Source organism: Eptatretus burgeri, chromosome 8 (genome assembly GCF_056783735.1).
Source record: "Eptatretus burgeri isolate ZD-2024b chromosome 8, Ebu_testis_v1, whole genome shotgun sequence".
NCBI lineage: Eukaryota > Metazoa > Chordata > Myxini > Myxiniformes > Myxinidae > Eptatretus > Eptatretus burgeri.
In genome coordinates, this window is record NC_140968.1 from 23,821,315 (window position 1) to 23,893,184 (window position 71,870).

At 46.7% G+C, this 71,870-nt stretch overlaps 2 protein-coding genes and 1 long non-coding RNA gene across 9 annotated transcripts in view; 1 reads left to right on the forward strand and 2 right to left on the reverse strand.

The window, feature by feature from the left end:
* Nucleotides 1-13,170: 13,170 nt before the first annotated feature.
* On the reverse strand, nt 13,171-39,162 carry LOC147021324 (transformer-2 protein homolog beta-like). 7 transcript variants are annotated; one of them, XM_085891160.1, is made up of 9 exons: nt 39,026-39,162; nt 31,456-31,554; nt 27,176-27,252; nt 26,920-27,070; nt 26,297-26,512; nt 14,894-15,009; nt 14,196-14,363; nt 13,753-13,814; nt 13,171-13,520 (listed from the first exon to the last, which is right to left on the reverse strand). In XM_085891160.1, exons 1-9 carry the CDS (start codon nt 39,053-39,055, stop codon nt 13,510-13,512), a joined length of 930 nt encoding a protein of 309 aa, XP_085747286.1. In that variant the 5' UTR covers nt 39,056-39,162; the 3' UTR covers nt 13,171-13,509. The 7 variants fall into 7 exon arrangements, with proteins under 7 accessions (XP_085747286.1, XP_085747287.1, XP_085747288.1 ...); XM_085891161.1 differs by having other exon boundaries at nt 26,297-26,485; nt 39,026-39,158; XM_085891162.1 differs by having other exon boundaries at nt 31,456-31,527; nt 39,026-39,137.
* LOC147021325 (uncharacterized) lies at nt 27,999-31,449 on the reverse strand. The gene is made up of 2 exons (XR_015060752.1): nt 29,643-31,449; nt 27,999-29,520 (listed from the first exon to the last, which is right to left on the reverse strand). It is a non-coding gene; the product is annotated as an uncharacterized LOC147021325 (long non-coding RNA).
* A 22,981-nt stretch (nt 39,163-62,143) lies between the features above and the next one.
* The window catches only part of MOB4 (MOB family member 4, phocein), a 34,774-nt gene continuing 25,047 nt past the window's right edge, over nt 62,144-71,870 (forward strand). Inside the window, exons 1-2 of the mRNA XM_085891168.1 lie at nt 62,144-62,289; nt 65,488-65,550. Coding sequence (XP_085747294.1) covers nt 62,239-62,289; nt 65,488-65,550 — 114 coding nt within the window. The 5' untranslated portion in view covers nt 62,144-62,238. The remainder of the gene's footprint in view (nt 62,290-65,487; nt 65,551-71,870) is intronic.

Consider the following 71,870-nt stretch of genomic DNA (forward strand, 5'->3'; position numbering starts at 1 on the left):
CCACAGCCACGCTCCCAGCCGGTCCATGAACTCCTGCACCCCTCCAAACGGGTTTCGTGCCTTCTCTCGACACCAACAAAACGACCTCCTGTTAGTAAATTTGAATAACCCACGAACGAACATTAAACTGACCCCAGGGTCTCTTAGGTGGGAATCACTCCTTCCCCCAATCAGTCATCGCACCATGCATACTACATTCGCTCCACTCACACACTTGGGCCCGCTGTCCCACATTCATTCTTTACACACTTTCCATTTCACAGCTCACACCAACACTCTATACTGCCATCCTCTAACTAAATGCCCTGACTAACTCGTGCTCCCTCTTCATCCCTTAAAACTCATGCACGTTCCTTTTACTCTACGTAGCTAAGCTATGTCCCCTCTACACATTTCCATGTCTGTCCATGTCTCCAATAATCCCCCAAAAATTCCATTTCCGAAATCTAAACTGAAATCCCTCGAACGAATCTATTCCACGGGCTCCATGAGGAACAACCAACCCATGTCCCCATGAAGCCGGTCTAACTATCTCTAACCCATCCCCCTAACTAGTACTTCCTGTGCCCCCGAGCAGGGGGGTCTTCCACCCCCTGCCTGGGGCTCGTGTCCACTCGAAGTGGCAAGGCTTGCTTTTTATTTTTTTTTTCCTGCGCACACCAGCGCGGCAATTCGCAACCTGCCCGTGACGTCATAGTTGTTCGCGCACCTCGTCCCCTTGGACGGTAACATCCGGCAGGGATTCCCTTCTGCCGGATTTCAACCATGCAGCCACGACGTCACTGCACATTCCAAAGAAAGCCCCGCGCTTCGAGGGGTTCCCCACGCGAGCACATGTGCTCTGCCCGTCCGTAACCCGTGCCGCGGAATATCCGATGACGTCATTTGCACCCCGAACCTGCGCGATCTCTCGCGCAAGCCGGGGTATGCTGAGCACATCGAAGAAACCGCTTTGCACGCTCTGCGAACAGAACGCACGACGCAGGCCACATGGAGCTTTAAAAACACACTCGCCCGGAGAACCCGTCCGAATCAAATTCGCAATCCAGCCTACCTTTTGTCCGTCCCGCGGGATGGGCTAACATCCACCGCGGACGTTTCCGGGCCGGGTTTCACTTGCGCAGGCGTGCACGTGGTGGCCGATTGCGTAACACAGTGTGGCACGGACCCCGTGCTCGCTGCTGTGCAAACCCGGCACGGTCCTCGAAACCACTACGGCTGCGACACGGCCTTTGTCCCTCGTCAGGCACCGTCTTTGTCGCACTCTCATGCGCACATTCTCACGTGCCCTAACGCTCACACACTCCACCATGGCACTCGGACACGTGGTTGTGCCCTCTCGCATACCAACCGCCATTTCTCTTTCATACCACGACCTCACACACGCGGTTTCTTTCACACACGGCGCTTCTCCCTTAAACACATTTTCACTCATGCATCGTGCTTCTTCCATACATGGGGTTTCACTCACACACGGGAAATCGCTTACACACGCCATAACACTTACACACGGGGTTTCACTCACACAGTGCGTGCTTTCCAGCACGCATTTCGCCACACTCGTAACCACACACACCGGGACGACCACGTTGGGGATTTGCGCTACCTCAAGCGCTCCCGGGGTCTCCATACTCCCCAAGCTCCGCGTGCACCCGTTCACAGCACTCGCCCCCTCTACCTCGCAAGGCTCGACCGGACTCTCCTCTTCGCGATCCGCCTCAAGGGGGCACAGTCCCTCCCCTAGTTCCTGAAGGAGGCCATCCTGCTGCTTGCATCGGGTCCCAACACATTCCACCAGCTCACCCCCATTGTCCTCCACTACCTCCATGTGTGTGTGTGTTCGTCAATAGTCATCCACTTCACCCCTCTCTCCTCTATCTCCCGTGTCTGTTATTTCTATTTCCTGCGTCTCCGTCGTTGTCACCGCTACCTCCTTTATCATTTCCTTCGTCTCCACGTCTGTCACCCCATTTAATTTTTCCCTCTGCGTCACCGTCACTTTCTCGGTCACCTCCACGAGTCTTGCCCAACATGTCTCCCTTATTATTGTGACCTCGCCCGTCTCCATTGCGGGACCGACACAATCCACACTCCCCCCTAGCTCGTTCGCTCCAACACGTGGCGCTGCCGTGATTCCTCTTATGCCAGTCCCTATTGCCTTCAATTCCCCCTTTATTTCCTGCTGGAGATTCAATCGCATGCTCTGCATTTCACCCCTCAGTGTCTGCATATTTGCATCCATTTTGTTTTCCATTACATCCATTTTGTTTTCCATTCCATCCATTTTGCCGTTCATGGCTTGTATATCGCCCCTCATCGCTTGCATCATCCGCATCAACATTTCCCCCACCCGGTTGACCTCACTACCCACCTGGCTCAGCTCCGCCTTGGCTGAACATTTTGCGTGCTGGGAATAAAACTTATAACACTCGTAATTTGGGGAGACGGGGGGAGGAGGGGGTTGCTCCATATACCCCTGATCCGACTCCGTGAATTTTGCTACGGAGGAAAAGGGGGTCAAATCCCACTCCTGACACCAATGTTACGGTGCCGGGGGGGGGGGGGGTCGGCCGCCAACCGACCGCTCTGATGGAGCCGCAAGTCGAGTCGGCCCGACCGATCGCCAGGAATATAGATCGCCGCCCAGATAACTCCGGGCAACGGGTCCTTGAACAAGAACCGAAATACGCCAATCGGCAGATCACGTGGGGTAGGGTCGATTGCCAATCTTCAATGTACCTAAATACCCACGTGATCCAACTACCGGGGTATTCCACCCTCGACGGATCTCGTACGGAACAAACCGCCGAGGCGAGCCTGTCCCGTGCACGATTCCGAGCGGCTTAATCGGCGAGAACCGTCGGTCCAAATGTCCCCCTTTTACGGCAAACCAACGGCTTTCTAACTCCCAACAAACGAAATGCTCAGTCAATGAAAGAATCGACGCGACGAGCTGAAAACATTTAACAATTGGGGTATTTATCTACTATATAAATGGCAGTCCTTCTGTCTGTCTGTTTGTTTGTAACCAATAAGCTCCTAAACCAGTGAACCGATCTTGATGAAACTTTACACACATGTAGACCTAACATTCAGCTCCAGAATGCGCTAAGTGGCTTTCCATAAGAATGAAAAAAAAAATATATATATATATATATATATATATATAATTTCCTTTTTTTTTTTTTAAATGGCTTTCGAATAGTGCGCCGGCATATTAATCGTAACAAAAGGCTTCATGGTTAAAAACGCTAGGGTTTTTTGAAATACAAAATGTTCGTATTCGTTGACTTTTTGAACATACACATTCTCCTCCTGTTATTTGAATTCTCGAACTGCACGCGCACGGCAACAGCTAATAGATCTGCTCATGAAAGAGCCAGGCAGGCGGAGTCAGCTGCGGGAGAGAGAGAGAGAGAGAGAGGGAGAGAGACAGAGACAGAGACAGAGAGACAGAGAGACAGAGAGACAGACAGAGAGAGAGAGAGAGAGGTCTTACTGCTGATATATCTGCTCATGAACGAGCCAGGCAAGCAGAGTCGGCTGCAGAGAGAGAGAGAGAGAGCGTCGCCTAACTGCAAATAGAGCGTCACACCGACGGGCGAGAGAAGCACAAAACTCACGTTCCAGCTTTCGCGGTCCAGGTTTTGGCAGGACATCAAGGACAGTTGCCACTGCTGCTCGAAACATTGAGTGGCTCAAGGCCGCCTTCAACTATGACCTCTCTGAGGATTACAGCAGCATAAAGCCTTCCTTCCATAAATCTGAGGAATAAAAGAAGCCTTCCTAATTTTCTCCATACAACTAATGCCTCAGTCTAACTAGCGGGAGGAAAATAGGGCAAATTTCCCAGGTATTACCGGGTACTTAAGCTAGTTAATAATAATGGGGAACTCGGGAAGCACGTAAGAGCAGAACTATTCGGACTATACGAAATGCAATGCAAAGATTTACAGTACACAAAGCACTTAACAATTTCCTACTTATTAGACGGGCCCACGGACACGCGTACGTACACACACGCACACACACACCCAAGTAATGGTGGCTGAGGCCTTTAATAACGGGCTCCAGCTCGGAGGACAGGTGAGCTGAAACCCAGAACCTATCTCGAACCTCTCCACCTCGTGTGGTCTTCAAGTTGTTTGGACCCAGGCTCCAGTGAGAGCGAGCTGGATCCAATCGCCGTGAGCCGCGATCCTTCCCGAGCTCCTGCGAATCCTCCCGTGCTTCTCAACACGTGCTGGCGAGACGAGGCGCTGATCCTTCCCGTCGATGCGCCGCTTCCCCGAGGAACCATCTCCAAGAAGAGGCCGATGAGTCGCACCAAGCCAGGAATCAAAATGGAGAACAAAGAGCTCCACGAACCAAGAAGAAGAAGAAGCCACCACTCGCAGCTCGAGCCGAGCGACCGGCTCAACTCTCTTCCAAAGAAGGCAGCTCTCCAAAAAACTTTCAAAAGCCTCCAACCCTAACCAGAGTCAAGCAGGACCTGAAGCTCTGCTGAACAACTACTCTGCAGAAGCAAAAAGCTTCCGAAGGCCTCAACCCTAACCCAAGCCAAACAGGACCCAAAGGTCTGCTGAACGACGCAGCTCTCAACTCCCAACACGAACAAAGAAAGAATCTCCTCTTTATCCTTCTCGGCCCCCTCCCCCACACCCGGCGTGACTCATGCCCTCGTGATCCATCCCCCGCTCGATCACGGGTGGGAGGGAGTTGTTGACATCATGAATCACGGGACGGCAGGGTTCTTCTTCCTCTTCGCAGAAGGGGGGGGGGCGTCTCCATTGTTTCGTTCCCAAACTATTAAATCGATCCGCAGCCCATCTAATCGATTTCTAAACATTTAAACAATGGAAGGTGAGCTACCTAGGGAACAAGCACTTATCGACATAGCTGACGAAAGGAACCTGTATGTTGTGTGCAATCAAATTCCAAATTCGTAACAATACTCTTCTGCAGTAACGTACTGCCCTGGAATTAGTCTAATCTTAGAGTGCAGACTGAACATTCTTAAAATGTTTCGGTTGGAGGGTGTATCTTGTGAAACAAAAATTTTACAATGTCACGAATTTCCAAAATAAGTGGAAATCAGCACTTTTCATGGTGCATCGGCTAAATTTGTATGATGTACAAAAATTTTTCGGTATTAAATGATCCAGTCTTTATGATTTTGAGGTATTCATGATTGAATATGATACCGTGAAAAATTTGAGCAATAGTGATAGCTTTGGTATGAAAAGTGAGCATTTTTTGACGATTTATTTAAAAAAAAACTGCAATTTCATGAGTCAGTTTTTGATACCCAATTTTCGCGTTCCTCGGGATTGTTATTGCTTATTACCCACAAATCTACTCGTATGTGAGTTTCAATGTAAGAATGTTGTCTATTCTTCAAGAAAAAAAAATTCACTTGAGCATATAATGATGTACAAATCTTTCATAGTGGTCCGGAAATCAAGAAGTTTTTTTCCGAGAGTACGTTAAGTTTTGCTTTTTGGTCTGCACAGGAATAATGGTCACCAGTATGAGGTTTCATTTCATTACTGTATTTTGACCATGCCGAGAGTAATTAAAAAATACTGGAACATTTGATTCCATGTTATAGGATTTTTCAGGAGTCGCGACGAATACTTTTCCAAGAGTACATTACGTTTTTCGGCAGATAGATTTCTCGCGTTGTCAGACAAACAGAAGGTACATAAGCTATTGGCTTGTGTTAAATCACTTACCTGCAGGTATTTCTGCATTTTACTGTGGTCAGTGTGCCTTTGGCTCAAAAGAGGGGATCACCCATAGGGTCAAGGTCATTTCCATGGTTTTGGAGGGAAATTCAATTTTCAACTTTTTTCCTTCAAAATTACACTCTCAAGACCTGAAATTTCCTAGATTTTATTTTGAATATGATGATTTGGCATTATGTTTTTGTAGTTTATTGAGAGGTGAGTTGAAAAGCATAGTTCCTGGACTTGAAAATTGTTTATTTCCAAAATTTTCCTTGCGAAAGGGATTTAGTGATCGGTCTTGACGTACGTCATCTTACTCAGAAATGCGGACAATAATGTTTTCTTGTGCTGGATTTCCGAAATGTCGAGGCATTTAGGCATTTGCTGAGCATAAAATGAGCTAAACCCCGATGAGAGTACTGATTTTTTTTCCCAGGACCAAAATGTCACGAGAAACCACATTCCAATTGTGTGTATGTTTGGCAGAACCGCTCAAAGATGATAACCAGCGGCGGAAACCCAAGAAGGGACCAATGACACCTGCACAACGTATGCAAAAAATGCGTCAGAAGAAGAGAGAAAGTATGATGGATGAACAGCATGAACTCTGGTACCAGAAAGAAAGAGAACGTGTAGCTGCGTGCGGGGCTGAACAGACCAAAACAAAAGGAGGTATACAGAAGAAGTAGAAACGGAAAAAATAATGGAATGACTGGTACCGTAATTCCGCAAATAAACAAAAGCAAGCCTGTCAAAAAAAAAGACAGACAACGTAAGAAGAAAGCGAAACTGGTCAACGAGTCAATCGTTTCTCCACCGAAGACCAAAAAGAATAAGGTCCGAAAATCTAGTGCAGATGGTGAACAGCTATAGCCGCATCACCCGCCAGAGATACCCGCTGCTACCATGACCACTCCGTCCCCAAGTGCTCCATCGACTGCAAGTATCTCGAGCAATTCCTCACGATGGACAAAGTGGCGGCTGCGAACTCAGGCTGCAGAACACCTAAATGTTCTCACACCGAACAGTAAGAGAAAGGTCATCACTGATACTCTGACACCAAACAGTAAGAGGCTGGTCAGTTTTGATAAACGAGGTGAACATCTAGTTCAAAAATTGTGACCAATCCCCAAGGGGCATTTGATTCCCTCAGAGGTCATGACAATAAATCGGTCTCAGCTAAAAAAAAACACTGCTCCAAGCTGTTTCTGGGAACACAGTAAGTGCCAATTCAGTGACCCGTTTGTTTGGCGTTGGCAAGAAACTTGCTCAGAGTACGCGCAAAGCATGCATGGATCCCGTTAGTCAGTGGCGCATGCTAAATAGCTGTGCCAATACGGTGCGAGCTAACGAATCATCACTCTGACTGCTACTTTTGTATGACAAATATTGCTGGTTTCTTAACGAAAAACAAGTCAAAAATTGTGCATCCTGATTGTAAGTCTGCTCTGAAGTCAGTCCCCAATGACTTGGATTCTCATGTGCCAGTTCCACCAGAAGCTGCTGCAGATGAAAGCGATGACAAATGATGATGCTATGGGTGATATGGATGAACTGTACAACCCTGAGTCTGAAGAAAAGAAGCCACACTTGCTAAATCCAGAAGAATTAAACGATTGGGTGAGAGACCTGTCACTGTCAAAAGAGAAGGCTGAAGTGTTGGGCTCCAGACTAAAGCAATGGAATCTCCGAGAGTCTGACTCTAAGCCATCCTGTCAGCCCAACTGAGGAGCACTGATCGTGTGACTCGGCGTGCAAAAGATGAATAGATCGTGGCTTCTTTAAGTTATCGGGCATCGAAAGCCATACTGCAAGTGTGAGTGGTGGGGCAGGTTTTTCATTAATAATAAGGTTCACCGTTCAACCCCACAAGAGTGAAACTGACAGCTTCATGGCAAGCATGCTCCCAAGCTTTCCTACCACCACCAACTTCATCCACACCAAACTATTCTTTGCTTGAAGTAATTCTGGCAAATCCAGATTGCACAAATCTGTCCCATGTTCAAGACTCACTGTTGTAATTCAAGCACAGGTTATGTGGCCATAAAGAGCAACGGAATAAAATTACTTGCTCTTCAATATGGAGCTGCAACAAGACACCCACCCTGTCTTATCTACCTCCACCATAGCAACCAACCAAGCATTATCCCCCACTAACAATCATTGTATTACTAATGCAAGGCCACAAGGCTGACACAATCATACATTTTTGTAACATCACCACAAAGTCATCTTTGGTGCTGGAGTTGGTGTCTTGTTCAACTCTCCTGATACGGGAACATTTTATGCTTATAATTTCCTCATCATCGAGAAGCTTAAACTCTCAGGTGCAAAACATTCTCCAATTATGAAATGGAACATCCCTCACTTGAAACTGTTATTCCCCGCCAACCAACGAAGTTGGCGGGGGATATAAAAATGGGTTCCGTCCATCACATTTCGTTTCCGGAGCTTAACTACAAATCCCCTCAAGATATATTTACGAAATTTGGGACACATATCAAGCAAGTGGTGAACTGGTGCCTTTTGATATTTTCTAATTGATCGGTCACATGGTTTGGCAGCCATGTTGGATTCAAGAAAAATATTAAATAATGTTTTCTCTGGAATCACATAACCTAACGAAGCGAAAATTTGCAACTATCATCTTCCATCACACCTGCACACATAGTAAAAATTATGACGTCACAAGTCACATGGTTTGGTGGCCATCTTGGATAGAAAAACACCTCATCCGATTAACACGAAACTTCACACGTATTCCACTGGAGGATTGGAGGCAGAATGTAAATTTATGATGTCATAGGTCACATCAGGGGTCAGGAACGTGTGGCTCGCGAGCCAGGTGTGGCTCTTTTGATGATTGCATCTGGCTCGCAGATAAAATTCGAGTTTGAAACTTTGAAAGCCCAATATTTCTCGCGGAAGCTTTACCTATAGTTTGAATGGTGTCGTGCTTCATTCACGTGCAGGGCTGAACTTGGCAGAAGGAGAGAAGAAAAAACGCCTCCGAATTGGCTGAAGCGGTTTTTGTTTCGTCCAGTCATGCGGTCGAGGCGACTAGTGATTTAGGTTCCTCCAATGACGTGCCGCCGCTGAGACGCGTAGCGGAATTCATCTCGACCAATCACGCGCCACCGCTGAGGTGATAGCATCCCAGAGTCGGCAGGCTGCGCCGCACCTCTCGAGTATATAAGCCCGTGCACAGGCCAGCCAGACTGACGATTTGCAAAGCCTCAGTTGGGTTAACATCTCCCTCTCTCTCATTTGCTCAAAGCTAACCCTTCGGCGAAGAAGATGGCGAAAAGAAAAAAAAGATGAGGAGTATCGTACATTTCAGGACGAATGGGCCGAAGAATTCGCCTTTGTGGAGAGAGCAGGTTCTGTGGTGTGTCTAATTTGCAATGACAAAATTGCATCGATGAAACGGTCGAATATAAAGCGGCACTTCGACACACGCCATGCTACCTTTGCATCAAAATACCCTGCGGGAGACAGCAGAAAGAAAGCGTGCCAAGAGCTACTGAGCAGGGTGCAAGCCAGCCAGCAGCAACTCCGCATATGGACCCGGCAAGGTGACTATAATTCCGCTAGCTTTGCTGGATCTTTAGCAATAGTGAGGAACGGAAAACCATTCACAGATGGCGAGTATGCTAAAACGTTCATGCTGGATGAAGCCAATGAACTTTTTGATGATCTTCCGAACAAAGACAAGATAATCAAACGGATACAAGACATGCCTCTGTCGGCAAGAACTGTTCATGATCATACCATCATGATGGCAAACCAAGTGGAGGAAACGCAAGTGAAGGACATAAATACAGCGCCGTTCTTTTCCCTGGCTTTGGATGAGTCAACAGACGTAAGCCATTTGTCGCAGTTCAGTGTGATTGCAAGATATGCTGCTGGTGATGCACTGCGCGAAGAGTCTTGCTGTTCTGCCAATAAAAGGGTCCACAAGAGGTGAGTATTTATTCAAGTCTTTCATGGAGTTCACTCAAGAAAAAAAATCTACCTATGGATAAACTTATCTCAGTGTGTACTGATGGTGCTCCGTGTATGGTGGGGAAAAACAAAGGATTTGTGGCGCTTCTCCGTGAACATGAAAATAGACCCATCCTAAGTTTCCATTGCATTCCACACCAGGCGGCACTTTGTGCTCAGGTGTGTGATGGGCAGCTTGGCGAAGTGATGTCGCTGGTCATTCGCGTGATCAACTTTATTGTTGCCCGAGCCTTAAATGGTCACCAGTTTAAAACGCTGCTGGATGAATTTGGAAATAACTATCATGGTCTGCTTTTGCACAGCAATGTGCGTTGGTTGTCAAGAGGGAAGGTGCTTAGCCGTTTTGCAGCTTGCCTGAACGAAATCCGGACTTTCCTTGAAATGAAAGGGATTGAGCATCCTGAGCGAGCCGAAACTGAGTGGCTCCTCAAGTTTTACTATCTCATGGATATGACTGAACATCTGAACCAGCTCAACGTGAAAATGCAAGGCATTGAAAATAGTGTTATCCCTTCAACAAGCCGAGTTTGCTTTTGAAAACAAGCTGGAGCTCTTTATCATGAATCTTGAAACAGGTCGTTTACTACATTTTGAAAAACTGAGACAATTTAAAGATGCATGCACAGCAAGTGAGCCCCCTCAAAACTTTGATCTCCACCAGTTAGCTGGCTTCACATCGTCTCCGACAGTTATTCAAAGCACGCTTTGGAGAATTTCGTGAGCACACTTGTCTTTTTAAGTTCATAACCCATCCAAACGAGTGTTCACTGAACACAGCCGACCTGAGTGACATTCCTGGTGTCTGTCAGATTTTGAAGCAGAAGTGGCTGACCTGAAAGCCTCAGACATGTGGGTGAACAAGTTCAAGTCACTGAATGAAGATTTGGAAATAATCGCACGATAGAAAGCAGAGTTGGCGAGCAAGCACATGTGGACAGAAATGAAAAAAATTCAACCCGAAGACCAACTGATTATCAAAACTTGGAACGCACTTCCTGTCACATACCACACACTGCAGCGTGTGAGTATTGCTGTATTGACCTTGTTTGGATCTACATATGCATGTGAGCAGTCATTCTCACATCTTAAAAACATCAAGTCCAACCTACGATCACGTCTAACGGATGAAAGCCTCAATGCTTGCATGAAGCTTAACCTCACCAAGTACCAACCAGACTACAAAGCCATCAGCAAATCCATGCAGCACCAGAAGTCCCATTAATGGTGAGTATTATAACAACATGATTTAAAAGAATAAATTCAGAGGCTTATTATACTCACATTTAGTTGAATTCAGTCTTAAAATACATTATATGGCTCTCACTGAAATAGATTTCCAAATATTTTGCTTTCATGGCTCTGAGTCAAAAACATTGCCGACCCCTGGGTCACATGGTTCATCAGCCATCTTGGATTGGAAATTAATAAATTTAAAAAATCTTCTCCAGAACGGCTGGACAGATTGAGGCAAAATTTCACATACACTTTCCCCAAGACATCCTTTCAGAAGTTTGTTAATTTCTAATTGATAGGTCACATGTTTTGGTGGCCATATTGAATTTACCCTAAAACCAAACATCTTCTTCTCCAGAATGGCTGGTCAGATCAAGGGGAAACTTCACATACATATTGCACACGCTTAGGGAATACAAGTTTGTTAATCCTCATTTACTCTGGTGGGGGATATCAAAGACTTTGTCTTCAATGGATGCTAGTTGTACTTGAGAAGGTGGTGGGTAAATTGCCAGGCAACATACACTACTGGTCTAAAGTCTTAGAACACCCCCATTTTTCCAGTTTTTACTGAAATTTAAGCAGTTCAAGTCCAGTGAATAACCTGAAATGGTACAAAGCTAAGCGGTAAACTGCCAGAGGTTTAAAAAAAGAAAAACGTTTAGGTTACTAAAAACTGAAAAATAATGTAACTTTCAGAATTGTTAAAAAAAAAAAATCCCTTTTCAGGAAACAAGTAATGGGTTAGCTACTGCAGCTGTTCTGCAGCAATGGAAGTAAATTAAGCCTTGAAAGTTGATGCAAATAACTCCTACAGGTGTCCCAACTTTTGTTTATTTACAAACACTCTGTCTGTATAAAAGCAGTGTTGGAACAGACTGTGTTGCTCCACCCTCTGAAGCATCATTTGAACAATATTGCACTGCAGGAAGTATTATATTGCTATCATAATGGCAAGAAAAAGACAATTAAAAAAGGAAGACAGACAGACCATTATAGCCCTTAAAAGTGTCGGTCTTTCCTTTTGAGAAATTGCAAAGTAAGGCAAGGTGTCAGTGAGTACAGTTTCCTACGCCATCAAAAGGCACTTGGAAGCTGGAGGAAACTGACAGGAAGAGGTCTGGCAGACCCAAAGCCACAAAACAATCAGAAGACAAGTTTCTGAGAGTCAACAGCTTGCGTGATAGGTGGCTCACAGACAACATCTTCAAGCACAGCTTAACACTGGTCGAAGTAAGGAAGTCTCAGTTTCAACTGTGAAGAGAAGACTTCGGGCTGCAGGTTTGACAGGTCGAGTGGCAGTAAGAAAGCCATTGCTAAGATGGCAAAATATGAAAAAGAGGCTTGCCTGGGCTATGAAGCACTGCCAGTGGACTACTGAAAACTGGAAGAAGGTCTTGTGCACCGATGAATCAAAATTTGAAATCTTTGGTTCAGCACGCAGGGTTTTTGTACGCCGTCGAGTAGGCGAAAGCATGGTTCCTCAATGTGTGACACCAACTGTCAAACATGGAGGAGGAAGCGTGATGATCTGGGGCTCTTTTGCTGGATCTAGAGTCGGCGACTTGCACAGAATGACTGGCACCCTGAACCAAAAGGGCTACCACAACATTTTGCAGCACCATGCAATACCCTCTGGTCTGTGCCTCGTTGGTCAGCGGTTCATCCTACAGCAAGATAACGATCCAAAACGTACTTCCAGGCTATGTCAGAACTACCTCAGAAGAAAAGATGGGAGGCTTCAAATCATGGAATGGCCAGCAGTCTCCAGACTTAAACCCCATCGAGCTGGTTTGGGATGAACTGGAGAGAGAAGGGTGAAAGCAAAGCAACCTACAAGTGAAACACATTTGTGGGAACTTCTGCAACAGTGTTGGGAAGAACTTTCCGAACAACATTTGATTTCCATTGTGGAAAGAATGCCATGAGTATGTTCGGCTGTTATATCTACAAAAGGTGGCTACTTTGACGAGTCAAAAATTTAGATTAAAATTTGTTCAACAAAACGATTCCATGATTTATTTTTTATCTGCAATTGTTTATTTGTTCTCTGCTTTAATTCCAGAGTAGATTGAAACATTAAACGGCTTAAATTTCAGTAAAAACTGGAAAAATGGGGGTGTTCTAAAACTTTCGACCTTTTTATGGTGTACATGGTGACAATATTACTCGAGAGACAAGTAATGGCATTAAAAACAACAGAGAACATTCCAACTTTATTCATGCCACTGGTTAATCTAAGAAAACGATTAGGCATCATACTTTTATGATTCCTATCGTTAAAACCAGTGTTCAAGAGACTGGCAGGCCTCTGTGTACATAGATGATCAAAAGTCTAAAAAAGCTACTGAAATGGCATTTCAAAACTACAAAAAAAAATACAACAAATGTAAAAACAAAGCAATGCAATATCAATGGAAGAACAATTTCACCAAGGTATGATGTTAACAGAGAGGCAAGTGATAATGGGACAATGTGGCATCCACAACATACAAAACTGAGAGATGAAATGTTCATTTGCACTCCTCCTCCCCGACAGGTTTCAATAACGACCTGCAAGGCGCAAGAAAAGAAACTCAAGTTGTGTTGTGTAAAACACAAGCAATGGCACCTTCAAACAAAGGCTTTAACCAATGCAAGTGTCACAAACAAAAACATTGCAGATTACATTTACAGAAGTTTATAAGCAAGCCTCAAGATGTAAAACCACATTTAATTTGCAATGCTAAATTGAACTGAAGATTGAGAGAGCAGTTTGGCTCGTGCTTTTTTCATCATTACTCACGAGGAGAATAGGAACGAGACCGAGATCTGTAACGTCCTCTGTAGTATGGTGAAGGTGTGCGCCTGTTGATATGCATGGCAAAGTACATCACATCACAAATAATCAAAGTAAAATGTACTGTAAATAAAAATAATAACAGCCATAAAAATGAGATTTAGATAATCATTATTTATTATGCAGCGTGTGGCTGCTGGTTGAATCATTGCTGGGAGCACAGCTGTGCCACTGATGCAGTGTTCCCTACTTTCCAGAAGCTGGTACTCATTTTGCTGACCTCGGCTGAGTCAACCCATCTGCTGTTATTTAACAGCACGACAGGAACTCAAACTCAAGACCCTAAGATCTTAAACCAGCCACCTTAACCGTTAAGCAAACACCAAGTTTAGAGTTTAAAAACTGGCTGAGAAAATCCACCCAAGGTATTGCAAAGAAAACTCTCTCACCTGTAACGTTCCATGCGGTAGTTGTAGTCATCATAACGGTTGTAATTCCTGTCATAGTCCCTTTCGTAGCCCCTATCATAGTTTCTCTCGTAGCCTCGATCGTAGCTTCTCTCGCAGCCCCGATCGTAGAAGTTGGGGTCACGGTATGCTTCACGATACCCTGTTGGGCTGCAAAGATGGTGTACATGGATGTCATAATCACACACCTTCATTTGTCAGAACCCCTTAATTAGATCCTTTTATGTAAAATGTCCTTCAATCATATTTAGCAACATTCACATCAACTTCAGGGATACCCTTCAAAACAAAAAATTAGCACAGATTCCAAACTGGAGTTTTCTACAAGAAAGAAGAGCTAATCTTTCTGGCGAAAACTAATGTGAATCTGAGTCGGCAGACAGATAGAACAACATATCAAATCAATAGGATGTCGATTAATGTATGCTAGCCGACAGGAGAAACAAAGAGAAGCTGACGTTTCAGGTGTTAACCCTTAGTTTGAGCAAAACAGTTGTTCTGCCAAAGGGTTAATGCCCGAAACGTAATACAAGGTTTTCTTGCTTCCCAAGGTGGTTAGCATACTTCAATCGATGTCATGTTGGTTTCATTTATTGCAGACTCTCCTACCCCAAGACTTCAAAAATTCCATCAAAGCAATTAGCGTGGCTGGATTAGCTACAATTTTAAGTCATACATACTATGTAGGACGACCCATGTACACGCCAGGTGTTGGCGTGTGCGGACGCTTGGTGATGGAAAAGTCCACACGGATGTTTCTACCATCCAATTCCATGCCATTGGCCCGATCTTTTGCCTGCAAACAGATGGTGCACATACCACACAATTTCAAACGTTGTACCAAGCAGGCCCCTGGTGTTTCCAAAAGAGAAGGAACAACTATAAGTGCACACCAATATTTCCTGATACAAATGCCAATTCACATTTGTTGCTACAAGTTTTCAGCACACTAAAGGTTGCAATCTCTATTTGTGATAACATTTGTTACTTTAGGGCAAACATTTTAATAAACCGTCAAAGAACTCCATGCGTCAGCTTGAAAATGTGTGTTCTCTTCTTTTTATTTTTTTTCTCGTTTCTTTTGTCTTCTCTAATCTTCTTTATAATCCCGTCATCGTGTGGGTTGAAAGGTTGTGTCCTGTGGTTCCTGGTCACTTCTTTCATTAATACAATGTAGTTTTGTGATGCTCATGTGCTTGTTGTTGTTTCGAATGCAGCCTGTGGCTGCTGGTTGCATCATTTTATGGAAGCACGGCTGTGAAGCTGATGCAGTGCCCCTACTTCCATTAAGCTGATGCTCATTTTTCCGACCTCGGGAGGATGGCAGGCTGAGTCAACCCACCTGGTGTTTACCAGCATGACATGAGTTAAACTTCAAGACCCTAAGATCTTAAAACAGCCACCTTAACCGTTAAGCCAACACCAGGCTTTGCGTGAGAGTGACAGAGTACAAAACCTTTCCTCCAACCAATATTTCTTGACAATCTTGAATTTTGTGACTGTTCAAATCCTCTCCCACTCGTTATTAAAAAGAAAGAAATAAATACATAAAATTACTCACGTCCAGGTGGATTCTTCCCTTTAAGGTTCACAGAATCAGAATTTTTTTGTTGTTGTTGATGAGAACTGTCAAATTCGCGGTTTATAAAATGCAACCTGCTTTGACATTCGTGGTCCTCTGCTTCGTGTGTTCACAGTTTGTTTGTTGTTTTTTTTACGTGTACAGTCATGCGCCGCATTACGACATTTCGGTCAATGACCGACCACATATACAACGGTGGTCCCATAAGATTATAATGGAGCTGAAAAATTCCTATCACCCAGTGATGTCGTAGTGCTGCCAGTCATATAAAAGTACAGGATAGCACATACAATTATGTACAGTACATAATACTTCATAATGATAACAAACGACGACAGTGTGGCCCCGTTATAATGTGATCATTGAGGTCCATAAAATGTCATCGCGAAAAAAGCGGGGTCGCGTTAAATCGAGATTCAAGAAAATTGGCGTTCAAACTGATCTAATGTTTGCACGTTTACCTTCAAGCAAGTAAATTACCTTTGCATTAAAGAATTCCACGAATAAATCGTTGTTGTTACAGTCAAAATTAAACACAAATTTATTTTTAGTGAAGCTTTTTATGTTGTTAAAACATTCGAACTGTTCCGAAAATATATCACACAATTGATAGGTGCTCGTTTCTTCATTTGTAAATTACATCGATGCAATGATTATGTATTTACAAAATCCAAACGCTATTTATTCACCTTTCTATAATAATCGATGGGAGAGGAGATTGTAAGCAGCCGCTAACAACACACATGGCAGTCATGAACAGCACAAAGGTAAAACTAACGCGTCTTCTGTCTCTCTTGGATGTGTGTTACAATTGCCGACAGTATTCAGTACAGTAACATGCTGCTCAGGTTTGTAGCCAAGGAGCAAGAGGCGACACCATCTAGCCAAGGTGTGTAGTAGGCTATACCATCTAGGTTTGTGCAAGTACACTATGATGTTCGCACAATGACGATATCGCTTAGCGACGCATTTCTCAGAACATATCCCCGTTGTTAGGTGGCGCATGACTGTATTCACGATTTTTGATTTTTCCCTCGTGAATCATGAACCGCTGGCAACCTATCCCCCCTTTTTCCATTGAAACAAAGCCCTGCTATTCATGGACTCGCTATTCGCTACATTTTCCAGGAACGTATCCCCTGCGAATACTGGGGCCCGACAGGATATTTATTTTTAAGTTATAAAAGAACTGAATGTGGTTTGTTTGTTTTTTTCTAATAATTGTTTGAGGCATTACAATTAAAAAGGTAAACCTGTCAGGTGCCACCCCAAAAAATTCCAGAAAACTATGATGTAATTGAGGAAAAGATTGTCAGCACGCAATGGATAATGACTATGACACAACTCACTTCAAATGCATCAGAAAGTGAATTTGATGAATAATTTTCTCATCAAGCATCCCCAGATAAAGACAATAGTCAAAATCATTGTGCAGAAGGTCGAGATGACATCATGGGAGGGGTGGAGCCAATTGAGTGTGCTTTTTTTTGAGGGGCGGGGCCAATCAAGCATAAAAGGGAATCAAATAACATTAAAATCTTCCTCTCAATATATTTATTCAAGAAAAGAGCAATGATCAAGTGTAAAGTGAAGCCATATCTATTAATTAAATCAAACATGATTTTCTGATTCTGTGGACTTTTGAAGGACTTGAGCGAATGACCTTAGCTTGCTGATGATTTGACCAAAAAGGAAAAAATGGTTTGGGTCTATTTTCACGATTCCATGCATAATTTTGGGAACCGTTATCATGCCTCCTCCTCCTCTTAGTCATAGTACATGCATGTTGGATATTTTAGCCTTTCTTGTTGAGATCTCTTGCACCATAGACAACTTTGTTGCTCTCCTCTGGATATTTGAATATTTATTGACCAGCATCCTATTCAAAAGTGGAGGTACCATAGCATGTTGCTGTATTCTGGGCAAGGCCTCATTAAGGTCTTGAAGAGTAGTGGCAGAGGCTCCCTGTTCAGTTGATCGAATGTCATTTTAATAACACCGAGTAGCAGGTAAGCCTTCCTGACTATTGTGGACACCTGTTGATGGAATTTATAATTTGCTCGTTACGATTGTAATACCAGGCTCATTCTCACTTATGGCCTGCAGTTCAACACTCTTCATTTAGTATGCAGTTCATGCATTTCCCTGACCAATGCAAAGATTTATTTATTTTGTCATTGAAAGGTAGTTGCCATCTTACAGACTATTCCACCAGTCTATTAAGGTAATTTTGGAGAGTGTCTTGCTGTTCTGTACAACTTGGTATCCTCAGCAAATATCAGGACAGCTACCTGTATTTCCCCAGTGAGGTCATTTAATGAAAGTCACAAATAACACTGGCCCCGGCACAGTACATTGTGGTGTGCCACTGTAAACAGATATCACATTCACAATGACCGTTTCCTGTAAGCCAGAAAGGCAGTTATGAAAGTCAGAATCTTCGCTGTTACTCTCCAGGCTGCCAGCTGACCTTCGAGTCTCTCATGAGGGACGCTACAAAATGCTCTTCTGAAATTTAGGTAGGGCACATCTATTGGTTTTTTCCTAATCTAATAACCCAACCCATTGTTCCACCACCAAGAGCAACGATGCATAACATGATCTACCGGGCATGAAGCCATGTTGACAACCAACAAGCAAGTCACTCAACCATGTGCTTCATCAGTGCAACATGAATCAGGCTCCACCCTATGCTAACCGTTTTCCTCCGTGTATGTGTGTATGTGTGTATGTATGTGTTCCACTACCCCGAGAATGAATCTGTCAATAAGGAGAGTTACAAGACAGGCGAGACCAAAAACAAAAGCGTCATTTCTTTTCTAAAATCTACAGCAGCTTCTTCACTTTCATTTGCTATTCAACGCGCTTCCTGCTCCGATTTATTTTAACCATTTTGTAAAACTATCATTTGACTTTATTCCGTTGGTTGTGGGATTGATCGATCCCTTCTCCGTGTGCGAATAAATTACCAGCGGGCATACACAAGCAAATAGAGAATTTTTGTGTTACCCGAGCTGCCACTAATGCTTCTATATTTCATTGCTTTCCAATTTTAATTCAAGGCTCCATGCTAGGGCCACATTGCAGTGTGCCAACTCCGGCATCACTCTGTTCGAATCCAACAGTGCTAGGCTGGGTGTGCTTTACAATATTTTACATTTGAGGGTGGGTGAAGATATATTTGAGGTCTCCACCCATTGTGTAGTTCTGGGATTTTTAAACTCTATTAATGGCATGTGAATAGGGATGTCATCCTGTTTGTCCGTGCGCTGCTGAGGATGGCGTTGTAAACCTTTAGTGGCCAGAGAAGATTAAGGATGTCACGTTTCTGATGTCTCATCAGGCAGGAGCCACACGAGAGCTAAACGCACAGTCTCGTCATCAATTCCACAGCACTTCTATCCACCCCCTTCCCTTCATGCCCTGGGAAAGAGAAAGAAGCTCCAACATGGCCACCCCTGATTGGCCATGCTGTTTGATGACCACAGAGCTGGTTGAGTCAAAGTCGGCACGGCTGATTGGGTAGTTGTATTGTTGTGAGGCTTAGGGTGACCCATGATTGCTGAGGAGGGTCAACATGGCACACTGCAGCCAATTCTTCCTTAAAAGTCCAAGTTTAATTTCCTTAACCCCAAATTCAGCCTATGTGGGCCATCTTCAAGGTCATGAACTCGGTGTGTGTGACTCCAGCCCAGCATCATTTGCAGATTTTGGTGGGGGCCTGGCACGTGACAATTCCAAGCAATTATATTGTGACGGTTTTGGAATCGTATCCCGGGGAGAGCATATATAGACACATAGGTAATCCGAGGACGAGTTAGTTCAATAGTCTATGTATTGGTCGATCTTTGCCCCTTGTCTAATGCTTTGGGGAAAGGTCATGTGTTGAGGTTAGTTTGTGTTTCCATGGTGTAACGTCTTCCACCCCACCCCCTTGCTATTTTCAATTCTTCGTTCAATACTCCATCATGTGAGGAGGAAGCCCAGGGAGTGTACGGACAAAGACGACAAAAAGAGGAAGGTGCACCGAGTGCGAGAAGAAAAGGAAAGAGCTTGTAGTGCGGAGGAGGGCAAGAAGAAAGCCCAAAACGCAACTTGGATCATGGAGAGCTGCTGCTCCCAGAAGCACAGCAGAAACAGAGCTGCTTGCCCATGGCATAACCATGATGCGAGAGAGGACTTGCCAACTTGTTCTGGACACCTCAGAAAAAAAATCTGCACATCCCATCGCCACTCCACTGCTCATCTTCCCCATCCTTTCCCCTCCCCCAGTATATTTGGACTGGCACAGCCCCGTTGGGGTGTGTGAGGTGAGGGAAGGAGTCGACCGCACGCTCCGTACTTTTCTTCTCATTCTCCCATTTTGAATGATGGCCATGCGTCTTTTGTGTAAAGAGTGTGTGTGTGTGTGTGTGTGTGTGTGTGTGTGTGTGTGTGTGTGTGTGTGTGTGTGTGTGTGTGTGTGTGTGTGTGTGTGTGTGTGTGTGTGTGTGTGTGTGTGTGTGTGTGTGTGTGTGTGTGTGTGTGTGTGTGTGTGTGTGTGTGTGTGTGTGTGTGTGTGTAAATAATTGCTGGTTATTTAAAATGTCTCGGTTGTCCTTTTAATGGTACGAAACTGCACAAGCACAGACGGGAAGTTGTAACCCACAGAATGGCTCCACTCATTCGCCAGTGTACACTCACTCAATTGCTCGCAGAAACCAGGGTGTGTGCTGAGGGCACGAAACTCGGTAAATTGTCACCCCCTCAGGAAAACAGAGTCGACAAGGTTAATCGACGTTCATGGTTGCTTAGCAACCCGCTGGACCACGGAACCGTGCCAAGGTCGGCGAGTGACCGAGCCATTTTCTAACTCCAAGGAATGGCGGGGCGTGGCGACTGCCGCTGCGGCCTAATAGAGCGAGATTTTGTGTGCAGCTCATCGAGATCTGGTCCTTGGTCTTCGTCCAGGTCCATAAAAAGGACAGAGCAGAGTTGGGGCGTTCCATGTCAAGTGTGCACATTTTTCAGCAAAATTTTGACACATCATCTCAAATTTCACTCTTTTTGTGCAAGTGTTTGTATCCACGGTAAAAGTGTCAATTTTCAGACCTGGGGGCCCATCGGTGCCCATTTTAGCCCCCCCCCCCGGTTGACCCACAATCTTCCAGTGGCCATATCACAGGTTGTAGTGGTCCGATTTGGATGATCTTGGTATTAAAATGCTTGTAAAAGCGAGATCTTTCGAATCGCATAAAGTAAAATCACTCCGAAACAGTAATTCAAAAAGTTATAGTTTAGGGCGCCTTTGACCTTGGGCCCCCACCCCCCCCCCAGCCAAACCGATGATCCCGATTTTTTTTTCGTGTGAGAATACCCCTTCATATACTCCAACACCTCAGCATAAATTAAAATGGGATTTCAATGGGGTTCAAGTGTGATGATGGTTTTATTGTTAGGGGTCCACATATCACCAATTCTCGATTAAACATTGGGCGACGTTTGCAGTCATCGTTCCAATGATGTCACCTGCTGACAGGCTACTTTATGTCTGAAATTGACAATCATCATCTCTGGACTATCATATATATATATATATATATATATATATATATATATATATATATATATATATATATATATATATATATATATATATATATATATATATATATATATATATATATATTGCATCATTTGCGAAAAATTATTCTGCCTATCGATTTTTAAATGTCCATTTTTTGTATAACCATCATCGAATTAAGTTATAAATGGGCTAATTTCAGTTTTTGCATATTTTGCAGTAAGCATGGCGACTGAAGATTGAAAGGAGTTCCGAAAATACTGTTGTGATCCGTTCAGCTGCCATAAAACGAAACAACGAAAAGATCTTCGCAATGTGTCAAATGATATGTTGATGAAATTTTCTTCAAAGGTGAAAAAAAGATGACAGACTTTGTACTTCGTGCAGAAAAAAACTCACTTGTCACCAGAACTCATTGAAGAATCATCTTCGACCAGTTTGAAATTATCAGAAGGTACTATCGAAGGCATTGCAGAATCTATTTCGACAGATGAGGACGAGGACGTTTTTGAGCGAGAAGCAGAAATTGACCTATTGAACCAGTCGTTATCGATGATAGGCGAAAGCCCAATCGACAAACGAAAGGCGGAAAGGAACCCAGGGTACGTTCCTGAAAAGCGAAGTGGAAGATTCTGTGCGAAAGAAATTAGAACTAGTTGCTGGACCAAGCACTGCAGAGAAAACACAAAATACAGCGTCAAAATGTGATGAAAACTGCATGCCAGAGGTGATCAAAAGCCTGAAAGAAAAATACATTGTTTCGAGCCGTTCAGAGCAAATACGTATACTGACAATATTTGCTAGGAATATGAGCATCAGAGGGATGATGAGTGAATTCAGTTGCTCCAAAAGAATGGTTGTGCAAGCCAAAAATTTAGAGAAAGAAAATGGTATGCTATAGTCTCGAAATCCCAAACAGGGTAAAATATTGCCTGACGAAGAAGTGAAATCCACCATCGCCGAATTTTACCGAAGTGATGAAATCAGCCGAATAATGCCGGGAAAAAAGAGACTATGTGGTGGTCAGGAATGAACATGGAAAAGACAAAATTCAAAAGCTCCTGGTACCAAACAATCTCAAGGAACTGTTTCAGAAATTCAAAGAGAAGAACCCTGGCTTGAAAGTTGGATTCACGAAGTTCGCCATGCTCTGTCCCTCGGAGTGTGTCCTGGCCGGTTCAGGTGGTACACACAGTGTATGTGTATGTATGATACATCAAAATGTGAAACTCATGATGTTTGGTTCCCAAATGCCACAGATAGCCAAACTTCCGAGCTATCATCATGTGATAGCACACATAGTTTGTAACCCAGCACAACCGGCATGTTATTTCAGAACTTGTGAAAGTTGCCGATCAATTGAAGACTTCAAAACCGAGCTACTGAGTGCTTAGGAACTAGAGGATATTGATGAAATTCAGTTTAAACGGTGGACATCCACCGACAGATCTAAACTGAGCTCCATGGTCTTGCCTTTGGAAGAATTCATTAATCAATTCTGTGAACACGCGGTGAAATTAGTGAGACACGACTTCATTGCCAAGGCCCAGTCTCAGTTTCAGTTTCTGAAAAATAAGAAAGACGAAATCGGTGAAGGAGAATTTGTCATTATTGGAGACTTCTCAGAGAACCATTCGTTTGTCGTACAGGATGCGGCCCAAGGATTCCATTGGAACTGCTCTCAAGCGACAATTAACCCCTGGGTTTACTATTTCAAATCGGACGATAGCAAATTAAACCACGATTTGTTCACGATTATAATCAGAATGCAATACTCACGACGTTGTCTCAGTCCACCTCTTCCAAAGAATGCTCATTGAACACTTGAAATCTAGCTTTGGAAATGTAAAGAAACTTTACTACTTCTCAGACGGTTGCGCTGGCCAATATAAGAATTGCAAAGCCTTCATAAACCTATGTCGTCACAAATCAGAGTATGGTATTGACGCAGAATGGCATTTTTTTGCCACAAGTCATGGCAAGGGCCCTTCAGATGGCGTGGGAGGTACAGTCAAACGAGAAGCAACACGTGAGAGCCTGCATAGACCTTAAGACAGTCAAATTATTTCTCCAAAAGATTTTTTCACCTTTGCTGAAAATGGTTTGAATGAAATGAAGTTCGGCTCTGGGATCCAAGAGGCGTATGAAGAGGAAGAACGAAATCTGGAAGAAAGGTTAAAAACGGCCAAAACCAGAGCTGGAACTCAAAAACTTCATGCTTTCATCCCTATTTCTGAAACTGGTCTTCAAGTGCGCGAATTCAGCCTGAGCGAGGAACACCGTATAGAGTCAGCTATTTCAAAATTTACACCAATTTTAACGGGAAACTCAGGTTATGTCACAGTGCACTATGATGGAAAATGGTGGCTTGCCTGCATCATGGAAGCCTTTCAGGACACTCATGAAGTGAAAGTGAATTTTCTTCATCCAAACGGGCCCGCAAATAGTTTATTTTTTCCTGACATTGAAGATCACTGCATTTTAGACATTTCTGATATACTTCTTTCCATAGAACCAAAAATTGCTACAGGTAGAACCAACACAATCAGTAAAAAGGAAACACAGCTGTCAAATAAAACATTGGTTGGCAAAAAAATGTTGACGATGTGCGAGGAAAAACTCTTACTCATACGAGTATCGCTTCCAGTTCCTGCATGTGCATGTGGAAAATTTATGTACAATATACCGATATAGTGTATTGGAAATCTTGTGTTCAAATATTGTGTCCAGCACCCGAGGCCCTGAACAATAAAACCATCATCACACTTGAACCCATTGAGATCCCATTTATGCTGAGGTGTTGGAGTATATGAAGGGGTATTCTCATACGAAAAAAAATCGGGACCATCGGTTTGGCTGGGGAGCGGGGGCCCCAAGGTCAAAGGGCGCCCCAAACTATAACTTCTTGAATTACTGTTTGAGTGATTTTACTTTACGCGATTCGAAAGATCCCGCTTTTACGAGCATTTTGATACCAATATCAGCCAAATCGGACCACTACAACCTGTGATATGGCTTCGGGAAGATTGTGGGGCAGCCGGGGGCGCCCAAATTTGGGGAGCCCCTAAAATGGGCCCACAGGTCTAAAAGTTGGTATTTTGAGTTTTTTCAACCAAGTGAATAAATGACAAACATATGGGGAGAAAATGAGGTATTAGTGTAGGGAGGGTGTGTACACTTGACATGGAATGCCCCAGTTGGTTCTCTCTCTTTTTGGGTCAGTCACTCTTCCAATCAGCCTGTTCATGGGTCGTTCAGTCAGCCTGCTTGCCTGCACAATTCCATCCTGTTCACCCTGCTCGCTGGTCACTACTGCTGCTTGCCTTAGTGTTTGGGGCTGTTGATGCTGCCGCCGAAGGAGCGCGGAGCTGGACAGGATCGACAAGTAGACAGTCAGCGAGCTGGTCGGCACGGAGTGGAAGGTGCTGCTCCCCCATAACGCGTCCCCATAACCAAGCGGGGGGGGGGGGAATTAAAAATAAAATAATAGAAAAAAAATAATCGCACAACTTCCACGAGGTGGGGCCACTCCATTAGTCAATCCCCAACAAGTACAGACATTTACACAGATAGGATAGGGACTCCTTACGCATCTTCTTCTATCTTTCTTTCCATCTACCTCGCCGACTGTGGACGGATAAAAGAGCATCAACGCGGGCAAAGCCCAACTGTTCTTTCATGGGCTGAACCGAAGGAGCGAACGCACTGTCTTACATGACACTGCACCCCCCCCCCATGTCAAACTACACCACACCTCCCACTCTCACACCTTAGACATAATCAGTATTCCTCCCACCTACCTCTCCCTAAGCATTCAGTGCTGCGTTGGTCTGCCGACCGCAACAGGTACTGAGAGGTCGTTAACCCTCACCTGCTTTCTTTCCCCCTCAGCTATATCTAATCTTCCTCGGGTTAGTGTGTGTGTGTGTGTGTGTGTGTGTGTGTGTGTGTGTGTGTGTGTGTGTGTGTGTGTGTGTGTGTGTGTGTGCGTGTGTGTGTGCGTGTGTGTGTGCGTGTGTGTGTGCGTGTGTGCGTGTGTGTGCGCGCGCACGCACCTGTCCTAGCATAAATTAGGATTGTAGAAGATAAACAGGATAACTCTGCTCTGTGTCTGCATTTGTAAGATTGCTTCTTTCACCGCACCCCACAAATCCCTTGCTTTCCCTTCTGGACATCCCAATAAATCCCATTTCACTGTGCCACATACCTTTCCTCGCTTTGGTTGGAAATAAATGCCCTGTGTAGCAATGTTCCCAGCTCGTTTTCATGATTTCCTTCAATGGTCCAGCATGGCTCACACCCCAGCTTAGCCAGGACATTATTCCCCAAAGATTCGCTTCACAGCCGATACATACTTGGCAGTTCCGCTCAGCTGCACCTGATCCGGAAGGTAATCCGGTGAGCACAAATACGTATTGAGGGGAGCGTGTTCCCCGGTCATGGGGTCACATGACCCTTTGGTAAACGGTTGATTAGACGGAGGACCCGAAGTCAAGTCGTCGCGTTATTGGCGTTCGCGGTAAATTAGCAACCCGCCACGTCACAAAGTTATGTCTGCGATGGCCTACGATTCTGGTGAGTCCGGCGAGTAACCTGAGGCAGTGCATTCCACATGGCCTCCCCGCGACCACAATATATACAGAAAAATAAACCACTGGAGAAATATGTAGAAATTTGTGAAGGGCCCTCACTCAAACACATCAAAACTTTGAGTTCCATGTGAGCATACCCCCCCCCCCCCATTCCACCAGTCATAAATTAAAAAAATACATTCCCTTTACTGCTTAACAGTGCATTCTGGCATACAAGGATGGAAAGTAAAGAGTTCTATACAGATCACATCTACTCAACCTTCAATTTAACAAACACAAGTTTCTCTGAAAGCATCAACAGGCAATATTTCTTAGAAACTGAACACCAATGCTTTCGGCTGCTTACCTCTTTGGCATCAGTGTCGGTCTCAAAGTAGACAAAGGCAAAGCCACGCGAGCGGCCCGTCTGCTGGTCAAATACCACCTTAACCTCAGAGATGGGGCCATACCTCGAAAACACATCACGCAGATCTCGTTCTGATGTGTACAGGCTCAGGCCAAACACACCAAGGCAGCCACTCGGGTTTGGGTTGGCCTGCGGTGGCATTTCACAATGACATTGCTGGGAAGAGGCATGCACAGTATGTTTCAAAAATATGTTTTGCTCTTTTTCTATTTATCAACGGTAAATACTAAATGCAGATTTAAAATTCTTATACAGTCACATCAGACCTCCAAGCAATTTACTCCCATCCAATACCCACATTCAGTTACCAGAGCATCAGTTTGCCCACAACAAATCATGAACATTTCTATAGCAGAGAACAAACCCCAGCTGGACAGGCTGCAACTCTGTCACGGGTAGAATTTACTTCAACCTGCTTGCTACAAAATTATTCTGAAAATGGAATGAGCAAACCTTCAACAATACTCTCTACAAATTTCATCTCCACACAAGTAACAGTTCTTTTCCCAGACTTTGTATACACGTACCATATCAAAAGTAGTGAGAACTTCAGATATACATACGCGATTGCCTATATGACGCCTTCGGTTGGAGAGTGGAGAGTGGCTGGTAGATCTGTGTCGGTGTCGGTATTCTAGGCTCCCAGAACGGCTGCGGGATCGGCGACGACGTGAGCGGGAGTGGGAACGCCCATAGCGTCTATATGATCGTGACCTAGAGGAAAAAAAATTGTATGTTATAATCACCGTTGACGCGGGTTATTGCACACTGGATTTCAAAAATACAACACGACAGATCCTGAGTACACATCAAACATACCTAGAGTGCGAGCGTGAACGACTGCCCGATCGTTTTGTGGCTGGCTGTTCACTCCCACTGCGTGAATGAGTTTCCCCCTGTTACAAAATATAGCAGATGTAGAAATAATGGATTTTTCAAAGTAAAAAAAACACATCTCCACATTTTTGTAGGCTCACAATAATTATTTATAGCCACAATGAGTTGAACATTTTTGTGACCGAGAATTCCTGGTGGGTTGCCATTCCGTCACAGGGTGCTGCAAGTTTAGGGCAGGATTTTACTTTGATGAGTGCACTGTCACACATCAATCAGTGAATGCAAGCAGAACAGCAATGTCCTCCCAAAGGACAACACTCATTGACGAAATGCCCTGCCCTGCCTGTGAAGCACCACAGTGACCGTTTGCAAGTTCAGGTCATGAATCAAGACGAGACAATTCAAAGGCCACACTACTTTTCATTATCCAGTCAGCCTATTGCCGACAGGGTCGGGCAAATACCCTCAGACACTGGAGATAGCATGACCAAATTAGCAAAGCTTGAAGATATCAGTCAAAACTTAAAATAAATAAAGAAGCAAAGTAGAGCAGCACTGATTTCTGGTATGATGCACCTTTCTCAGGAGGGGGGGGGGGAGAGACAACACTTAAATATGTCATCCCCCCCCAGTTGTTTTTCTTATTTTGCTGAACACAGTTAAAGGGCAAGCCCATATTTATTACATCTAAAATGGCCGCCAGTCCACCATCTTTGATCAGATCGCAAAATAAAGTTAGGAGCAAGTGTATGCCATAGTGTGCGGTGATTGTGCCATCTTTGAACAACATCGGTAAATGCATGTCAAAGAAATGGTTGAGGACGTGTTCAACATCAGGTGTTTTTATTTTTATTTTTTTTTACAACTAAAATTGCCACCAGTCGACCACCTTTGATCGCATCGCGAAACAAAATGATGTGAATATGTATCCCATTATGTGTTATATTCGTTCCAAATATGAATAAAATCAGTTCATACATGTCCGAGATGTGGTTGCAGAAGTACGCATCAACATGAAAAGCGAGACAGAATCCATAAGCCACCAGTTCAGACCAAGTCCAATGGGGGCTAATGAAGTTGCGATTAAACTAATTTGGAATGGTGGTGAATAAAAGGAAAGACAAGCGGGTAGGCGACATGGGTGGTCGCTATATAATTGCTTACTAGTCATACATTTTTGACGGATCTGGCTGAAAATTTTTGACAGAGGTTGATTATAGTGCGCATAAAAGTGCGGAAGCAGATTTTTGATTTTCGAAAAAAAAAAAATATATAAATATTTTTTGGATTTTTCCAAAATTTTCAGTCTCTTTGCTCGGCAACGGTGGGGTCCATAGCAACGGTGCTCAAAAGCATACAACTAGATCCTGGTATGTACCTACCAGTCAAGTTTCATCAAAATCGGTTGACTCCTCTGCCCTCCAGAGCTGTCCATTACATACATACAGACATATGGAAAACCTGAGAATAACGGTAGTCCAGCGACCACCCAAAAATGTTTGATTTCCTGTACTCTTCACGGAGCGTTGATGCTGCCGAAGCAGTTTCTTGGCTGGTGGTTTGTCATTGCCTCCCCAGTGTTTGTCCATGCTCTAACATTTTAAATGCTGAGCATCGAGCAAGGAAGTAGCACGTACCACTTTTTACCCTGCGCACGCAGCGCAAAACAGAGTTGAGCAATTGGTCCACTCTCTGTCTGTCTAATTCTGCGATCGAGGAACTACTTCATTTCAATGAACTTCCAAAACTGTCTCCCTCTAAAACCTGGTGGTGCATGCACCCCTTTCATCCCTTCCCTCTTCAAATGGCACCACAGCCCACTCCGCATGTGAGAGGGCGAATACCTAAATTTTGTGTTTGCTTCCAGATATTGCGTCCCCAACCCCTCACTCTCAGTATCCGCCATTCTCCGTCACACCCAACTGCTCCTGGACTCTGTCTTTTGCACCTTAGAAAGTTGTTTCAACCATCGACTCTGACTCTGCTCCTGACCGGAATGGCATCAGCTCACCTGCTATGCTGCTCTTTCCCAGCCTCCCTCAACCCTTTTCGCCCTGCCATTTGCCCAAGATCATCATCCATCTGCTTGGAAATCTGAACATCAAAGCATTACATAAAAAAGGTGCCAAAACGGATCCCCTTAACTACAGACGAATCAGCTTCCTTCAAATCATCAGCAAGGTCATGGAATCAATCATCACAGTTGATACGATATTGTTACGGATCTGGGATTCGAGTTCAACCAAGAAGGGAAGCATTCACGTTCCTGCTGAACAACTGGTCCTGAGGTCACCGAGAACAAGAAAACTCCATGCGCCAGTGGGTTGCTAAGAAAACACGAACACCGATTGGTACTGCCAATTCTGGCAGGGTTACACCACATCACTTGTTACCGTTTCCAGAGGAATGACCCCACCAAGTGAGTTTTGTGCCCTCATTGCATACTTACGTTAACTCTTTCCTTATCAGGTGCAGCCGAGTGGAGCTGCGAAGTATGCACCAGCTAATAAGAGCAAATTCATAGGGCAGAACTTCCCGGTTAACCTGTGTGCGGACTACGCTGGACCAATGGAGAAAAAGACAGAACGAGCTGGGTATATTTATAACACAAGCAATATATTATTGTGCATATTTATTTATTTATAATATAAACCAAAAAAAATGGTGAGGAAAGGCCATGCGGCACAATAATAAAAGGTTTGATTACAAGAAATATGTACAGCAGAGGAAAGCAAGGATTCGTGAGGTGCGGGAAAAGAAATGCAAGTAATTACAAAAAGGACAGTGCAGAGCTAATCAGAGACAAAAAAAATGCACATTCTTAACTGTACACGAACACGACTTTACATGACAGGTGGTATCAAACACACACCCAAGGAAATTAGAATAACAAGAAAGATACAGCCAGCTCCAGGTGATTGCAACCTCCAGAATACCTGGCACGGCCGACGGACGAGCGCAAACCCAGTCGCTTCAGAGAGGGGGGAGGGAAGAAAACTGCGGTGTCTGAGGTGCGAGTGGGGAGGTGCAGAGAAGGTGCAGAGAAGGAAAAATGAAGAGGTGCGCAACTGTTGCTCTTTTTGCTCTTGTGCATCCACAGCAGACAAACCAGAAGATAACAGATGGTACGTGAGAGGGGAAAGCTTACAATGGCGTGTGCAAAGGTCTATAAATGTAAATGCTAATGATCTATGATCGGTCTGGCGTTCCGCCCACTCGTCTACTCCTCTCCTCACGCAGCAACGACCTCTGGCTCTCAACCACTTTTCAACTCTTTTTCTCAGTGACACTGCAGGGTGTTTTATAGACGTCTGGCAAGGAAGGAGCCTAAAGTCGGATGAGGATGATCGTTAGGCGTTACCCAGCGCTCCCATTGGTGCACGGACGCTTTCCCAAGAAGAAACACCACCCCTACAAGGCTCCAAAGCCAAAAATGGCCTCATTTGCCACCGAACTCGGCCATGCAATGGAGCTTCCAGATAAGCATGGGGTGCTGGTTTCTGAGCGTGCTTTCTGGCCATGAAAGTGCGCGAAGTATGAAATAGAGGTCATAAATGACCAGAGCGCCAGGGATGTTCAGACGACGTTGAACAGATTCCAGCGCATACTTGCGCTTAGAGATACATGGCAATATGTTCCAAACACAAGTATCCACCATGGTCGGAAGCATCCTTGGTTCCCCGGTATCCTCAAACGACAGTGGTGAGTGTCTGGGGTGCTGACTGTGGTTGTGGAATTTTGAAGCATTTGGGGTAAAGTGGTTGAAGCGTTTGGGGTAAAGTGGTTGAAGCGTTTGGGGCAAAGTGGTTGAAGCGTTTGGGGCAAAGTGGTTGAAGCGTTTGGGGTAAAGTGGTTGAAGCGTTTGGGGTAAAGTGGTTGAAGCGTTTGGGGTAAAGTGGTTCATGTATGGAGAAGGTCAAAACAAAGTGTCCATTGGGGAATGGCACGTGGTTTGCACATTGTTTTGGCAGTATGCTCATGATACGCTGCCTCTTGCTATGCGGTCTGTGGCGTGCATGGACACATGAAGAGAGGATCATGTGTGCAGTAGTTACCCTAATGTCTATTTTTCTTCAAAAACTTCTGCCTACATGGCACTTGGCAAATGCAAGTAAATCTCACTCAAGGAGTGTCATCCAAAGCCAGTGTGCAAGATAAAGTACATTTAAGGGCACATTCCATACACACAGGAGGACAACAGGTGCATCAACCAGAAATTTTTTTTTTAATTAAATCTAAAGAAAAACAAAAAACACAAATACCTGGCCTTCCTCTTCTGCTTTTTTCCCATTGTCTGCTGCAGGCTCAGCATTAGGAGATGTAGTCGAAGCCGCCTGTGAATCACAGGCTTCGTGTTCCATCTTGCAAGAATCAGACTTATTGGTTTGAATACATTACCCAGAGGGCTTCTTCGAATCATTATGGTATACAATTGCACAAAAATGAAAATGCAAAGAGCTGAGCGAGTATCCGTTGTAATTAAATCTTGGTGATCACTGCAGAGTACATCAATCTGGTGGGGGAGACTCGGGTGGTGAACTCAATGCGACAGAAGAAACAAAAAATAAAAAAATAAAAAAAGGAAAAGGAAAACAACAAAAAAAAAGGAACTTAAGTACATCTTCCACACCGACACCCACTCGCAGACAAAGCTGGTACTATAGAGGTTAACGCCGCAGGCAGTGCTGCTTTCATTTAAACAAAAGGCTCACGTTTTCCCAACTTGATACTTCATGCTTGACATTTTCTACGAATATCTTGCAATTTCTCTTCTATCTTGATGGAGCTCCCACTCCATGCATTTTCTCTTCAATTTAGTGCCCAACCGTTTAAATTCTCTTCAAAATTTCCCACATCTTGGCTAGTTCTGTCTTCGCCTTCCACCCCAGCTTGAAAACACTTCCATTGACAATACAATTCGATATATCTTGACTATCTTCCTCATTTCTTGAAAACTGTCTTCATGCCGAATTACTTTCTGGGGAAAATAAAATGTACATTTGAGTCACTTTTTACTGTGAAACCAGGCAAAGCAGCATGATTCATCATGCAAATCATTTTTTTAATAATCGAAATGGGAAAGCACTGAGAAAATAATTATCATTTGCAGAATAGGGGGAGGGGGGAACGAAATAAATAATGCCCCCCCCCCCAAATAAGTACATCACCCTGTAAAAATAAAAATAAAAAACAATCAAAAAGGAATCTTTAAAATAAAAATAAAAACAGGAAATAATTTGCAAAATGTAATGAGTGTGCAAGAAAGGGTAAATATTGTTACAGATCCGGAGTTCAGGCCTTGCCACCATGGGAAGCAGTTGGATCCCTCCCGAACGCCTGATCCCGAGGCCATCGGGCACAGCCAACTCTGTGCACTAGCGGGTTGTCAAGCAACCACGAACTGCCAATCGGCACATTCTGACTATAGGCCAAGCCCTGAACCCCAGATCTGGAACAATATCATAGGGGAGGGGTCTGGGCAGACAACGATGTGCAGGATTGATAGGTTAGAAAGACCAGAAGGGAGAGTTGGAGTGGCGAAAGAGAACAAGCGAGGGGGAGAGAGTGGGGGAAAAGGAGCGAGGATTGGGGAAAGGGGGGTAGGAGGGTTGGGGAAAGGGGGGTAGGAGGGTTGGGAAAAGGGGGTAGGAGGGTTGGGAAAAGGGGGGTAGGAGGGTTGGGAAAAGGGGGTAGGAGGGTTGGGGAAAGGGGGTAGGAGGGTTGGGGAAAGGGGGTAGGAGGGTTGGGGAAAGGGGGTAGGAGGGTTGGGGAAAGGGGGTAGGAGGGTTGGGGAAAGGGGGTAGGAGGGTTGGGGAAAGGGGGTAGGAGGGTTGGGGAAAGGGGGTAGGAGGGTTGGGGAAAGGGGGGTAGGAGGGTTGGGGAAAGGGGGGTAGGAGGGTTGGGGAAAGGGGGTAGGAGGGTTGGGGAAAGGGGTAGGAGGGTTGGGGAAAGGGGGTAGGAGGGTTGGGGAAAGGGGGGTAGGAGGGTTGGGGAAAGGGGGTAGGAGGGTTGGGGAAAGGGGGTAGGAGGGTTGGGGAAAGGGGGTAGGAGGGTTGGGGAAAGGGGGTAGGAGGGTTGGGGAAAGGGGGGTAGGAGGGTTGGGGAAAGGGGGTAGGAGGGTTGGGGAAAGGGGGTAGGAGGGTTGGGGAAAGGGGGGTAGGAGGGTTGGGGAAAGGGGGTAGGAGGGTTGGGGAAAGGGGGGTAGGAGGGTTGGGGAAAGGGGGTAGGAGGGTTGGGGAAAGGGGGTAGGAGGGTTGGGGAAAGGGGGGTAGGAGGGTTGGGGAAAGGGGGTAGGAGGGTTGGGGAAAGGGGGTAGGAGGGTTGGGGAAAGGGGGTAGGAGGGTTGGGGAAAGGGGGGTAGGAGGGTTGGGGAAAGGGGGTAGGAGGGTTGGGAAAGGGGGTAGGAGGGTTGGGGAAAGGGGGTAGGAGGGTTGGGGAAAGGGGGGTAGGAGGGTTGGGGAAAGGGGGGTAGGAGGGTTGGGGAAAGGGGGGTAGGAGGGTTGGGGAAAGGGGGGAGGATGGTTGGGAAAGGGGGGAGGATGGTTGGGGAAATGAGGTGGGAGGAGGGTTGGGGAAAGGGGAGGGAGAGGGGAAGGGAAGGGAAAGGGGAGGAGGGTTGGGGAAGGGAAGGAAAGGGGAGGAGGGTTGGGAAAGGGAGAGGGTTGGGAAAGGGGGTAGGAGGGTTGGGGAAAGGGGGGTAGGAGGGTTGGGGAAAGGGGGTAGGAGGGTTGGGGAAAGGGGAGGTAGGAGGGTTGGGGAAAGGGAAGGGAAGGAGGGTTGGGGAAAGGGGAGGAGGGTTGGGGAAAGGGGGTAGGAGGGTTGGGGAAGGGAAGGGAAAGGGGAGGAGGGTTGGGGAAAGGGGTAGGAGGGTTGGGGAAAGGGGGTAGGAGGGTTGGAAAGGGAAGGAGGGTTGGGGAAAGGGGGTAGGAGGGTTGGGGAAAGGAGAGGAGGAAGGGAAGGGAAAGGGGGAGGAGGGTTGGGGAAAGGGGTAGGAGGGTTGGGGAAAGGGGGAAGGGAAGGGAAGGGGAGGAGAGGGGAAGGAGAGGGGGAGGGAAGGGAAAGGGGGGAGGAGAGGGGGAGGGAAGGGAAAGGGGAGGAGAGGGGAAGGGAAGGGAAAGGGGGGAGAGGGGAGAGGAAAGGGGGGGAGAGGGGAGAGGAAGGGGAGGAGAGGGGGAGGGAAAGGAAAGGGGAGGAGAGGGGGAGGGAAGGGAAAGGGGAGGAGAGGGGAAGGGAAGGGAAAGGGGGGAGAGGGGAGAGGAAAGGGGGGGAGAGGGGAGAGAGGAAAGGGGGGAGAGGGGAGAGGAAAGGGGGAGAGGGGAGAGGAAAGGGGGGAGAGGGGAGAGGAAAGGGGGAGAGGGGAGAGGAAAGGGGGGGAGAGGGGAGAGGAAAGGGGGGAGAGGGGAGAGGAAAGGGGGGGAGAGGGGAGAGGAAAGGGGGAGAGGGGAGAGGAAAGGGGGGAGAGGGGAGAGGAAAGGGGGAGAGGGGAGAGGAAAGGGGGAGAGGGGAGAGGAAAGGGGGAGGGGAGAGGAAAGGGGAGGGAGAGAGGGGAGGGAAAGGAAAGGGGAGGAGAGGGGGAGGGAAGGGAAAGGGGAGGAGAGGGGAAGGGAAGGGGGGAGAGGGGAGAGGAAAGGGGGGGATAGGGGAGAGGAAAGGGGGGAGAGGGGAGAGGAAAGGGGGGAGAGGGGAGAGGAAAAGGGGGGAGAGGGGAGAGGAAAGGGGAGAGGGGAGAGGAAAGGGGGGAGAGGGGAGAGGAAAGGGGGGAGAGGGGAGAGGAAAGGGGGGAGAGGGGAGAGGAAAGGGGGGGAGAGGGGAGAGGAAAGGGGGGAGAGGGGAGAGGAAAGGGGGGAGAGGGGAGAGGAAAGGGGGGAGAGGGGAGAGGAAAGGGGGGGAGAGGGGAGAGGAAAGGGGGGAGAGGGGAGAGGAAAGGGGGGAGAGGGGAGAGGGAAAGGGGGGAGAGGGGAGAGGAAAGGGGGGAGAGGGGAGAGGAAAGGGGGAGAGGGGAGAGGAAAGGGGGGAGAGGGGAGAGGAAAGGGGGGAGAGGGGAGAGGAAAGGGGGGAGAGGGGAGAGGAAAGGGGGGAGAGGGGAGAGGAAAGGGGGGAGAGGGGAGAGGAAAGGGGGGGAGAGGTGAGAGGAAAGGGGGGAGAGGGGAGAGGAAAGGGGGGAGAGGGGAGAGGAAAGGGGGGAGAGGGGAGAGGAAAGGGGGAGAGGGGAGAGGAAAGGGGGAGAGGGGAGAGGAAAGGGGGGAGAGGGGAGAGGAAAGGGGGAGAGGGGGAGAGGAAAGGGGGAAAGGGGAGGGGAAAGGGGAGAGGAGGGGAGGAGAAAGGGGGGAGGAGGGGAGGAGAAAGGGGGAGGGGAGGGGAGGAGAAAGGGGGGAGGAGGGGAGGAGAAAGGGGGGAGGAGGGGAGGAGAAAGGGGGAGGAGGGGAGGGAAAAGGGGGGAGGAGGGGAGGGAAAAGGGGGAGGAGGGGAGGGGAAAGGGGGAGGAGGGGAGGGGAAAGGGGGAGGAGGGGAGGGGAAAGGGGGAGGGGAGGGGGTGGGGAAAGGGGGGAGGGGAGGGGAAAGGGGAGGAGGGGAGGGGAAAGGGGAGGAGAGGGGCAGAGGGGAGGGGAGAGGGGGAGGCAGGGAGGGGAAAGGGGAGGAGGATAGGGGAGAGGGGGAGGAAAGGGGAGGAGGATAGGGGAGAGGAGGGAGGGGAAAGGGGTGAGGAGGGGAGGGGAGAGGAGGGGAGGGGAGAGGAGGAGAGGGAGAGGAGGGGAGGGAGGGGAGAGGAGAGGAGGGAGGGGAGAGGAGGGGAGGGAGAGGAGGGGAGGGGAGGGGAGAGGAGGGGAGGGGAGAGGAGGGGAGAGGAGAGGAAAGGGGTGAGAGGAGGGGAAAGGGGTGAGGGAGGGGAGAGGAGGGGAAAGGGGTGAGGAGGGGAGAGGAGGGGAAAGGGGTGAGGAGGGGAGAGGAGGGGAAAGGGGTGAGGAGGGGAGGGAAAAGGGGGAGGAGGGGAGGGAAAGGGGAAGAGGGGAGGGGAAAGGGGAGGAGGGGAAGGAAAGGGGAGGAGGGGAGGGGGAAAGGGGAGGAGGGGAGGGGGAAAGGGGGAGGAAAGGGGCAGAGGGTAGGGGAGAGGGGGAGGCAGGGAGGGGAAAGGGGAGGAGGATAGGGGAGAGGGGGAGGGAAAGGGGTGAGGAGGGGAGGGGAGAGGAGGGGAGGGGAGAGGAGGGAGGGGAGAGGAGGGGAGGGAGAGGAGGGGAGAGGAGGGGAGAGGAGGGGAAAGGGGTGAGGAGGGGAAAGGGGTGAGGAGGGAGAGGAGGGAAAGGGGTGAGGAGGGGAGAGGAGGGGAAAGGGGTGAGGAGGGAGAGGAGGGGAGAGGAGGGGAGAGGAGGGGAAAGGGGTGAGGAGGGGAGAGGAGGGGAGAGGAGGGGAAAGGGGTGAGGAGGGGAGAGGAGGGGAAAGGGGTGAGGAGGGGAGAGGAGGGGAGAGGAGGGGAAAGGGGTGAGGAGGGGAGAGGAGGGGAAAGGGGTGAGGAGGGGAGAGGAGGGGAAAGGGGTGAGGAGGGGAGAGGAGGGGAAAGGGTGAGGAGGGGAGAGGAGGGGAAAGGGGTGAGGAGGGGAGAGGAGGGGAGAGGAGGGGAGAGGAGGGGAGAGGAGGGGAGAGGGGTGAGGAGGGGAGAGGAGGGGAGAGGAGGGGAGAGGAGGGGAGAGGAGGGGAAAGGGGTGAGGAGGGGAGAGGAGGGGAAAGGGGTGAGGAGGGGAGAGGAGGGGAAAGGGGTGAGGAGGGGAGAGGAGGGGAAAGGGGTGAGGAGGGGAGAGGAGGGGAAAGGGGTGAGGAGGGGAGAGGAGGGGAAAGGGGTGAGGAGGGGAGAGGAGGGGAAAGGGGTGAGGAGGGGAGAGGAGGGGAAAGGGGTGAGGAGGGGAGAGGAGGGAAAGGGGTGAGGAGGGGAGAGGAGGGGAAAGGGGTGAGGAGGGGAGAGGAGGGGAAAGGGGTGAGGAGGGGAGAGGAGGGGAAAGGGGTGAGGAGGGGAGAGGAGGGGAAAGGGGTGAGGAGGGGAGAGGAGGGGAAAGGGGTGAGGAGGGGAGAGGAGGGGAAAGGGGTGAGGAGGGGAGAGGAGGGGAAAGGGGTGAGGAGGGGAGAGGAGGGGAAAGGGGTGAGGAGGGGAGAGGAGGGGAAAGGGGTGAGGAGGGGAGAGGAGGGGAAAGGGGTGAGGAGGGGAGAGGAGGGGAAAGGGGTGAGGAGGGGAGAGGAGGGGAAAGGGGTGAGGAGGGGAGAGGAGGGGAAAGGGGTGAGGAGGGGAGAGGAGGGGAAAGGGGTGAGGAGGGGAGAGGAGGGGAAAGGGGTGAGGAGGGGAGAGGAGGGGAAAGGGGTGAGGAGGGGAGAGGAGGGGAAAGGGGTGAGGAGGGGAGGGAAAGGGGTGAGGAGGGGAGGGAAAGGGGTGAGGAGGGGAGGGGAAAGGGGTGAGGAGGGGAGGGGAAGGGGTGTGGAGGGGAGGGGAAAGGGGTGTGGAGGGGAGGGGGAAAGGGGTGTGGAGGGGAGGGGAAAGGGGTGTGGAGGGGAGGGGAAAGGGGAGGAGGGGAGGGGAAAGGGGAAGGAGGGGAGGGGAAAGGGGAGGAGGGGAGGGGAAAGGGGGAGGAGGGGAGGAGGGGAGGGGAAAGGGGAAGGAGGGGAGGGGAAAGGGGGAGGAGGGGAGGGGAAAGGGGGAGGAGGGGAGGGGAAAGGGGGAGGAGGGGAGGGGAAAGGGGGAGGAGGGGAGGGGAAAGGGGGAGGAGGGGAGGAGAAAGGGGAGGAGGGGAGGGGAAAGGGGGAGGAGGGAAGGGAAAGGGGGAGGAGGGGAGGGGAAAGGGGGAGGAGGGGAGGGGAAAGGGGGAGGAGGAGGAGAGGGAAAGGGGGAGGAGGGTTGGGGGAAAGGGGAGGAGGGTTGGGGGAAAGGGGGAGGAGGGTTGGGGGAAAGGGGAGGAGGGTTGGGGGAAAGGGGAGGAGGGTTGGGGGAAAGGGGGAGGAGGGTTGGGGGAAAGGGGGAGGAGGGTTGGGGGAAAGGGGGAGGAGGGTTGGGGGAAAGGGGGAGGAGGGTTGGGGGAAAGGGGGAGGAGGGTTGGGGGAAAGCGGCAAAAATGGGAGAGAGGAGAAAGCAAAAATGAGGGTGCATGGAGTGTGGTGGTTGGTGAGGAGGAAGAATCTGAGGTAATATGGTGAGAAAATAACCAAAATGGTGGAAAATGGGAGCGGGAAGGTAGTTTGACTGAAGGGTATTACACATTTAAGTGTGTATGTAGCCGGTTTGGGTAACATTCGTGTTGTCGCTATTTTACCGGTCAAGCAATTGCATATGCCAATCCAGTGAAGTCACTACTGGGAACAAAAAAAAAAAACAGAAAGAAAGAAAACGAACGTATAAACATGATGGCTATTAAAGTTGGAGTTATCGATATACCAATGAAACAAACACAATGCAATCGCTAGTTCCAGCAGCGTTATAACTGCATTAATCAATGAAACGACTTTACCGGTAAAATAGCAGCACCATTCCGGCGAAATACTCACGGGCATTAGCAAATGTAACAAGGCCAAGAGAGAGAAAATAAAAACAAGGGTTATCACAAAAAAAAAACAAAATAAAAATCTCTGAAGCGACATAAAGTGACGGACAATGAGAGAACAATGAAGAAAGGAAATTGGAAGAGCGCCATCTGTAAGTATAAGGCCTAGTAGTGTTAGTATAGACAAGCCTCTCAACTACGAGTTTACCTGCCAAGTACTATACGGCTGTTTAAGATCATTATTCCCTCACATAAAACCAACACCGAAAGTAATGATAATCATGTAACAAGATCATTCTCGGTCTTTGCAACTTACAGTTGGCGCTTGCTCATCGGTGTCGCTCATCGTGGCGGCAAAAACAAAATGCCGACGCGACAGAACAGAATGAGGAAAAATTCCCACGTGACCGTCTCATTAAATGACTATTTTACCTCGTTACACTTTCGGTTGTTTCATTAAAAATAAAAATAAGGAGACAATTTCTCGTCAACTTTGGACAACCTTTGACGAAGATACTTTGCGTTCGTAAATAAATCATATCGAGAAAAGGACGATCAACCTTGCAAAAAAAATGATTCCATACACCTCGAGTTTGTTAATTCATTCGATTGCTCCACGACCACGACAGACTGTGCGCAATCGAAACGAATAAATGTCAGTGAGTGTCCATCCGTCCTTCTCCTCCATAACTCCAAAACCATGAAACCGAGTGGCCCCAAACTCTGCACGCATACTCAGGGAACTCCAAGGTGGTGCAGGAATGAAAATTAGGTGTTTGCGTTAATTTAAACACCCCTTTTGAAGATAATTTAGGGGGTGCTCATCAAGAGACAACGCAAAATAAGCCTTACCAAGATGGCGGCACGACATATTGGTAAGGGCTGACAAAGATGGCGGCACTTGAGTCTGAAGCCGCCATTTTTTGGGGGGCCTGCTCAACAATTCCTTGACTTGTAACTGTCACATATCGTATTGATATGGATACAAATTGCTTGGTTCCACTTTGAGAAAACCGTAAGAAGAAAATGCACACGTTACGGACAGTCACATGTCAAGGAGCCGAAGCAGGTGTTGACAGTGATGGCTCTGATTCAAGGGAACTGCTCATTGGTCAGCTGACCGTGAATGTGCACTCCTGTGAGAAAGCTTGGCTTGCCAAGGTCAATGTGAATGGAATGGTCATCAATTTCAAGCTTGTTACTGGTGCAGAGGCCAATGTGTTGCCTCGGAGTATTTTTCGACAACTTCTGATGCAGAAGAAACGACAACAAACAAATGTGGTGTTGTCCTTCCATGGCAATCGCAAGGTGTCACCGGAAGGCAAGGTCCTACTTGATTGCTCAATCAATGACGTCACACACAGCTTGGAGTTTTATGTCACAAACGTGTCATCTCCACCCATTCTTGGATTAAAGGCGTGCACACAGTTGGATGTTGTTCGGAAAATTCACACTGTAACTGAGACGTGTCTGGACAAGGATAAATGGTTGCAGGAATTTCATGAAGTGTTTGAGAGGCTCGGAGAAATGCCGGATGAGTTCCATATTGAATTGAAAGCTGGTGCTACTCCAGTAACACACCTGCCAAGAAGAGTACCACTCAGCCTACATGACAAACTCAAACATACCTTGAATAATCTGTAGAATGATGGAATTGTATCCACGGTGGATAAACCTACAGACTGGGTTAACAGTCTGGTGATTGTTGAAAAGAAGAATGGTTCCCTGCATCTCTGTTTAGATCCGAAAGACTTGAACAAAGCAGTTCAACGTGTACACTACAGAATACCTACAGCAGAGGACATGGCTTCCAGACTAAGTGGTAAATGTGTATTTTCCATTTTGGATGAGAAACATGGCTTTTGGCAGATCAAGTTGGATGATGAAAGTTCATTGTTGTGTACATTTAGCACGCCATTCGGCCGTTACAGATTCCATAGGTATCCTTTTGGGATCTCCTCTGTTCCGGACATCTTTCAGAAGAAAAATGACCAATTGTTTGGTGACGTAGATGGAGTTGACGTGTTTTTTGATGACCTGATAATTGCGGCAAAAGATATCGCTGACCACGATTGCATTCTGGAGCAAGTGTTTTCGAGTGTTAGAAAGAACAATGTTAAGTTTAACATAAATAAGTTTCAATTTCACCTGAGTGAGGTGAACCATGTGGGAAATGTGGTGTCTGCTGGGGGCCAAAAGCCAGACCCAGAAAAAGTGAGAGCTATTACCGAATACCCTAAGCCTGAGAACAAGCAAGACTTCCAACGATTCTTAGGAATGGTGAATTATTTGGGCCAATTTATTGCCAACCTATCCCTACTAAGACTAATTACTGAAGAAAGACATTGAGTGGCATTGGCACAAGGAGCAGGAGGATGCATATCAAGATGTGAAACAAGCTTTGATAACACTGAACAACAAATTTCAAAAAAAATTTTTTACTGGAGATGTGTAAAGTGATTAAGACTAATTTGGGTATGCTGATTTCAAAAATCATAACCGTTTTGCTGTATCACGTCAGGATTTTCAGGAACAGAAATATTCCCATTGCCTAGAAGTCAGGATTTCAATGAAATTTACATATGTCTTTAACATGTCTATTTCGTACAATTGTTGTTAACTTGTGTTATATTTCTTTCTTTCAGATAAAGATGAGTAGGCGTTCCTGTACCAATCATCCTGACAACTTCTGTTATGTCTGTGGTCGGTATACCAAAAAAGATCAACAGCGAAGTATATCTACAGCAGTGAAATGAAGGCCGCCTACTTTCACTACTTCGGGTGTAAGGTGGGGGACCAAGAACAGAGCTGGGCACCACACATCTGCTGCACAAGCTGTCACACAACCTTGACTCAGTGGTTGGTGGGCAAGCGCGCGAGCATGCCATTTGCGGTGCCCATGATATGGCGTGAGCCGCAGAATCATCATGATGATTGTTATTTCTGCTGCACAAGCATCGCCGGCTTCAACAAGAAGAATAAAGGTCACATCAAGTACGCTGACTGCGTCTCTGCTCGTAAACCTGTGCCTCATGATGACGAGAACCCCGTTCCAACACCTCCAGCTGATCAGAACATAGCTGTAAGCAGTGGTGAAGAGGATGGTGATGATGAACCTTTTGAACCCAACACTCAAGAATCACACCTTCTGAACCAGGGAGACTTAAATGATCTTGTAAGAGATCTCTCGCTGTCAAAGGCGAAGGCAGAGCTGCTTGGATCAAGGCTGCAGCAGTGGAATCTACTTGAACCTAACACCAAGATATCCTTGTTCAGAGCACATCACAGAGACATGGCTGAGTTCTTTGAGATGGAAGACACGATGACATTCTGCAGTGACATCAACGGTCTGTTGAAAGAACTTGGGTGTGATCACGATCCTGCAGACTGGCGCCTCTTCATCGACTCGGGGAAGAACAGCTTGAAGGCTGTTTTGCTCCACAATGGCAACGAGAAACCATCAGTCCCACTGGCTCACGCATTCGGCATGACAGAGACCTATGAGACTATGCGGCAGCTGCTTGATTCCATCAAGTACAATGACTTCAACTGGCACATCTGCGGAGACTTGAAAGTGGTGGCGCTGTTGTTAGGGCTGCAGTCAGGCTACACAAAATACATGTGCTTCCTTTGTCTCTGGGATAGCAGAGACGACAAGAATCACTGGACGAAGAAAGATTGGTAAGAGCGAAAAGAGCATGTACCTGGTCGACACAACGTGAAGCATGTCGCCCTTGTCGACCCAGCCAAGGTTTTCCTTCCACCACTCCACATAAAGCTCGGCTTGATGAAAAGTTTTGTACGGGCAATGGATCTGAATGGGCGTGGGTTTTTATACCTCAAGGAAAAGTTTGGCAACACCTTGTCGGAGGCCAAGATCAAGGCTGGTGTCTTTGTTGGACCGCAAATCCGACAGATTATGAAGGACGAAACTTTTCCGACAACTCTAAACCCCAAAGAGCTGGCAGCGTGGAGCTGCTTCAAAGCTGTGACGGACAACTTCTTGGGGAACGAGCGCGCGGACAACTATGAAGAAATAGTGCAGCAGCTGCTGGAGTCCTTCAGGAAACTCGGCTCCAGGATGTCCCTGATCCCTAGTTATATATATATATATAATCTATCCCTAGTTACAATTTATCTCTGGTTACAGTCTATTTCTAGTTGGTTTAACAAGAGCCCTGAGAGTGCCCTCAAATATTTGCCAAGGAATTTTCTCTCCATCCTCCAAGGGAGGGTGAAACGGTCAAACCACTTATCTTAGGGCTCAGCAATTTCTCTGAGGCGATTCTCCCCCACAATCTAGGCTTGTTATCATTGTAAAAGCACAGCTCTGTTAGTTTCACTGGAGTGGAATGTATGTTGACCAAAATAGAATGTCTTTCGAGGGCATGTGGTAGGCTGACTGGGGAAGCAGTGCAACTAAAAAGTATAGAGAGTTTAAAATGCATTGCAGAGTATATAAGAAAATTGGTTCGAATCCCTGCATCTCACTACTATATATGTATTGACTATGGATCAAATGTGGCCATTAATAACACTCCTCACACCTACATTCAGGATAATTCCATTGACAAGGGCCTTGTGGTGGACATGGAAGTCATGGTACATCATTTCATAAAAACTCTTCCCATCACTAAAGGAAAGTTATTGGAATTGCAGCATTCCACATTAGAGGATGACTGTCTTGTGGAGTTTCAGAAACTTGCAAAATACGGTTGGCCCACCTCAAAACGACATGTACCCGAGGTAGTTTGCCATTACTGGACCATGAGGGATCAAATTCATGAAACTGAGGGACTATTGTTCCTGGGTGACAAACTCATCATTCCAGCCACAATGAGAATGGAAGTCCTTCCTAAGCTCCATGAGTCACCTTGGAATAGACAGGACCAAGGCACGGGCATTGAAGACACTGTGGCCCGTTATAGTAAATGTTCCCAATATCGTAGGAGCAATCAAAAAGAGCCTCTCATGCCTCATGAAGTTCCAGAGCATCCATGGCAAAAGTTGGGTGCAGATCTGTTTGAGTTTCGGGGCCAAAATTACCTTTGTGTTGTGGATTATTTTTCCAAATTTCCCGAAATAAGTCTGCCGAAAGATAAAACTGGGAGTACTGTCGTCACTCACTTAAATCACTGTTTGCACGAAATGGTATTCCAGAGGAATTGATAGCAGATAACATGCAATTTGCTGGTTGGGAGCTACAACAGTTTGCCAAAACATGGGGCTTTAGAATTGTGACTTTGAGTCCCCGATACCCTCAGTCTAATGGCATGAGTGAAAAGACCATTGCGACCATTAAGCAGTTGCTGAGGAAAGCAGACAATCCATATATTGCATTATTGGAGTACCGTAACACTCCAATCACTGGCCTGAAATACTCTCCTGCTCAGATTCTGAACAGTAGAAGGCTAAGTTCGAGATTACCTACAGCTGCGCGTCTGTTGCAACCGAAAGTGATGACGGGTGTCAGAACAGAACTATTAAAACTGCAGGAAAAACAAAAGTACTATTACGATCACAGTGCCAAGACCTTGGGCAAACTGGAAGTAAATGATGGTATTCACATCAAGGAAAATGGGGTGTGGAATCGAGCCAGAGTAACTGCGAGTCATGCAAGTCCCAGGTCATACATAGTCCAGTCAGCAACAGGTAGTGTTTTGCGTAGAAACAGACGTCATCTGCTAAAAACATCAGAGCCTGCTCCTGCTGTTGTCCCTGACTTCGAATCGTTGCCAGTAGGTCCAAGCTTGGAGCCTGGGTCTTCCCCAACCAGAGGAGCGGATTGGGCTTTCACCGCTTCACCAGCTTCTCCCACTTCAGCACATCCCACAATAACCACGACTTCACCTGAAGATTTTCGCACCACACGATTTGGGCGACGTGTTAAACCTCCTAATAGACTGGATTTGTGAGTTGTGGTCAGTGATATGTTGGTGCAGGATGTGTATGTGAGGCAGAATAATCCCTTTGTGGCAGAAGGCAGTCTACCTAATGATGACACAAACTTCACAAATACTATTGCAGTCACCATCTGTTTTAAATACTGTTTATGCTGGTCTATTCAGAGTGATTTGGTTGTTTTAATAATAATAATAATTATAATAATAATAATAATAATGTTACGGTTGTGGAAATTCACAGAACACCAGTCAGGTTCCCCAGAGGTCAGTTATTTTGATAAGTGTGTGTTCCAGGTTAGAATTCCCCACCGATGTATAACGGGTATTGTTCGTGTGCTGGGCTATGCATCTTTGAGTTAGCTGTTATTCTTTTTCTATCTTTTATTTCAAACAAACAGCATCTCTTCAATGCCACTACTACAACCACGCCATCTCCACCACCACAACATCATCTCAACAACCACGCCATCCCCACCACAGCCACGACATCTCAACAACCTCGTCAATCTCCACAACACCTCCTTCCATGACCTAATCTGTTGAACTCTCTCATACATTAATATTAACAACAACAACAAAATATATATATATATATACATATATATATATATATATATATATATATATATATATATATATATATATATATACCCAACAACAACAACAACACGCTCACCTTCTCCCGATTCTGCTTCTTCTTCTTCCTCTTAACTTCCTCCTCGTCTTCTTCCTCTATTTTTTTTTAACACTTCCATGACCTAATCTGTTGAACTCTCTCATACATTATTTTTAACAACAAAAACGATCTTATAATGCTTCATCTTCCTCTCTCACACATGTGGTACTCTTTACTGTTTCACAATGCACTACTCTTCTGCTATTTTAACAGACTGCTCTCATTTCGACCTCTCCTTCATTCCTTGCCTAAAAAATCCAACTATTACAGCGCTTCTTCTCTCCATGCTCTGAATTCGCCTTCATTGCATCCATCAAGAATTGTGTTAAATCGCATCTCTGACCTAAAACTTTTAAAAACCACAGTTTGCCATGGATGCTCGCTTTCCATCAACCATTCTTTTTTTCCAACTTCAGTGCCAACTCACCCCCTCACCCCTCACTCTCACTCTCAAAGCAACCATCCCACTCTTCTCCCTCTAAGCCTCCCTCTCACCTCTCTCAAAATTCCCCCTCACCTTTCTCCCACCTTACATCCCCCTCACTCTTCCTTGTCAAAGTTGCCCCCCCTCTCATCCACCAACCTGCCTCCTTCCACTGCCCTCTCACCTCCACCTCTTCACTCCGCCTCCTCAAATCCTCAACTGCCTTCTTCCTTGTCTCTTGTACCCCCTCTCCCCCAGCACCACAGAGCCTTTTCTCCTCCTCATTCGGCCCCCTCCCCTCGCTATTCTGCAATACCCCACACTCCTTCAGCAACCCTCCTTACCCGCCCCCCTCGTCCCTTGTCCTCCCCTCCCCCTCCCCCTCCACCTCCTGCACCCAAAGCCTCCTCCCCTTCCTCTTCATTAAAAGTGTGGACCTCAAATATCTGGGGCCTTCGCTCAAACCTTTCAGATCTTTCCATACAGGTTGCCACTGACAAACCAGACATTATCTGCCTAACAGAAACTTTCCTCTCCCAAGACGTGTCTGACTCCCAAGTATCTCTCCCTGGTTACTCCCTCTTACGGTATGACAGACCTGAGCCTCGTCCTGGTGGAGGTGTTGCTCTCTTCATCAAAGACTATTCCTCACTCTCCATGCACTGCTCTCACTCCCCCACACCCCCAGGAATACCTCTGGCTTCGGCTTCCCCTCCACTCCCACCTCATGTTTATATGTGTACTGTACCGTCCACCGAACAGTGACGACTCCATCTACACCTCACTATCCGAAAACATGGACCATCTTCTATCTTCTCATCCAAACTCTCTCTTCCTCTTATGTGGTGACTTCAATTGTCATCACGCCAGTTGGCTAGGTGTGGGTACCTCTCTCACCTGCCATGGCACCTCAGCAAAAGCTTTCTGCGACTCATTGGGACTGACTCAATCGGTCAACTTCCCGACCCGGATCTCAACCAATGGTACTCCATCTCTTCTGGATCTGATTTTGACAAATTTCCCTGACAATATCTGTTGCTCTTCCTTCGCTCCAATTGGTTCTTCTGACCACGTCCTTGTCAAAGTGGACATCTCTCTGGCTGTTATCAGAGAACCACCTCACCGCCGTCGAGTCTGGCATTTCACTCAAGCCGACTGGCAGGGTCTCCGAGCAGCCCTCTCATACGAGCCTCGACTAAGGTATACAAAAAAAAATAAAAAAAAACCCAGCGACCCTCCTCTACAAACAAAAACACCACTCCCAGAAAGCCACCCGAAGAAGGAAACAGAAATGACGGTTATTACAACAACAACAGAGGCAAGCCGATCACTCCTGGGATTTCCACCCGCGCGCCGGGAAGGGAGTGGCAAATGCCCCAGACCTGATCAAGGACCGCGTTGGAACGCCGACAGAGTGGAGTTGGTTGGTGGTGAAGTTGGTGTGGGGAGTTCGGAGTCGGTGGGAGTTGGGAGTGGAGAGACGCCCCGTTGAGAGCTGGAGAGTTTGGAGGTGGGAGCTGAGTTTGGAGTGTTGGAGTGCGGGCAGTTGGTTCGCTGGAAGGTTCGCCGGCGCAACCAGGAAGCCGGGGTCGAGACCCGTTCATTCCTCTAGCACGTCGTCGGCTAAGCCTGGCCGCAGTGAAGGCCGGACGACCAAAGGAGCCAGTCGGAGCTTGGGGGTCCGGGCAAAGACACCGAGGGTCGCCGAACAAGGACCCATTGAGTCACCACGAGGGTGGCCAGGTAGCCGGCCCGGTCTCTCAGGGCCTGTTCCGGTCATCCCGTCCCTGAGTACATTAAAGGCTCACGAGCCTGTTCTTTCTTTCTTGGGTTTTGCATGAAAGTCTGTGGTGCCTTGTCCTCAAGTAGTGAATTGTGTAAGTGCATGTACATAATAAATAGACATCGGCTGTAGGCTTTTTGTTCGTGTCCTTTTCCCCTTCCCCCCATTCATTGCATTGCCTGTGTAGAAATAAATGTATATTGTTTGAATGACAACCCGCTCGTTGCGTCCCTTTCCCCATTAACTGCCATGATGTGTTCGGGAAATTAGCTGGCTGATTATCAAGCCGATAAAACGTACATTTTTTTTTTTTTGTATACCTTGGTCGAGGCTCGTATGAGAGCTAACACACAACTCACAGCAAGGGGGCATGAGACAAGAGGGGCGGGAGTGGAAGGGACAAAACAGTGGGGAACAGACACATTAGGTGAACTGTGGAAGGGAGAGGGATGGGGATGGGATGGGGAACATGGCGAAGAGAAGATGGACATTACAGGGACTTTCAGGAAGGAAAGCAGGGGAATTGAAGGAAGTGGGCTTGGGTGGATTATCGGGGGTAGAAAAGATCGAGGATTTGGATGGGGGAAGATAAGAGGTGGTGGTGAACAGCTGTTTTGAAAGCCTGGAGGGAAGAATGGGAAAGAATAGAGTGAGGAAGTTTATTCCAAAGGCGGGAAAAAAGAGGAATGAAAGAGTGAAGATGAGCAGTGATTCGTGATTTTGGTAGTTTTACCAGAAGGGGGTTGTTGGCGGACCTTGAGCGCCCTGTGGAAATATGGTGGGGACAAATCGCAGAGAGAGCAGGGGGGCAAGGCTGGAGAGGAGTCGGTAGAAGACAGAAAGACCACCGACCAACCTGCGGTGATTGAGTCAGAGGCCCAAAGACTCAGCTTCATTGCGGGAGATGCCGATGATCTTAAATGCCCTGGTTTCGACAGCGTGAAGCCGAGAAAGGTGGGAGGCAGGAGCACCAGCCCAGAGGGGAGAGCAGTACTCCATAAGGCTACGGACAAAAGCTTTGTAAGTGGTCAGGAGCTCAAGAGGGCCAAGGAAGGACTTTGCACGACCGAGGATTCCCAGTCGGCGACTGGCTTTTGAGGCGAGGTTGGAAATGTGACTTTCCCAGGAAAGGTCATGGCAGATAGTGAGACCCAGAAGCTTGAAAGAAAAGACTTCTTCCAGAGGATTGTTGAGAAAGTGGATGGGGGGGGTTTTGTAAACGGTCCTTTCGAAGAGACATAGTGAGAGTGTGAGATTTGTCTGGATTGAAAGACATGTTCCACGTGTTGGACCAGTTTGTGATTTTATCCAGATCTGCAGTGAGCGAAGAAACTGCTGCTTGCCAGTCTGAGGGATGACAGATGGTACGGCAGAGGGTGGAGTCGTCAGCAAAGAGAAATAGAGGATTTTCCAGAGAGTCGGAGAGATCATTGATGAAAACCAGAAAAAGAACAGGGTCCAGAACGCTACCTTGAGGAACTCCAGCCTGCACAGGAAGAGCGGATGAAAGAACTCCATTTAGGGCCACACGTTGACTGCGACAGGAGAGGAAGTCTGCGAGCCATGAGTGGAGATGGCCTTGAATACCATGGGAAGAGAGTTTGGTGAGTAGTGCAGGGTGCCAGACTGTGTCAAAAGCACGAGATATGTCCAGGGATACGGCTCGGATTTCCTGTCTGGCATTGAGGACCTCCATCCATTGATGGGAGAGCAGAAGCAGCATATCCAGGGTAAAGTGACCTGGTCTTAAACCAAATTGATGATTAGAAATCAAGCCATTGGAGAAGAGGAAGGATTTCATGTCTGAAGCGATGATGGATTCCATAACCTTGCTGATGATTGGGAGAAGGCTGATTGGTCTGTAGTTACAGGGATCTGTTTTTGCACCTTTTTTATGCAGCGCAGTGATGTTAGCAGATTTCCAAGCAGATGGCAGATGACCTTGGGCAAATGAGAGGGTGAATAGAACAGAGAGAGGGTGAGCAAGAGCAGAAGAGCAGGCTTTGAGGACACGTGGGCTGATGCCGTCTGGACCGGTTGCAGAATCTGACTCGAGGTTTGAAAGCAAGCTCTCCACCTTGTCAGGAGAAAAGGACACAGAGTCCAGGGACAGTTGGGTGCTCTGGGTAAGGTGGGTAGAGAAAGTGATGGGTTTTGGACACAAGATTTAGCTGCAAACACTGAGTTTAGACATTCAGCTTTATCACGTGTGGTATCAACAGTGTGGCCATTTGAGGTAAGGGAGGGGATGGAGGGGGAACATACACCAGAAACAGATTTGATTAAACGCCACCAGGATTTTGAGGAGGGAGAGAGGTTTGAGAGTTCAGACTTGAGATGAGAAAGATGTTGTTTTCTGGCTCTCCTGAGGGTAGATACACACTTGTTCCGAGCTTTGTGGAAGGAACTGAGATTGCCCTCATTTGGGTTTGCTTTCCATGAGGCAAAGGCAAGTTGTTTCAGGACAACTGCCTCGCCACAAGCTTCAGTAAACCAAGGGCGGGAGGAAGGGTAGGACAACTGAACACGAGAGGGGATAAATCTGTGCATGAGGGAGAGCAAGTTTCTTTGAAAGAATTCCCAGGATGAGTTGATGTTTGAGAAAGTAGTGATAGGAGAAAAGTCTGTAAGTTTGATGGCTGCTCGGAGACCCTGCCAGTCGGCTTGAGTGAAATGCCAGACTCAACGGCGGTGAGGTGGTTCTCTGATAACAGCCAGAGAGATGTCCACTTTGACAAGGACGTGGTCAGAAGAACCGATTGGAGCGAAGGAAGAGCAGCAGATATTGTCAGGGAAATTTGTCAAAATCAGATCCAGAAGAGATGGAGTACCATTGGTTGAGATCCAGGTCGGGAAGTTGACCGATTGAGTCAGTCCGAATGATTCGCAGAAAGCTTTTGCTGAGGTGCCATGGCAGGTGAGAGAGGTACCCACACCTAGCCAACTTGCGTGATGACAATTGAAGTCACCACATAAGAGGAAGAGAGAGTTCGGATGAGAAGATAGAAGATGGTCCATGTTTTCGGATAGTGAGGTGTAGATGGAGTCATCACTGTTCGGTGGACGGTACAGTACACATATAAACATGAGGTGGGAGTGGAGGGGACGACGGGACTTGGTGATATAAAACCGCTCGGCAATCGCATACGGAACGAGCTGCTTAAGCAGCTCGTTTTCGTGCAGGCCCCGTCGAGGTATAAACTCCCGGCATTTCTGTCCGCGCGGATAGTTAGGTATATCGACAATTCGGCGATTGACCCTGTAGCGCGTGGACAGAAGAGTTGGCTGATCTATGGTGTGTTAAAAACACCCGTAGCTGGGTTTCGGCGTTGATACGGAAGCTACGACTAGATTGCACGTTCGGCGTGCGGCCGCAATCGGGCTTAGGCCGTCGTCCGCACGCCGAACGGGCGGAAATCTATAACAATAACAATATGAATGTAATTTTTTTTTTTAAAGGGAGGTGTCACATATCGTATTGATATGGATACAAATTGTTTGGTTCCACTTTGAGAGTAGACATTCCCCCCCCAACTGCATAATGTGTGGACTCGTCCAGGAGAGCGCGGGTGGGGGGGGGGGCGCGGGGCAGAAGGTGCCATGTTGGGCAATGGTTAAAGTGGAAGAAACAACTGCAATCTTTCAGTCAGTGAATATTACAGGAACAAGCCACAATGATTTCTTAACGATAAAAAAATTTTTCTTCACCTTCCTCACCATATCTTCGAATGCTGATCATTATACCTACAGATCGCTTGGGTACATTGCAATGCTTATAAATGCCTGGAGAAGCCACTGTTCGTGGCTTTAATTTCCACACATTCCATAACCTCGAGTAAAGATAGTAGAATCTCTGAATCTCAGCTGAATTTCAAAATTTAAACTTCTTTTTTGACTTCAGCAGTAGTTCCGAATGCTGAAAAAAAAACCTGTTCACATGTCCAATTCGGACATCGCTTGACATTGCAGCCATCTCTGGGTGCATGGTGTTTATTTGACCGATTGGCGATCACTAATCGCTTGCCAAGCCAGTCTTTCCTTCTCAACCGTTTCATTGGAGTGCTTTCCTGGGTGATAGCGATACCGCAGTTCGATACCGGAGTTAGGAAGGCAAAATAAATTAGATGATTGTAATGAGTGAACAAAAAAAAGAGGGCAATCAGAGATTGCAGACCCTCGCCAGTTGTTTTGTGTGGTGTTTGTGCAGTTTTATGTGGTGTTTGTGCAGTTTTATGTTGTGTATTTTGTGTGGTGTTTGTGTACCCGTGTGTTACGTAATTAATAAGAGACATAACTGGAATTGCCACTTTATAACTGCTGGCAGTGATGAACGGGTACCATGACGTCCCGCTTTGATGCAACCCCACTTTGATTGGATACCTGACTCTGACCATGTCGCTTTTTAAAATTATTATTTGATTGAATTTAGAATGGGACGAAAACAAATTTAACTCAAATCAAATGGAAGACCAAATAGGTACAGTCCTGCATTGGAGTCATCGGAAGGAACCCGAACAAGCAAAAAGCAAAGATGAAGTCATCGGGAGGAACCTGGATAGGATTCACATCTCAGTTGCTTCTCCTCTACCCTCAAACCCATCCAGGCACAGCCAAGTGAGCCTTATTCAATAAATAAATATTTTTTTTTTTTTTTTTTTTTTTTGTATACCTTGGTCGAGGCTCGTATGAGAGCAAACACACAACTCACAGCAAGGAGGCATGAGACAAGAGGGGCGGGAGTGGAAGGGACAAAACAGTGGGGAACAGACACATTAGGTGAACTGTGGAAGGGAGAGGGATGGGGATGGGACGGGGAACATGGCGAAGAGAAGATGGACATTTCAGGTACTTTCAGGAAGGAAAGCAGGAGAAATGAAGGAAGTGGGCTTGGGTGGATTATCGGGGGAAGAAAAGATCGAGGATTTGGATGGGGGAAGATAAGAGGTGGTGGTGAACAGCTGTTTTGAAAGCCTGGAGGGAAGAATGGGAAAGAATAGAGTGAGGAAGTTTATTCCAAAGGCGGGAAAAAAGAGGAATGAAAGAGTGAAGATGAGCAGTGATTCGTGATTTTGGTAGTTTTACCAGAAGGGGGTTCTTGGCGGACCTTGAGCGCCCTGTGGAAATGTGGTGGGGACAAATCGCAGAGAGAGCAGGGGGGGCAAGGCTGGAGAGGAGTCGGTAGAAGACATAAAGACCACCGACCAACCTGCGGTGATTGAGTGAGAGGCCCAAAGACTCAGCTTCATTGCGGGAGATGCCGATGATCTTAAATGCCCTGGTTTCGACAGCGTTAAGCCGAGAAAGGTGGGAGGCAGGAGCACCAGCCCAGAGGGGAGAGCAGTACTCCATCAGGCTACGGACAAAAGCTTTGTAAGTGGTCAGGAGCTCAAGAGGGCCGAGGAAGGACTTAGCACGACGGAGGATTCCCAGTCGGCGACTGGCTTTTGAGGCGAAGTTGGAAATGTGACTTTCCCAGGAAAGGTCATAGCAGATAGTGAGACCTAGAAGCTTGAAAGAAAAGACTTCTTCCAGAGGATTGTTGAGAAAGTGGATGGGGGGGTTTTGTAAACGGTCCTTTCGAAGAGACATAGTGAGAGTGTGAGATTTGTCTGGATTGAAAGACATGTTCCACGTGTTGGACCAGTTTGTATTTATCCAGATCTACAGTGAGTGAAGAAGCTGCTGCTTGCCGGTCTGAGGGATGACAGATGGTACGGCAGAGGGTGTAGTCGTCGGCAAAGAGAAATAGAGGATTTTCCAGAGAGTCCGAGAGATCATTGATGAAAACCAGAAAAAGAACAGGGCCCAGAACGCTACCTTGAGGAACTCCAGCCTGCACAGGAAGAGGGGATGAAAGAACTCCATTTAGGGCCACACGTTGACTGCGACAGGAGAGGAAGTCTGCGAGCCATGAGTGGAGATGGCCTTGAATACCATGGGAAGAGAGTTTGGTGAGTAGGGCAGGGTGCCAGACTGTGTCAAAAGCACGTGATATGTCCAGGGATACGGCTCGGATTTCCTGTCTGGCATTGAGGACCTCCATCCATTGATGGGAGAGCAGAAGCAGCATATCCAGGGTAGAGTGACCTGGTCTGAAACCAAATTGATGATTGGAAATCAAGCCATTGGAGAAGAGGAAGGATTTCATATCTGAAGCGATGATGGATTCCATCACCTTGCTGATGATTGGGAGAAGGCTGATTGGTCTGTAGTTATAGGGATCTGTTTTTGCACCTTTTTTATGCAGGGCAGTGATGTTAGCAGATTTCCAAGCAGATGGCAGATGACCTTGGGCAAATGAGAGGGTGAATAGAACAGAGAGAGGGTGAGCAAGAGCAGAAGAGCAGGCTTTGAGGACACGTGGGCTGATGCCGTCTGGACCGGTTGCAGAATCTGACTCGAGGTTTGAAAGCAAGCTCTCCACCTTGTCAGGAGAAAAGGATACAGAGTCCAGGGACAGTTGGGTGCGACTGGGTAAAGTGGGTAGAGATAGTGATGGGTTTAGGACACATTATTTAGCTGCAAACACCGAGTTTAGACATTCAGCTTTATCACGTGTGGAATCAGCAGTGCGGCCATTTGAGGTAAGGGAGGGGATTGAGGGGGAACATACACCAGAAACAGATTTGATTAAACGCCACCAGGATTTTGAGGAGGGAGAGAGGTTTGAGAGTTCAGACTTGAGATGAGAAAGATGTTGTTTTCTGGCTCTCCTGAGGGTAGATACACACTTGTTCCGAGCTTTGTGGAAAGAACTGAGATTGCCCTCAGTTGGGTTTGCTTTCCATGAGGCAAAGGCAAGTTGTTTCAGGATAACTGCCTCGCCACAAGCTTCAGTAAACCAAGGGCGGGAGGAAGGGTAAGACAACTGAACACGAGAGGGGATAAATCTGTGCATGAGGGAGAGCAAGTTTCTTTGAAAGAATTCCCAGGATGAGTTGATGTTTGAGAAAGAAGTGATAGGAGACCAGTCTGTAAGTTTGATGGCTGCTCGGAGACCCTGCCAGTCGGCTTGAGTGAACTGCCAGACTCGACGGCGGTGACGTGGTTCTCTGATAACAGCCAGAGAGATGTCCACTTTAACAAGGACGTGGTCAGAAGAACCAATTGGAGCGAAAGAAGAGCAACAGATATTGTCAGGGAAATTTGTCAAAATCAGATCCAGAAGAGATGGAGTACCATTGGTTGAGATCCGGGTCGGGAAGTTGACCGACTGAGTCAGTCCCAATGAGTCGCAGAAAGCTTTTGCTGAGGTGCCATGGCAGGTGAGAGGTACCCATACCTAGCCAACTGGCGTGATGACAATTGAAGTCACCACATAAGAGGAAGAGAGAGTTTGGATGAGAAGATAGAAGATGGTCCATGTTTTCGGATAGTGAGGTGTAGATGGAGTCATCACTGTTCGGTGGACGGTACAGTACACATATAAACATGAGGTGGGAGTGGAGGGGAAGCCGAAGCCAGAGGTATTCCTGGGGGTGTGGGGGAGTGAGAGCAGTGCATGGAGAGTGAGGAATAGAGTCTTTGATGAAGAGAGCAACACCTCCACCAGGACGAGGCTCAGGTCTGTCATACCGTAAGAGGGAGTAGCCAGGGAGAGATACTTGGGAGTCAGACACGTCTTGGGAGAGGAAAGTTTCTGTTAGGCAGATAATGTCTGGTTTGTCAGTGGCAACCTGTATGGAAAGATCTGAAAGGTTTGAGCGAAGGCCCCGGATATTTGAGGTCCACACTTTTAATGAAGAGGAAGGGGAGGAGGCTTTGGGTGCAGGAGGTGGAGGGGAGGGGGAGGGTAGGACAAGGGACGAGGGGGCAGGTAAGGAGGGTTGCTGAAGGAGTGTGGGGTATTGCAGAATAACGAGGGGAGGGGGCCGAATGAGGAGGAGAAAAGGCTCTGTGGTGCTGGGGGAGAGGGGGGACAAGAGACAAGGAAGAAGGCAGTTGAGGATTTGAGGAGGTGGAGTGAAGAGATGGAGGTGAGAGGGCAGTGGAGGGAGGCAGGTTGGTGGATGAGAGAGGGGGCAACTTTGAGAAGGAAGAGTGAGGGGGATGAAAGGTGGGAGAAAGGTGAGGGGGAATTTTTGAGAGAGGTGGGAGGGACGCTTGGAGGGAGAAGAGTGGGATGGTTGCTTTGAGAGTGAGAGTGAGGGGTGAGGGGGTGAGTTGGCACTGAAGTTGGAAAAAAAGAATGGTTGATGGAAAGCGAACATCCATGGCAAACTGTGGTTTTTAAAAGTTTTAGGTCAGAGATGCGATTTAACACAATTCTTGATGGATGCAATGAAGGCGAATTCAGAGCATGGAGAGAAGAAGCGCTGTAATAGTTGGATTTTTTAGGCAAGGAATGAAGGAGAGGTCGAAATGAGAGCAGTCTGTTAAAATAGCAGAAGAGTAGTGCATTGTGAAACAGTAAAGAGTGCCACATGTGTGAGAGAGGAAGATGAAGCATTATAAGATCGTTTTTGTTGTTAAAAATAATGTATGAGAGAGTTCAACAGATTAGGTCATGGAAGTGTAAAAAAAAAAAAATCGAGGAAGAAGACGAGGAGGAAGTTAAGAGGAAGAAGAATCGGGAGAAGATGAGCGTGTTGTTGTTGTTGTTGGGTATATATATATATATATTTTTTTTTTTTTGTTAATATTAATGTATGAGAGAGTTCAACAGATTAGGTCATGGAAGTGTAAAAAAAAAAAAATCGAGGAAGAAGACGAGGAAGTTAAGAGGAAGAAGAAGAAGCAAATTCGGGAGATCTGAAGAAGCGTGTTGTTGTAGGGTATTTTTTTTTTTTTTTTTTTTTTTTTTTTTTGTTTTTTTTTAAGATAAGAAAGAGATTAGTTGGGAGAATGGGGGATGTTTGGAAAGTGGGGAGGATCAAAATTTAAGGTAATGGGGAGAAAAAACAAACAAAAAAAAAAAAAAACGATCGAACACCGAGTGGAACCGGTAGGCCTCAAGTCTAGGCCTAGGCTTCAAGCACAGGTAAGAACGTCGACAAAAATACTCACAAAATAGCACGATGTTTGAAACAAAACCGAACTAGCAACACACAGTAACATGTAGGTGAGAAAATTAAACAGTTAAAACGGGACAAATAACAACCGGAAACTTAGCTTTGAGAACGTCAGCAGGGAGCCCCGAAGGAGACCTCTTGCTGCTCCAAAACCGGAACCGGAAGTGAATGTGAAATAAAATGTGAAATAATTTTTTGAAACCCACATCATAAAAATTAAATAACTCTGGCTGCCAGACCATGAATCCGATGAAGTTGAAATTTAAAACGCGTATTCCCCATCACGACTAGATCATAATTGTGAAGATTCACATCAATTGATTGAGCAGTTCCGGAGAAAACATTATTTAATATTTTCTTCAATCCAATGTCGCTGCCAAACCATGTGACCTATCCTTTACAAACCCAAGGTTTGTACACCCAAGTCTTGGGGACACATTTGTGTGAAGTTTCCCCTCGATCTATCCAACCGTTCTGGAGAAGAAGATTTTTAATAGGTTTTAGGGTAAATCCGACATAGCTGCCAAACCATGTAGACTGACCTATGACATCATATGTGTGAACCTTTTGTTCATCATGGATAGGCAGTCATACATGCAAAGTTTTGCTTCAATCTGTTCAGCCACTTCAGAGAAGAAGATTTTTGAAGGTTTTTTTTGTTTTTTTTTTTAACAATATGGCTGCCAAATCATGTGACTGATGACATCATCATTTATTTTTCTATGGACAATTTTTCCTAAGATGACCCTCAAAATTGTCACATTTATCAGATGTAGTGTTCTACATATGCAATTATGACATAATGAAGGCATCTATGACATCATTAAAAAAAAATCAAACTTATTCCTCATGAGGAGTACTTGCCGTGTGCCAATTTTCAATTTTTTTTCTTGCTGCGGTTTCAGAGATACAGAGGTCCAAAGTTTTTCCATTTTTTTTTCAACATGGCTGCCACACCACGTGACCTATGACATCATAGTTATCATTAGAACATTCTACATGAGCAGTCGCACCGACGGTGAAAATTTCGTCTCAATCCGACAAGTGGTTGCAGAGAAAAACACAAAATTTCTGTGTGAACAAACAAACAAAGAAACAAACAAGAAAAAGAGCAATTAGAGATTGCGAACCCTCGCCAGGACTTCTTCTGAGTGGTGTGTTTTCATCGGTTTTCAGGTAAATCCAAAATGGCTGCCAAATCATTTGACCTATGACATCATATGTGTGACTTTTGTTCCTCATGGATCGGCGGTCATATGTGTAATGTTTCGCCTTGATCTTTTCAGCCATTTCAGAGATTTTTGAAGGTTTAAAAGAACAAAAAAACAGACGGCTGCCGAATCACGTGACCAATGACATCATCAAAAATTTTTGTGGACCATTTTATCCCGAGATGACCCTCAAAATTTTTTATACTGATCAGATGTGGCGTTCTACATATGCAATTATGACGTCATAATGAAGGCAAGCATGTATGATGTCAGAAAAATACCACACTCATTCCCCATGAGGAGTACTTGCTATGTGCTACTTGTACACCCATGGCTTGGGGAACACTTGTGTGAAGTTTCCCCTCGATTTGTCCAGCCGGTCTGGAGATTTTTTTATCGGTTTTAGGGTAAATCCAATATGGCTGCCAAACCATGTGACTAATGACATCATATGTGTAAACCTTTTGGTCCTCATGGACAAGTGGTCATATGTGTAAAGTTTCGCCTCGATCTGTTCAGCTACTTCAGAGAAGAAGAGTTTTGAAGGTTTAAAAAAACAAACAACAATATGTCTGCCGAATCACGTGACCGATGACGTCATGATTTTTTTTTCTGTGGACCATTTTATCTCTAGATGACCATCACAAATTTTCATACTGATCGGATGTGGCGTTGATGTTGCTGGTGGATGTTTTGGAACTCATCGGAGGGCGAAGCAGAATTTTGTCTCTCAATGGACACTGGATACCATTGACCAGAGTTGCAGGGCCAGACTGAATGGCAGAGCTGAGCTGTTCAGGGAGCTGAGGTGTAAAACTGTATGTGCACTGAGGGTGGACAAGGAGGCCTATGTGCGAGGAATCTGTGAGGGGGTAGAGCATCACCTGTGGTCAAGTGATTCTCGTCCCGCTTACAGGGGAATTCATGCATTGCGTTAGTCCAAGCCCATCCCTCGGTGTACTGCAGTTAGAGCAGATGGTGGTATGCTCTTGACAGAAGAGTCTGAAGTAAAGGCCCGCTGGGCCGGTTACTTTGAGTGACTGCACCGGGCTGATCTTACAGCTGTAGAGTTGGATGTCAAGGGTGTTACAATCCCGATCGCTGACCCTCCAATCAACTGTGGTCCACCTTAGTTTGTGGAAACACAGACTGTGGTGAACCGGTTGAAATGGGGTAAAGCTCCTGGGATCTGTGGCATCCATGCTGAACTTCTCAAGGCTGGTGGAAATTCTCTACTCATGTCATTACATGCAGTTCTGTGCTCTACCTGGAACACAGGCATCAATCCCAACTGGCTGGAAGAAACCTTGTTGTCCCTCTCTGGAAAGGGAAGGGTGATCGCCAAGACTGCAACAACTACCGAGGGGTGACGCTGCTCTCAGTGCCGGGCAAGGTCTTTGCTCGGATAATTCTCGATAGGGTTCGCCACCATCTGCTTGAGCACCAGTGTTCAGAGCAGTCAGGCTTTACACCAAAGAGGTCAACGATTGACCGTATCCTTGCTTTTCAGGTCATCACCGAATGCAGTAGAGAGTTTTGGCAGGGGCTGCTTGCAGCCTATGTTGATCTCTGTAAAGCGTTCGATTTAGTGAATCGGGAGGCCCTATGGAGGATTCTAGGTCTTCGTGGGGTGCCACCAAAACTGATAAATCTGATGTCTGAACTATACTCTGGTACTGAGAGTGCTATGAGTTGTGGTGATACCATTTTTGACTTATTTCCAGTTGTTACTGGAGTTCGGCAGGGGTGTGTACTGGCTCTCACACTTTTCAGCACTTGTATGGACTGTATTCTGGGGAGGATGTCAGAGAGATCAAGATGCGGTGCATCGTTTGGGAAGGTCAAGATCTCTGACCTTGATTTCGCAGATGATGCAGTTATCTTTGTGGGGACTCTAGATATCTTTTTTTGGGGGCCCTCGAGGTTCTGAATGAGGAGTGATTGCCGCTGGGGTTACAGGTTTCCTGGGTAAAAACTAAGATCCAGCCTTTCAATGACACCTCCTCTCTCCTATCCTGACTGTACCTGTTTGTGGTGAGGATGTTGAGGTCATGGAGAGAATCACTTACCTTGGCAGTGATATTCATTTCTCTGCTGTGAGCCAGAGGTCAATAGACGTTTGTGTTGGGCCGAGGGAGTCATTGATTCACTGGATCACGGGGTGTGGCGTTGCCGGTACCTGTGCGAGAGGACTAAATTCTGAGTCTTCCGGTCCTTGGTGCTTGCTCTATGGATGCGAGACGGACTCTGACCAGGTATTTGAGACGGAGACTTAATTCCTTTGGTACCAGGTCTCTTCGGAGAATCCTTGGCTCTCGCTGGTCAGACTTTGTGTCCAACGAGCGGTTGTTGAGAGAGACTCAAAGGAGATTTGTTACCTCTATCGTCCGTGGGTATCAGCTGCGGTTGTATGGACATGTTGCCGTTTTCCTGACGCTGATCCTGCTCACCAGATTCTCTTAGCGAGGGAGACTCGTGAACGGAGGAGGCCAATGGGCCGACCACGTGCCTCGTGGTTGCAGCACGTTGATCAGCATCTCAAGGAGATGGGGATGGCCAGATGGAGGGATGGAGGCCCTGGAGTACCTGCGGAAAGTGGACGCAGCGATGCGCTGCTCCGGCGCATGCTCCCATACCTGACCTGACCTGACCCGAAGGGACTGCTTCAGGTTAACCCAAGGAGGTGGACGACACCTGAGCACCATTCTGCCACACACCATCGCAATCTGACCCGGGAGGTTTACCCCGTGCTTTTCCTCCTGTCACCAAGGAATGGGGGTCCTGAAGGCTTTGCCTCAACCTCTTCATCCAGTGATCTGCTCTGCAGTGGGCAGCAGCACAGGAGGTCCTCCCACGGAGTGGGTTTTCAATTATCGTTGCATTTTCTTGTATTTTGCGAAGTGAAGGGTTTTTCGGTGACCTGAGTTCAAATCCTGCCACCAACCTCCTAATAAGAAGTAACCCAACTGCAGGAGGACGTCCGCAGACAGTTGGGCACTAGGTATGGATGGACTTTGACTCACAAGGAGCTCCTCCGCCCTTTGACAGGTTTTGTTGTTAATCCTACTGGGTGTCCATAATCATACACCCTCCTCACCAGGAAACCTGGTGGGGGAGACTGTTTCGTCACCGACAACCCGAACATGAAACAGGTTCGTACAGGTTTCCATGGTACCTGCAGCAAGTCACACTGTCCCATGAGGAAGGTGTGTGTGTGTGCTGCAGTTTGAACCCAATCTTTTGTTTGTTCTTTTTAATTCCTTTCTTGTTCTAAAAACACCAGTGATTGTCCCATCATGGCATCAAGGTGAAACATTTCACGAAGAAATTGAAGAATGCCATTATAATCCCATTCATTTATACATGAAAACGAGCTCGGAAAAAATACACCACCTCTCTTTTAAATTCATATTCTCTCCCCTCCTCCTTTGTACTAAAAAGGAAAAGAAAACCCTCGATTTGACCATTTCGTGTTACGTCACGACGTCGTGAGTGGTGACGGAGCGACGAATCCTCGATTTGACAATTTCGTGTTACGTCACGACGTCGTGGTGACGGAGCGACGCATCCTCGATTTGACCATTCCGTGATACGTCATGACGTCGTGGTGACGGAGCGACGCATCCTCGATTTGACCATTCCATGCTACGTCATGACGTCATGGTGACGGAGCGACGCATCCTCGATTTGACCATTCCGTGATACGTCATGACGTCGTAGTGACGGAGCGACGCATCCTCGATTTGACCATTCCGTGCTAAGTCATGACGTCGTGGTGACGGAGCGACGCATCCTCGATTTGACCATTCCATGCTACGTCATGACGTCATGGTGACGGAGCGACGCATCCTCGATTTGACCATTCCGTGATACGTCATGACGTTGTAGTGACGGAGCGACGCATCCTCGATTTGACCATTCCGTGCGACGTCACTACGTCGTGGTCATGGAGCGCGCTAAGTTGCTGACTAAAATGGCGGGCGTTCCGCTCCAGTGCGTACCTCAGTCTTTTGTGTGGGTTTACGGATGAATGGTTTGTCGTGCCCTGCTCTAGTATCTTTGGTGTGCACACTGCCATCCCAGCAGTGACAGCCCACGTGATCATGACGTAATTTCTGAAATATGTACGTATAATGAACATGAGTCATTACCTCCCCCAAATTGGTGTTCCTATCCGAGCACTTATCTCGTGAGAAAAATGTCCCCAAGGAACCCATAATTATCGTTCAATGGTTGGAGCACCAAAAGTGGGACACATCCCGAGAGCAGTGTTATTTCGTCATGGTGCAATGTATGATGGCCTAAGCGATGCAGTTCGCTACAGTGCGTCCCGTACTAAAAAAAAAATTGCTTGACCGTCCCGTCCCTCCTAACCTCCTCATCATAAATTGATTCACAATACGGAAGATAATTCAGGTTAAAATTAATTTTCGTTTACATTCATTAAACGACTCGTCGAGAAAGAAAAAAAAAAAACTCCCCAAACAGGAAGTGTTAAATCTGAATCATTTTTCCCACAACATGTCGGAGTCGACGATAGTTCGGAGAAATCGGCCTGCGACAAAGATGCAGGTTCGTGACGATTCTTTCGTTCCTCATATTCCATGGTGCTTTCACCGCTGCGTGTCATCCCGATACGATGTGATTCGGACGGTAACAGATGTTTTTGTGGAATCCAGTAAAATCTTACAAATGTATATTTAGAGCAATGAATATTAAAGAAGATTTCCAGATAGCTGAGATTTGGTTTGGAATTTTTAATTTGTTGGCAACTGATAAAATCCACCTTGTACATGATGGTCCGGTATAGTATTGGGGGGACATTTTTGTACTGTACATACTGTATACACATCAGGAAGTGGCCAGACCTATGTTGGGATGGCACGCACTCCGGAGGATTAATACAACACCAATCCTCTCAAGATCTCCCAAGATACAGATTTGTAAACCGAGAACCTACCTTCCAGTCGACTGTGGAGGATGCTCCATCCATTACACTTTTGGACAGCGTTGCTGGAGCTACAAAACTGACCGACTCAACATTTAGAACATTGTTGTGACGAGCAGAGTAGCAGCTCGACGGGCGATCTTGTTCCAAGCATTTTTCTGACTCACCTTTATTTGGGCGGTGTATAGGCAACTGACAGCTGCTTCAATTGCTACCACACACACACACACACACACACACACACACACACACACACACACACACACACACACACACACACACACACACACACACACACACACACACACACACACACACACACACGTAAATAAATAAATAACCCGGGTCACGTGCATGAAGCAATAACATACCTCACTGGAAAACGTGAGGACAGGAATACAGTAGTACTGTAAATGGTGGGGACTTGTAATACCCTCTCCCACCTTGAGGTGGCACTACACGGTACACATTTACATAGATAATTTGCATTCCCCTCTACCCCCCCCCTCCCACTGCACCCCAAGATTACCGGCAAAGATAAAAACTCCCCGAAACACGAATTGCAGTCATGCTGATCAGACGTAGCAAGGCTGGATGTAATCGGCTCAGAACTGTAGGAGTAACACGACGGACAAACAAACACAAACACGCAAATACCGATCCGTGAATTATAGGAAAGGACAAGTCTGAAGACGACGATGGTTCACGAGCGGTATTTGACGATGTAGATTGTTTAAGAAGTCAAGGATGAGACAATTTGATAATGTTTGACCAAGTTATAAAAATGATCAACATGATGTGGTACGAGTGTCAGGTTATTAGCTGCAAAATGTCGAAAACCCGGTTTCGTTCAACAACTTTCAAAATTTGACCTTTGCATGACCTTTAAAGGTCTCAAAACAATGTTGTGGACATTAAAATAAGGAAACAGGATACGTGCTCTAGCTTATTGGAGTAAGTTCGTCAAAGGTGGTCGAAAACCGCTGTTCGATTCCTACAACTTTGAAAATTTGACCTTTGTGGTCTTTAAAGGTCAAAGGTCAAGGATTATGACATTTGGTGCAAAACTTCCTCCGGAACATTCCAGGAACAATATAACGTCATATAGGCTTTATGGCATTTCCCACTCCTCGGATTATCCATACTTTGATGAAATCAGTCTAAAAACAAACTTGAAGGGGGCACCACGGGCAAGGTGTTCGAGATAGAGCAAAATGGTTTGAAGACTTTAGGTGGGGAATGACCTCAAGATTATGCATAAAAAATATTGTCATCCTCGCTCTCAAAGTTTGGGCGGTCGTATGACTTTTATGTCAAAATTCGCAATTTTCTAAGTTTTTGACCTTGGGACGAAAATCAAAAATCGGACAACGACAAGTTTTAGATAATTCATTTTGCTATTCAAATACCGAAGAACCCATTCCATTCAGTCAATTCCCTTGGATAAGATAGATTTTAATCTGACTACCCCCTAAAAATGGCTATTTTTTTGGGCGTGGCTCCGCCCACAATGGGCGTAGCACGCCCTCATCTAGGAAAACGCAACGAGACATTGATATCGAACATATAACCAAGTTTCATTAAGATTGGATCAAAGTCCATGGAGTTATGCTCTGGACAGACAGACAGACACACAGACATAACGAATATCGTGGTCACTCTGGCTGGCGCTCGTGAACCAATTATTAAAAAAAAATTCTCTTCCTTCCCAACACTCTAAATTTCCGAGCTGAATCTCGGAGCTGGCTGGAAGTTTCGGAATGAAATTTTGCATCAGTAATGCAAATATAAAGTATGTGGGGTTGATGTAAAATTTTCAACCTTGACCTAATTTTTAAGGTCATGACAATTATAGTCATTTTAACATTTTTACCATAACTTGACTGAAGTTTGTCCAATCGGAACATATTTCCCTTTTTAGATAGGTTCGGCCAGGCTTTTTAAAAAGCTTAATTTACGAAATTTTTCCATCAATAACAGGAATACAAAGTATGTGGGATTGACATAATTTTTTTGACCTTGACCTCATTTTTACAAGAATCTTTCTCAAAAGAAGCAAAGCACAAAACTGAGAAATTTGTCGGCCTAATACATCATCTCGTGCCATCTTTTGTCTCTTTTTGGACCGTAACTTCGATGGTGCTGCATGCTCCATGAACACTGTTTTGGAACTCCCTTGAAAATGTGCAACAGAAAGAACCAGAGTGTGGGGAAAAACCAGGAATATCAATCGCACTGTGTACTGCTTTGGTAACACTTCGTACTTACGGTGACAGAAGCAGAATGTCGGCCTGTGACGTGACCACGAGAAAGTTGATGAATCGTCAAAGGGTTATTAAATGCATTGTTTATCTTGTCCACTGTCACAGATTGACAGGCCTTCATGAAGACTAACTATATTCCTTTTAAGGTTAAGAACATAACATAAACAATTGTAATTAAAACGAAATGGCAGTTTTGAGTGCAGCATAACATCCGATGCCAGCAAATGGCACATCGGTATCTTATTGGGGCAGACGTAATTATCCTTACTTAAATTAATTGATGTAAAATGATGCGTTATACTTGCTTGTGAGCATATTTATTCCATTATTTAATAATAATAATAATAATAATAATAATTATAATAATAAAATACGAGATAAAAATATGAGTTTTTATAATTCTGAGTGTCAATCGAAGAAACAGCACGTAGCGTTTGAAGTGTTTGGTATGATGCAGTCAGGGTTCAAACCACAGACCTCCCAGACCCAGAATGGATGCTCCAACCATTACGCTGACGAGTCTGGTGTACCAATTTTTTTTTTTGTGTGTTTTTGTAGGATTTTTACAACTGGCCTGATGAACCTTTTGAAGAAATGGACAGCACATTGGCCGTGCAGCAGGTAAGTTAGTGATGGTTATCATAAAATAGCACTTGGTTTTGCCTCGGTTTCCACAAGTCTGGCAACAAGCACACTCTTCGTTGTAAACAATCTGTGGACGTGAAAATACAAAATATAAGGAATTAAACTGGTTTTGCGATTCCCAGAAGAAAATTATGCCTGGTGTTGGCTGAATGGTTAGGGTGGTGGGCTTGGGATCCCAGGGTCCCGAGTTCAAATCCTGCTCGGCCATTGAATTCATACCAGGTGGGGTTGACTCAGCCTGTTATTCTTCTGAGGTCGGCAAAATGAGTACCAGCTTGCTGGGATGAATGAGCCATTTGAGTATCCTGCGTCGGCGTGGCGACCCGTCCAGGATTGTGCCCAATAGCCCAAGAGACTGCTTCAGTAGCACCAATGCTCTGCACAGAGTATGGTCCTGATGGATGTATGGATGGATGTACAGAAGAAAATTGATAATTGTTACGGTGTACGTGTGATATGAGATGAAGCTCTGCTGGGTAAGGAAACCACTGTTTAGTGAATGTGAATCAGACACGAAAATAGTTGTTTATCAGAGAGTGTTAACTGATTGAAACAATCTATATATCTATATATTACTGAAACTCTCATCTTGTATGTATGTATGTATGGTATGTTCCTGAAATACAGCCAAAACTGTACACGATAGCACAAAAAATTTCGGCCTACCTTACTCACCATTCGCCTGCGATGTGCAGTATCAAGTTTTCTTAAAATCGGGCAACGAAAAAAATTATTAAAAAATAAATTCCCAATTAAGTCAAGTATTCTTCGGGAGAATTTGATCAATGAAAACAACCTCAGTGGTATAGTTCGCTGCAGTTATCTTTGTTTATTTATTTTTCTTGAAATTATTTTTTCATCAACCGCTGTCACAACAGCAACCCAACGGGTTCATGGTCATCTAGTATATTACTAAAATTCTCATCTTGTATATATTGTTGCGAATTCGCGCCCGCCGGCGTGTGATCGGCCGCTCGACTCGAATGGCGGCCACCTCGCCCACCGGAACGGGCAATTCTGTCGTGACCCTCTCGGAACAACTCACGGAGCTAGTCACGGGTGGGGGTTTAACCCTACCACGACCGTGCCAATTGCCCACCCGCGCAGGATAGGGTTGCTCGCCAAATTCGATCGACCTAAGTACCTGTGCGGATGGTCGATTGGGCGATCGTACCTCGCCGCAGGCCGACTCCAGACACGAACCGCTTAAGCGGTCCGTTCCGTGCTATCGGGATAACCGAGCGGTGTTATCGTCGGCCTCGACGGTTCCGATTAATTATCGGGCGTTTTAAGCCCACGACGAACCCTTTTACGTGAAGCAGGATGGAGGGTCAATAAAGAAAAGATGAAGCGAAACGGGAAAACAGTTCACACAATGCACATTTATTACGCGACACACGGAAAGCACACATATACAGCCAAACCGTCAGAATGCACCTATATCAGGTAAACAAAAGAAACAACGACGCAGAGTTACAACCGAATACGCGTACACACGGCAACACTTACACAGTTCTACAAGACATGGCGCCGACACACATTTACTCAAAAGCAAAGGAAAGAAGCCACCCTCATAGACAAGGGGGCAGACGGGCCTGTAGGCCAATATGTGCACGGGACCTGAAGGAGCGGCCAGGTCCGCGAGACCGGGTGGGTCCTACCCGTGTCCTCGTGGCGCGTTGGCGGACGAGCCGCAGACGTGGCCGCGTGGCTGTGCCCCGACTCCGTGCTCCTTCGCGGGTTTCGTTAGCACGATGTTTGGAGTGGGGTGGGAACGGGGCCCCCCTGTTGCACTATCTCAGCGCGGGGGAAAAGGGGGAATTGTTGATGCTCTGGGGGAGGGAGAATGGCTGGCTGGCCCGGGGTCCTGCGACGAGCGATCTCCCGCCGTGACCTCGTCGCCGACCTTCTCGCCGACCTTCTCGCCTTGGACCCGAGCTCCTTGGCCTCTTGCCACAACTCTCCTCAGCCGACTGCAGAACCCAACTCGACGCCTTCGCCTCCCGACTCCACTCTCTGCCACACTCTGCTCTTCCAAACTGACTCTGCCACGAATCGCCATGCGCTCGGCGTTTTATAGGCCGGCAGCAGAACCCATATGCAAATTTCCAGATCAGGATGAGCTCTGGGGCGGAGCCACGCTCGACTATTGGAAGGAGGAAAAGTGGGCGTGAACCTCCCCTGATCCTAGAATTTGCATATTTCGATTTCACACGGACCCACCTGGAGGCGGGGCCCAGCCGCTCTGCGCTTGCTGATTGGACGGATCAGAAGTGGGCGTATAGCATTCTTGATCCGAATTTTCCCTCGGAAAGGCCGCTATTTGCACTCGCGGCTCTGTGTGTATCGCTTGAACGAGCCCAAGACAGCCCGACGCTCAGTGTTCACAGGTGGTGCGGGAATGGCCGTAGAAGGGGAGAGGTGAGGTGGTGGAGGGTTTTTGGTGGTGGTTTGATGGTTATGGCGGTTGAGACATGGTTGGTTCAAAATAAAGATAGAACAGAAAAACGGCTATCTCAAAGCATCGCAGCCCGAATGAACCACATAAATCCTCTAAACAATGGGTTTGGGGCTAACTACACATGCACTTAGAGTTATCTCACCTACGCGACCTGAATGGTGGTTTGCGAATTTCCACAGCCGTAACAATATGTATATATGTATGTACAGTGGGGAGAACAAGTATTTGATACACTGCCGATTTTGCATGTTTTCCCACTTCCAAAGCATGTAGAGGTCTGTAATTTTTATCAGAGGTACACTTCAACTGTGAAAGTTGGAATCTAAAACAAAAATCTTGAAAATCACATTGCATGATATTTAAATAATTAATTTGAATTTTATTGCATGAAATAAGTATTTGATCACCTTCCAACCAGTAAGAATTCCGGCTCTCACAGACCTGTTAGTTTTGTCTTTAAGAAGCCCTCCCATTCTCCACTCATTACCTGTATTAACTGCACCTGTTTGAACTCGTTATCTGCATTAAAGACAGCTGTTCACATTCAATCAATCAGACTCCAACCTCTCCACAATGGGCAAGACCAGAGAGCTGTCGAAGGACATCAGGGACAAAATTGAAGATTCGCACAAGGCTGGGATGGGCTACAGGACAATCGGCAAGCAGCTTGGTGAGAAGGCAACAACTGTTGGCGCAATTATTAGAAAATGGAAGAAGTTCAAGATAACAGTCAGTCTCCCTCGGTCTGGTGCTCCATGCAAGATCTCACCTCGTGGAGCCTCAATGATCATGAGAAAGGTGAGGGATCAGCCCAGAACTACACGGCAGGACCTGGTCAATGACCTGAAGAGAGCTGGGACCACAGTATCAAAGAAAACCATAAGTAACACACTATGCCGTCATGGATTAAAATCCTGCAGCGCACGCAAGGTCCCTCTGCTCAAGCCAGCGCATGTCCAGGCCCGTCTGAAGTTTGCCAATGACCATCTGGATGATCCAGAGGAGGAATGGGAGAAGGTCATGTGGTCTGATGAGACCAAAATAGAGCTTTTTGGTTTAAACTCCACTCGCCTTGTTTGGAGGAAGAAGAAGGATGAGTACAACCCCAACAACACCATCCCAACCGTGAAGCATGGAGGTGGAAACATCATTCTTTGGGGATGCTTTTCTGCAAAGGGGAAAGGACGACTGCACCGTATTGAGGGGAGGATGGATGGGGCCATGTATCACGAGATCTTGGCCAACAACCTCCTTCCCTCAACAAAAGCATTGAAGATGGGGCGTGGCTTGGTCTTCCAGCATGACAACAACCCGAAACACACAGCCAGGGCAACTGAGGAGTGGCTCCGTAAGAAGCATCTCAAGGTCCTGGAGTGGCCTTGCCAGTCTCCAGACCTGAAACCAATAGAAAATCTTTGGAGGGAGCTGAAAGTCTGTGTTGCCCAGCGACAGCCCCAAACCTGAAGGATCTGGAGAAGATCTGTATGGAGGAGTGGGCCAAAGTCTCTGCTGCAGTCTGTGCAAACCTGGTTAAGAACTCTAGGAAATGCCTGATCTCTGTAATTGCAAACAAAGGTTTCTGTACCAAATATTAAGTTCTGTTTTTCTGATGTAGCAAATACTTATTTCATGCAATAAAATGCGAATTAATTATTTAAAAATCATACAATGTGATTTTCAGGATTTTTGTTTTAGATTTCATCTTTCACAGTTGAAGTGTCCCTATGATAAAAAATTACAGACCTCTACGTGCTTTGTAAGTGGGGAAACCTCCAAAATCGCCAGTGTATCAAATACTTGTTCTCCCCACTATATATATATATATATATATATATATATATATATATATATATATATATATATATATATATATATATATATATATATATATATATATATATATATATATATATATAGTTTCGAATTCTCGCCCGCCGCGTGCGAACGACCGCGTCTTACCAATCGCGGTCGCTTCACCCACCGAACGGACAATTCAGTCGCGACTTTCCGGAACAACGCTGAAAACCAGTCACGGGTGTGCTCCAAGCACACCACAACCTTGTCCGCACTCTACCCGCGCTACAGGGTCCGATCGCCAAATAATCGATTTACCTAATTATTTGCGTGGGTAGATTACCGAGAGATTGTACCTCAGTGAGGCCTGCTTGGACACGAGCCGCTTAAGCAGCTCGCTCCGTTTTGGGATAACCGAGCGGGGTATTATCGCGAGGCCTCGCTGGACCCGATTCTATTATCGGCTATTTAAAAGCCCCCTATATTCCGAGGGCAAGATGGCAGTTCAATTGGGGAAAATGATGTGACGAACAGGTCAACATTTAAAGAAGCACATTTATTTCCAAACAACACATAAACACGTAAGCAGTCATGCAATGAATGGGGGAAGCACGCATGCAATTATACAGCCAAACACAATGCAAAGGAACTTCGACCGTTTATTTATTATGTACAGTTACTTGTACAATTCTACTTGACGGACTTGGCGCCACAACTTTCATGCAAGGAAAAACCCCCTCAAAGACGAGGGGGTAGACTGGACCTCTCGGGTCTTTATAAACCTGGAGCTTTGAGGACCGAAGGAGCTCCAAGAAGCCGCGCAGGTTACCTTCACCTCAGACCGTTCGGTGCTGGTGGGCGAGCTCTCTCCGGCTCTCTCCACGTCCCGAACATGAACACGCAGCTCCGCGCGGAACAGCAGGCTTGGCCGTGCTCGCGTCTCCTCCGCTCTCCTCAGCTTCGCCACCGACTGCAGGCTTCAGGCTCCAGGCGCTCGGAAGCCCGACACACTCCACAGACTCACTCCTCAACTCTCTTCCCTCTCCTCCACACAACCACAACCTTGCGTTCAGCGCGCCCTTTTATACCCCTGGCGCCTCGCCCCTCCTTTTGCGGAATGCGGGGGGGGGGGGGGTGGGGGGGACATTCCAACAGAGATCGGCTGGATGAGTTGTTTCCCAACCGTCAATCTTGTTTACCCGATCTGAGGGAAATTGGGGCGGGAGTTGAGTTGCAACCGTCAATCTTGTTGACCCGATCTGAGGGAACTTGTAAAGTGAATAGTGAAAAAATAGTGTAAAGTGAAAAAAGGAACTTAACCATCACTCTCCGAGGGAGTGATGGAGTTGTTGTTGTTGCCCTTTGGTGTTCGTGGAGATGTCGGCGGTTTTGGAGAAGTTGGTTTGTGGTTGTTGTTGCTGGCGCTGTGGTGTGGATGGCGTGGTTGTTGAGATGCGGTTGTGGAGAAGGTGGTTGAGATGCGGTTGTGGTGGTTGTTGCAAAATAAAGATAGTAAAATAAACAAGGCTAACTAAAGATTCACATCCCTGCACAAGAATAATTGCCCGTTAAACATCGGTGGGGAAATCTAACTGAACACAGACTTATCGGCATAACTGATCTCAGGACCTATATGTTGCTCTGCGAATTTCCACAGCCCTAACAATATATATATATATATATATATATATATATATATATATATATATATATATATATATATATATATATATATATATATATATATATTGTTGTGGTTACCAAATTCGCAAACCACCATTCAGGTCCCTTAGGTGAGATATCTCGGTAAGTACATGTGTAGTTAGGCCCAAACCCGTTGTCTAGTGGGAATACATGTCATTTATGCGTGCTGCGACTCTTCAGGATAGCCGTTTTTCTTTTGCTATCTTTATTTTGGACCAACCGCCATGATTACCACCACAACCACAACATCAACCACCAACCACAACGCCGCTTCACCACAACCGCCACGACCTTCACGTCACACCTCGCAACCGTCGCATCGCCACCGTTCTCGCGC

Bases quoted from the DNA above. Each gene is read 5' to 3' on its own strand.
- LOC147021324 (XM_085891160.1), bottom strand. From the start codon at position 39,055: ATGAGCGACACCGATGAGCAAGCGCCAACT. The intron at 26,513-26,919 runs GTATGTATATCT...GCCTCTTCCCAG, and splicing joins GGCGTCATATAGGCAATCGC to CAATGTCATTGTGAAATGCC. The intron at 14,364-14,893 runs GTATGTATGACT...CCATCTTTGCAG, and splicing joins TACATGGGTCGTCCTACATA to CCCAACAGGGTATCGTGAAG.